Genomic DNA, 72089 nt, shown 5'->3' with positions numbered 1-72089 from the left:
TCTCTCCACGACTGAAGAGGAGGTGGAGGGGTATATATAGCCTCCACACAAAATCTAACCATTACACACAATTTACCAATCTCGGTGGGACCGAATCAAAAAACTCGGTCGGACCGATTCAGTAAACCTAGTGACCGTTAGTGATTTCGGTGGGACCGACATGCAACCCGGTAGGACAGATATGGTTAGGGTTAGGGCATAACGTAATCTCGGTGAGACCGATTACACAAACTCGATGAGACCGATTTTGGTAATTAGCTAACCAGAGAGTTGGTCAGGTAAACTTGGTGGGACCGATTCGCTCTTTTCGGTGAGACCGAAATGTTACGAAAGGGAAACAGAGAGTTTACATTGCAATATCGGTGGGACCGATCGCTCACTTCGGTTAGACCGAAACGTTACGAAGGGAAACAGAGATATTACAATCCCATCTCGGTGAGACCGAGATCCCTATCGGTGAGACCGATTTGCCTAGGGTTTGTGGCAGTGGCTATGACATTTGAACTCGGTGGCGCCGGATAGAAAGAATCGGTGGGACCGATTTTGACTTTAGGTTTAGGTCATATGTGGATATGAGAAAGTAGTTGAGGGTTTTTGGAGCATATCACTAAGCACTTGAAGCAAGAAGCTAATTAAGCAACACCTCATCCCTCCTTGATAGTATTAGATTTTCCTATAGCCTCAATGTGATCTTGGATCACTAAAATATAAAATGTAGAGTCTTGAGCTTTTGAGCTTGAGCCAATCCTTTTGCCCTTAATATTTTGAGGGATCCACTTTCATCATCCATGCCATGCCATTCATTGAGCTTTCCTGAAATATTTGTCTTGGAATAGTATTAGCTCAATGAGCTATATGTTGATATGAATTACCGAAACCACCTAGGGATAGTTGCACTTTCAGATGAACCTCCGGTCGTCAAAGGGGCGGCGGCGGTGTTGTCGTTGTTCAATGGTGCAAGCACCTCCACTAACATATAATCATGTCCTCACAAATTTTCTTTGAGTCGTATAGTTTAGTTAGTGTAGATAAATTATATTACGAATTGTAGTGTTAATTTGTATGTGGTGGCATTTTAGCGGAGTAATAATTGTGTTAGTGTGGCGGATAATAATAATGTTGTTAGTGTAGCGGATAATAAAAATTGTGTTAGTGTTAATTTGTATGTGGTGGCATTTTAGCGAATTTTAGTTAGTGTAGCGGGTAATATTAGTGTTCATTGTGATTAATAAGAAGATGACAATGTCTGACAGGTGAAAATGTCTGATTCAGTAAATTTGACTATTTACTATGGCGCTGGTAATGTAGTGGGTAAATTATACCGTGAAATGTGTTGAAACAAGTTGTCCTGGGAAGGTGCACGGGCATGTACCGAAGTATGACATCCACTGGGTTGTCACCAATGTGGCCCATATAATTGTGTGAGGAAGAACCTGCTGGTGAAGCATCCTAACCTGACTTCAACTCTCATTGCACAACTCATGTATACTGTGATAGTAGAGAAGAAAGATATGGAAGCAAAACACATCCAGATAGTAGTGAAGGTCAGATGGAATTATGTCATTCCTTATGGGAAGGCTTGGAGGGCTAAGCAGACAGCTTCAGAGCAGCCGGACGGTGTTCCACGGCATCGTTCCTGGCCTTTCCTGCTCGCCGATCGGCAAGATCCTGATAGACGTCCTCTTTGGGGACAAAGATCATTTCCGCTGAGAGCCAGTTTGGTTTGAAGTGGTGGACCTCGAAAGCCCGTACCATGCGTTGCTTGGCCGACCTGCTTTGGCCAAGTTCATGGCGGTCCCCCACTATGCCTACCTCAAGATGAAGATGCCGAGTTCCAAGGGGATCCTAACCACAGCCGGCGACTACAGAAAGTCGTCCGCTTGCGCGGCCGAAAGTAGTCGGCTGGCCGAGTCCTTGGTGATCGCAGCTGAGAAGCGGCTTCTTGATCGGGTTGTGGCGATGTCCGGCAAGCAGCCTGAGATGTCGCCCGACCCCAAGGAGTCTGAAGCTGAAGGTTCATTCAAGCCGGCCAAAGAGACAAAGAAGATACCCTTGGACCCAGAGCACCCAGAGAGGTACGCTGTCATAGGTGCAAACCTTGACAGCAAATAGCAAGGCGAGCTCGTCGATTTCCTCTGTGAGAATCGAGACATCTTCGGATGGTCCCCTAAAGACATGCCAGGTGTACCGACGGAATTCGCCGAGCACAAGTTACATGTCTGATCTGATGTGAAGCCCATCAGGCAGCCCTTGCGCCGCCTGTCAGAAGAGAAGAGAAGAGTTGTTGGAGAAGAGATAGCGCGGCTCCTGGCAGCCGGCCTCATCATGGAAGTGTTTTTCCCAGAGTGGTTAGCAAACCCGGTCCTGGTGCTGAAGAAGAACAAGCAGTGGCGGATGTGTATTGACTACACAAGCCTCAACAAAGCTTGCCCCAAGGACCCATTCGCTCTACCGAGAATTGATCAGGTGATAGACTCCACAGCCGGATGCGAGCTGTTGAGTTTCTTAGATGCATATTCTGGATATCACCAGATCAAGCTGAACCCGGCTGACAGACTGAAGACTGCCTTCATCACGCCATTTGGAGCCTTCTGCTACCTGACCATGACGTTCGACTTGAGGAATGCCGGCGCCACCTTTCAGCGTTGCATGCAGAAGTACCTCCTCAAGCAACTCGGCAGAAACGCCCACGTCTACGTAGACAATGTGGTGGTGAAGACGGAAAAGCGTGGAACACTGCTGGAAGACCTCAAGGAGACCTTTGAGAACCTGCGCCGATTCCAGATCAAGCTCAACCCTGAGAAGTGCGTCTTCGGAGTACCAGCCGGCCAACACCTTGGTTTCTTGGTCTCTGAGTGCGGCATAGAGTGCAACCCTGTCAAGATCAAGGCCATCGAGAGGATGGAGGTACCCAGCCGACTGCTAGATGTGCAAAAGTTCACTGGCTGCTTGGCATCCATCAGCCAATTCATCAGTCGGCTGGGCGAGAAGGCTCTCCCTTTATACCAGCTCATGAAGAAGACAACCTTTTTCGAGTGGAACCCCAAGGCGGACGAAGCTTTTCTCCAATTGAAGAAAATGTTGACTACTCCCCCTGTGCTGGCGGCACCGACTCCCAAAGAGCCCATGCTCTTGTACATTGCCGCCACCAGCCGGGTGGTCAGCACAGTCATCGTAGTCGAGTGCAAGGAGGAAGGCAAGGCGCTACCTGTCCAGAGACCGGTATATTACCTGAGCGAAGTACTGTCGGCCTCCAAGCAGAACTACCCCCACTACCAGAAGATGTGCTACGGCGTGCACTTTGCCGCCAAGAAGCTGAAGCCTTACTTTCAGGAGCATCCAATCACTGTGGTTTGCACTGCCCCACTAGCCGAGATCATCGGAAGCCGAGATGCTTCTGGCCGAGTGGCCAAATGGGCCATTGAGCTGGCTACCTACACCATCTACTACCAGCCCCGCACCGCCATCAAGTCGCAAGCACTGGCCGACGTCCTCGTCGACTGGGCCGAGACCCAGTACCTGCCGCCAGCGCCCGACTCCACCCACTGGCGGATGCATTTCGACGGCTCCAAGATGCTCACTGGCTTGGGAGCTGGCGTTGTCCTCACTTCCTCCAAAGGCGACAAGCTCAGATATGCGTGGCAAATCCATTTCGCCGCCTCCAACAACGTCGCTGAGTATGAGGCGCTCATTCACGGGCTCCGGCTTGCCAAAGAACTCGGCATTCGCCGGATCCTGTGTTATGGCGACTCCGACTTGGTGGTCCAGCAGTCATCTGGCGACTGGGACGCCAAGGATGCAAACATGGCGAGCAACCATTTCCTTGTGCAGCAACTCAACGGATATTTTGAGGGGTGCGAGTTCCTTCACGTGCCAAGAAATGACAACGACCAAGCAGATGCCCTGGCACGAATCGGCTCCACCCGCCAAGCAATACCATCTGGCGTCGCTCTTCAGCGCCTCCTCAAGCCGTTTCTCAAGCCTTCACCAGAATCAGACTCCATCTTTGTGCCGGATCCCCCCGAAGAAGTCGGATCTGACTCAAGAGCCTCAACAGGCGGCACGAGAATCCTTGCAAATGACTCCAAGAGCGCTGTAGTCGAAGCCGGCCCGGGGACTTCAGAACCCGGCCCGAGGACTGCGGCGACCAGTCCGAAGATTCCAGAACTTGGTCCGGGGACTGTGCCAGTCGGCCCGGGGACTTCATCAATCCAGCAAGCGGCCGCGGACTCCAGGCCGCCGCGTCCCAGCCCAGCCGCCCTCGTCCAAGTCGCAGTACTGACGGTTGAAGAAATAGCAGCGCCCTCATGGGCCCAGCCCATCCTCAAGTTCCTAGTGAGCAAAGTGATGCCAACTGATGAAATCCTGGCTCGGTAAGTACAACGCCGAGCGGCAGCTTACACCATAGTCAACAGAGAGTTGGTCAGGCGCAGCGTCACTAGTGTCTACCAGCGTTGGGTCGAGCCAGAGCAAGGCTAAGCAATTCTCAAAGACATCCATCTAGGCGAGTGCGGCCATCATGCGGCTTCAAGAGCACTCGTCGCCAAAGCCTTTCGGCATGGTTTCTTCTGGCCAACCGCCTGGGAAGAGGCCAAAGAATTGGTCCAAAAGTGCAAAGGGTGCCAGAATTTCCGCTCCAAGCCACATCAGCCGGCTTCCGCACTCAAGACTATTCCCATCGCCTGGCCCTTTGTGGTTTGGGGCCTGGACATGGTGGGACCATTCAAAACAGCACGAGGCGGCTTAACTCACTTACTTGTCGCAGTGGACAAGTTCACCAAGTGGATAGAAGTAAAGCCCATCAAGAAGTTGAATGGTCCGACTGCAGTGACTTTCATCGCCGACATCACGACTCGGTACGGCATACCACACAGCATCATCACCGACAATGGCACGAATTTCGCCAAAGGCGCCTTGGCCTGTTTCTGCGCGATACAGGGCATCCGACTGGACTTAGCGTCCGTAGCCCATCCACAGTCAAACGGCCAGGTAGAGCGAGCAAACGGCCTCATCCTGTCCAGCGTCAAGCCTCGGCTGGTCGAACCACTGGAGCGTTCGGCCGGCTGCTGGCTTGACGAGTTGCCAGCCGGCTTCACACCTTTCTTCCTCGTCTACGATGCTGAAGCCGTCATCCCGACGGACATAGAGTTCGACTCCCCGCGAGTCACCATGTACACTGAGGTGGAAGCACAAGAAGCACGTCAAGACGGTGTCGATCTGCTGGAAGAGGGCCGGCTGTTGGCACTCAGCCGGTCCAGCATCTACCAGCAGAGCCTGCGCCGATACTACAACAGGAAGGTCAGGCCGAGATCTTTCCAAGAGGAAGACCTTGTGCTCCGACTGATCCAGCGAACAGCCTGCCAGCACAAGCTGTCGGCACCTTGGGAAGGCCCCTTCATTATCAACAAAGTGCTAGGCAACAACTCGTACTACCTGATCGACGCTCAGAAGCCCCAAGCACGCAAGAGGGGCGACTCCGGCAAAGAGACGGAACGCCCATGGAATGCAAATCTTCTCCGAAGATTTTACAGTTGATGCAGTATGTATCACGCTACCCTTTGTATTAAAGTACCAAGACTTCGGGGCCCCCGAGACAAGCTCGGGGACTGCCCTTTTTGTTATCTGTATGATAAGAATTATGCCTTCGAGTATATTACTCTTTGATTATGCCGCTTGGCACCGGGCTCGACTAGTCGGCCCGGGGACTCACCGCCTTGCGCTATGAAATGCTTCCCGTAGTCGGACAAGTAGTGTGCGGTGCCTAAGCCGTCTCCTGTCAGAAGCCGCAGATCGCAGAGCGACTGTTTGGTGGGCAGGAGTAAGAAAGAATGGGCGCCCACATGAAAAATGGCTAAGGACTCAAAGCATAAGCATAGCCTAAGCCGGCTTCCAGCCTCTCTTAGCAAAGCCGACTCTTGAGCAGTCGGCCTGCCGCTTTCTATCCGACTTGTTAAAAGACTCTAAAAGATGGCCAAGTACTTGCCTTCCCAAAATAGCCAAGCATTTGATCCAGAGGCGGTCCGCAGAGCGGCCGTCCGACTGGCAAGGCGGCGACTAAGGGAAGGCGGCAAAGGAAAAAGCCAAAAGAGCAATGAACAAGGAAAGATAGAACTCGGATAAATATTTACATAGGCCCTTGGCCGAATCTTCAAACAGAAGTTCAAAATACACCCCACGGGTGGAATTGTTCGAATTAACAAGTTCTTCAAAGACTACTAGAACAGATAAAATGAAGGCAAGACGGCAGCCTAGGAAGCGACAGACGGGTTCGGAGGGTCGGAAGAGACGGCGGTGTCAGGCACCGGGGCGGCCGGCTGGACGGTCTCGGCTTGGTCGTCTCCGGCGGCAGCCGGCTCGATCGGGCGCGGCTCGTTGCTGGAGGCGCGGTCGAGCTGGGGTTGGTCGCCCACTCCGCCTTCTGGCGCCTCCGTCTCGCCTCCGTCCTCCACCTCGCCTTCCTCCTCTGCGCTGGAAGCGATCACCTCTGTCGAGTCCTCATCATAATCCGGGTTAATCCCGAACCACTCCGGCGGCGCCTCCCTGCCGTCTTCAGCCCGATCAGGGACGAAGATGCTGGTGTCGGCATAGTCGGCGATCGCCGCAACACGAGCGACAAGGGCATCTTCCACAGCTACCAGCTCCGCCTGGGCCTTTGACCGGAACAAGGCCAGTTGGTCCAGGTCCAGCCCGGGATACCACGACTTGACGAATTCCAAGGCCCGGCGCGCTCCAGCCCGGGCCGAGGAACCCTTCCAAGACTCAAGACGACCAGCTGCGACCTCCAGCCAGTCGGCAGTCTGACTGGCAGTGCGCAGAACCAGCATGTCTGGCCACAGGGCGGCAATGGCCTGGGCGTCGGCACGTTGAAGTCGGCGCAACATCCGATGGGCCAGCCGCAGACGAGCCTCGATGCTCAGAAGCTGCTCATCGAGGGTCCGGGGGGCGTTGGCGGCAATCTCCGCACCATCTGCCCTCCGCGCCTCGCGATCAGCCTCGATGGCTTGAGTGGCCGCCTGCAAGTGGCCAGGGAAGAAGTCTGCCAAGGCAAAAAAGAAGCAAGTCAAAATCAGGAGCCAGCCCGACCCACAGTCGGCGGCTCAAAGGAAACAAAGAAACTCACCATCGACAATGTCCTCGATCTCATGGAAGCCGGAGGTCAGTTGTGCCTCCTTGTCGGTCCAGGAGGAGCGCTCGCCTTCGAACTCGGCTAGGAGAGCAGCCTCTCTCCTCTCCGCCTCGTCCTGCGCCTTCTTGAGCAGCTCCTTCTGCTCCGCCAGTTGCGCGGCCAGCAGGTCGCGCTCCGCGGCGAGTTTGCTGCACTCCTCCCCCTTGGCACGCAAGGCGGTGTTGGCCTCGCCCAGCTGCTGCTGGAGAGCGGCGTTTGCCTTTGAAGAATAAAAAGGGAAAAGATGTTAAGTCGTCAGCAAAGAAGGTCGCCGGGAAGATCCGGCCCGACTGCTCAGCAGTCGGCCCGAATCACGGGGACTACAGCCCGCGGATGCGCCAGCGCGCCCCCGCGAAGAAGGAGGACTCACCCCGGCTTGCCGACAAGTCGGCAGTCCGCCGGCCCAGCTCCGCAACGTTGCGGTTGAAGGCAGTGACGCGGAGGTTGTGATACTCCTACGATAAGAATTTCCAAACAAAGATAAGTATTGGAACTCGCGAGGAGTTCCGGGCCGCCTGCTCAGCAGCCGACCCGAAACTCGGGGACTACACCCAGTGGGTGCGCTGGCGCGCCCCCACAGAGAAGAAAAAGGAAAAACAAAGTCAAAAAAGAAAGCATACCCAGACGGCTGCTCGCGACGCCAGATGCACCTTGGTGCATGTCTGGATGGCGTCGCCCTCGGCTCGCAGTTTCGCTTGGACATCCAAAAGTGCCTGGTTCAGCGGGCCCGTGCCACCTCCTCGCACCCACCCAACGGGCGCGGCGCTCGTCACCTCGGCGTCGGGGATGGCCGAGCTGGCGGCTCCAGTCTCCAGGGGGCGCGGGACCAAAGTCGCCTTCTCAAGACGGTGATGCGCTGGCGAGGCGACTTGGAGGAGCAGCCTCACCACAGACTCGTCCTCAGTCGGTGGCACCGGCGGGCCTGCCGGCTGTCTACCCTGCACACTCCCAGACGGCGGTGGAGGCGGCGGTGCCGGCATGGCCGTGTTCGACATGGAGGCCTCACCGCTTTCCCTCTCCATGACGGGGTTCTCGCCACCGTCTTCCCCAATCTGCCCCATGAACTCCGGGGGCGGTGGTGCGGAGTTTAGCGGGATGACAAGCAGCGCCGATTGGCGCTGCGCGGCCTCCTCAGCTTGCCGCCTTGCCGCAACGGCGGCTTCGGCATCCTCCAGCTTCCTCTCAGCGGAGGCCTCCGCCTTCTCCAGACGGGCGGCTTCGTCCTCGTCGCGCTTCTCCGGCCGCAGACGAGCCTTGATGCTCAGAAGCTGCTCATCGAGGGTCCGGGGGGCGTTGGCGGCAATCTCCGCAACATCTCCCCTCCGCGCCTCGTGATCAGCCTCGATGGCTTGAGTGGCCCCCTGCGAGTGGCCAGGGAAGATGTCTGCCAAGGCAAAAAAGAAGCAAGTCAAAATCAGGAGCCAGCCCGACCCGCAGCCGGCGGCTCAAAGGAAACAAAGAAACTCATCGTCGACGATGTCCTCGATCTCATGGAAGCCGGAGGTCAGCTGTGCCTCCTTGTCGGTCCAGGAGGAGCGCTCGCCTTCGAACTCGGCCAAGAGAGCAGCCTCTCTCCTCTCCGCCTTGTCCTGCGCCTTCTTGAGCAGCTCCTTCTGCTCCGCCAGTTGCGCGGCCAGCAGGTCGCGCTCTGCAGCGAGTTTGCTGCACTCCTCCCCCTTGGCACGCAAGGCGGTGTTGGTCTCGCCCAGCTGCTACTGGAGAGCGGCGTTGGCCTCTGAAGAATAAAAAGGGAAAAGACGTTAAGTCGTCAGCAAAGAAGGTCGCCGGGAAGATCCGACCCGACTGCTCAGCAGTCGGCCAGAATCTCGGGGACTACAGCCCGCGGGTGCGCCAGCGCGCCCCCGCGAAGAAGAAGGAGGACTTACCCCGGCTCGCCGACAAGTCGGCAGTCCGCCGGCCCAGCTCCGCAACATTGCGGTTGAAGGTAGTGACGCGGAGGTTGTGATACTCCTGCGATAAGAATTTCTAGACAAAGATAAGTATTGGAACTCGCGAGGAGTTCTGGGCCGCCTGCTCAGCAGCCGACCCGAAACTCGGGGACTACACCCAGTGGGTGCGCTGACATGCCCCCACAGAGAAGAAAAAGGAAAAACAAAGTCAAAAAAGAAAGCATACCCGGACGGCTGCTCGCGACGCCAGATGCGCCTTGGTGCAGGTCTGGATGGCGTCGCCCTCGGCTCGCAGTTTCGCCTGGACATCGAGAAGTGCCTGGTTCAGCGGGCCCGTGCCACCTCCTCGCACCCATCAAATGGGTGCAGCGCTCGTCGCCTTGGCGTCGGGGATGGCCGAGCTTGCGGTGCCGGTCTCCAGGGGGCGTGGCGCCGAAGTCGCCTTCTCAAGATGGCGGCACGTTGGCGAGGCAACTTGGAGGAGCAGCCTCGCCACACACTCGTCCTCAGTCGGCGGCACCGGCGGGCCTGCCGGCTGTCTACCCTGCACACTCCCGGACGGTGGTGGAGGCGGCGGTGGCAGCATGGTCATGTCCGACATGGAGGCCTCGCCGCTTTCCCTCTCCATGACAGGGTTCTCGCCGCCAGCTTCCCTAGTCTGCCCCATGAACTCCGGGGGCGGCGGTGCGGAGTTCAGCGGGATGACGAGCAGCGCCGATTGGCGCTGCGCGGCCTCCTCAGCTTGCCGCCTTGCCGTCTTGCCGCAACGGCGGCTTCGGCCTCCTCCAGCTTCCTCTGGGCGGAGGCCGCCGTCTTCTCGGCCTCCGCCTTCTTTAGACGGGCGGCTTGGTCCTCGTCGCGCTTCTCCCACGCGTTCCGCTCCGTCACCTCCCGGAGGTCGGCGGCGGGGTCAATCCGCCGAGTAGTGGCAGACGTCTCTGCCGACCCCATGACGGAGGCGGCGACAACCCTCTCAAAGGTGAGAGGAGCCCTGAAGCGAGGAAAGCATGTAAAAATTTTGGACAAGATCCACCAGTAGAAAATAAGACAAAGGCGGAGGCACTTACGCGGAGACCAGTGGCGGCTGCTTCACTTCCTTACGGAAGCGGTTGCCCTTCGCGATCGCCTCCTCCCGCTTGGTCGCGGCCGCCGCCCCCTTGAACTTCTTCGACCGGCCGCCAAGCAGGCTCGGCCCGGCCCGGCGCCTCTTCACGCCGCCTTGACCATCCAAGCCGGCGGAGGAACGAGGCCGAGCGACTTCCCCCTCGGTGTTGTCATCAGGCCAATCGGCAAAAGTGGACGAGGGCCTGAAGCCTCCTCCTCTCCCTCCGCCCCTCCTTCGGCGTCGGCCTCCATCGCCGCGGCCCCCAACTCGGGGTCATCGACGTCGCTCTCCGCTCGATCGGGGATGAACTGACGAGGTGGGCCCGCGGTGCCAGCTGAAGGCTGGATGAGGGGATTCTGACTCGAGAAAAACCAAGAAAATCAAAAGTCGGACTCGGCCAAAAAAGAAGACGGAACAAAAGAGAGACGACTTATGACAGGCGGGGTGTTGGTGCGCGAGTATGGCTCCTTGCCGAACCACCAATCCATCATGAGACTCCAGTTCGCGATGTAATTCGCCGTGTCCGCCACCTCCGCGTGGGGCATGTCCTTGGAGCACAGCTGACTCGGGTCCCGGTGGCCGCTCATCTAACTGATCAGATGAGGTCGGCCTTGGAGCGGGAGGACTCGGCGCGCCACGAAGGCGGCCAGCAAGTCGGCCCCAGTCAAACCCTCCGACTGCATCAGCACTTGGAGTCGCGCGATGGCGGCGGCGCCAGCAGGAGTCAGCATCTTGACCTGGTGGGACCAGCTGGGGAGCCTCACAGCCGGTGCACTGGCTGCGTAAGGCGGCAGATTGACCCAGTCGCCGTCGGAGGCGACGTTCTTCATGTAAAAATATGACCACTGCCACATCTTCACCGACTTGATCAGCGGGATGGTGGGAAACGGGTTGTCGGCCACCGATCTCCGCATCGCGATGAAGGCGCCGCACTGGGCCGGCACGCCGGCGACGTGCGTGCCGAGCTTGGACTGAAAGAATTCCCCCCACAACTCAATGGTGGGGAGAACACCGAGGAAGCCTTCACACAGGGTGGCGAAGGGGGCTAGCAGCACCACCATATTTGGGGTAAGGTGGTGCGGCTGGAGCCCGTGAAACTCCAAGAAGGAGCGGAAGAAGCTGCTCGCCGGCAGCCCTAGGGCGCGCATGAGGTGCGATCGAAATATGACCCGCTTGCCCTCCTCCGGCGCCGGTGATACCTCCCTCTATGGCGCAGCGCGGGCTCGCACTAGGTCCGCGCCGGGGAGGCAACGCGTCCTGCGAAGGAACTCGATGATGTCGTCGTCCACCTCAGAGCCGTCCCATACGCAGGAGCGCACGGCAGGAGGTGCGGTGGCGGAGGAAGAGCTCATCGCTGCGGGCGTGGCGTGGTTCGGCGCAGCGGCAGCGAGAGGAAGAAGGAGCAAGAAGAAAGCAAGGGGAGTAGGGGAAATGGGCGCGCGTGCTCCGCTGCCCCCTCCTCCCACCTACTTATAGGCTAGTAGGCTGAGAAGCCAATGGGGCGGGCGTGGGATTAACTGTGCTCAGGCCCCCACGCCCCCCACGATTTACCACACAGAGTAACTGCGCGCAGTTACGACGTGGGAATCCCAACCGTCCGCCCGGGCGCAGCGGATCCGTTCGTGTGCCGAGGCACGGTAGTGGCGGGCCCCGCCTGAGGTCCTGTCCCGTCGCGCGCGTGGGTGGGCAGACTAACCCTGCCATGTGGCGTCACACGACAGACCTACAATAGGCAGTCGCCCGGAAGCTTACCAGGCACGCTGCCTGGACCCCGCCGTGACCTTCAAGATCTCTAAGAGGCAAGACGGCTTTCTGCAAAGTCCAACTCCCGCTAGTCGGCCTGGAGGAAGACGGCGGGCAAGGCCCAGATTCCACCAGAAGGAAGAAACTGTTGAGACTCCTCGACATATCACCCTCGGCGTCTCACCAGCTTCGGGGACTACTGTCGGCGTAATGGGCCACGGGTAGGCTAACCCGAGCCCCAGAACCTTTCAAAACATCGGGGCAGACCGCGCCCCTCAAGACTCCGCGATAAGGAGCCACCTCCTGGGAGTCGGCGGCAAGGCCGCCGACTGCCCCTCACGGCCAAGTCCCAGGGGCGACTTCGAGATAAGCCGACTCCTACTGGCAGCTTCCAAAGAAGCCGGCCATGGGGAGTCGGCCCGCGACTCCGGCTGTCCCTCACGGCCGAGTCCCAGGAGCGACTTCGAGATAAGCCGACTCCTATTAACGGCTTCCAGAGAAGCCGGCTATGGGGAGTCGGCCCGCGACTCCAACCACCTGCCGTCTTCACCACGATGGACGGGACGGGGTACGGTCGCCGCGTGGCCCATCCCCCCTCCTGCCTACGAAGGGCCGGCATGGCTACAGTGCGCCGTATCAGTGGAGATCTCCATCCGGCGCGGCACTATTGCCATGCCTGCCCTGACCTCAGCCCCCGTGGGCGGCGCAATATGCCCACGATGGCCTGCCTGTATGACCTAGAGACGGTGGGTCCCACCCGTCAGTGGGGGTATAGAAAACGGCAAGAGCACCACAAGATGGACCCCTTGGGAGTCGGCCCCCGGGAGTCGGCCGGCCCCTCCCACGGGCCCCACACGCCATTAACCCGACAAGACGGGGAATGGCAACAGTGATCGTCCGTCGGGCGGCGGCACTGTTACCACGACCCCATGACCAAGCCAACGTCATTAGAGGCACGGCTTCAGTACCAGGCCAGTCGGCGGGCCCCAGCAGTTGGCGGAGAAGACGGCGGCCTGAGAGACAGACGGCTGGGAACCGCGCCCAGCCGGATTACCATTATATCCCTGGGGGCGGGCCTATATAAGCCCCTCGGGGCACCCATGCATGGGGGATCGCTCCTTTAGACTAGACCAGATCATATAGGAAGCGGGGAGCTAGCCTCACCTTCTCCTACCTCGAGAAAACAGCTAAAGGAGCAACCTTGTACTCACTTTGCCATAGTGATCATGCGAAGGCCCCGCAGAGCAGCAGTAGGGGTGTTATCTCCATGGAGAGCCCTGAAGCTGGGTAAGATTCGCTGGCGTGCATGCCTTCGCCCCATCCCGTTTCCAGGCACCGGTGACGTTCTACTCGCCCCCACCATGATAAGCCATCCTTTGGCATATGTCACATCCAACCCCCGACAGTGGGTCCCTGATGTCAGGTGGAGGAATCATTATTTTGCGCGTAATAAGGAGGCATTTCCTCGCGTGTGGCCGTGGACCCAGCTGTCGGCCTCTCCACGTACAGTCCACTTCAGATGCATGTCGGTCGTTGACCACGTTGACCAGGCCGCGTCGAGAGCACCAGGGCGGTGGACGACGGCGAGGCCTAGGAAGGGAACGACATGGAGGCAGGAAAGACTCGGCAGTTGTTTCCCACACGGAGGGGAGTACGACTATACAAGAGTTTACTGGTTCGTCTGCCATCGCCGGAGAATAACAGCAGGTCTGGGTGAGTAGAGGGATGTCTAGGCCAGCGATGGGAGTACGGTGGGGCGGTGAGGCCTGCGCGGCAGCAGAGCCGGCCACGAGGAGGAGGGAGCAGGCAGTCCTGTCGGCGCTTGTTTGAGCGGCTGGAGCAGGAAGAGCGGAGATTGAAGAAGCACGACGGCCGTTGGATGGCCATCCAACAGTCATTGCTTGTGCATCAACCTTTTTTTAGCAAAGCCTCAAATCTGTGGAAAACAGCATACAGCCCATCTGCCATTATTTCTAATAATTTATAGCCCATTTGCTAATTCTTAAGGTTATTTTTTGAGCCCATATTATTTTTGTTAGCATTACAGCCCATATTGTGCCACGGTTAAAAAATTATACAAAATTTTGCAAATTTCGGTGCGGTCCGAACTGTTTTTAATCCCGAAATTTCGACTCACATTCAAACTGATTTTAAAAATAAATGTATATCAATATAAAATCCAACAAATTCTCAACGCATAAATATTTATGTAATTTAGAATCTCGAAATGAAAAAAATGATATTTGAAACTAATTGCCGGTTTGATGTGTTTTAAAAATGTACAGCCCATTTCTCATTACTGATGGGCCATTTTCTCGGCCAGCTAAATGAAAGGTCTCCTCGTCTTGAAAGATTTGCAGCCCAACAGGCCTGACAAAGCGACTTACTTGGCAAATCACAAAGAAATTGGGCTGTGGCCGTGGACCCAGCTGTCAGCCTCTCCACGTACAGTACTCTTCCGATGGAATGTCGTTGACCACATTGACCACGCCGCACCGAGAGCACCAAGGCGGCGGACGACGGCGAGGCCTAGGAAGGGGACGACGCGGAGCCGGGGAAGACGCGACAGTGGATGCCCACACAGAGAGGAGTACGAGGGTTCACTGGTTCAGCTGCGGTGTGAGGCTGCCATCGCCGCAGGGCCTGGCTAGCAGTGGGAGTAGTAGGGGGCGATGAGGCCTCAATGGCAGCACAGCCGGCCACTGGAGGAAGGAGCAGGCGGTCTCCTCGGCGCTAGTTTGGGCGGCTGGTGCAAGAAGAGCAGCGATTGAAGAAGCAGCAGGACCGTTTGATTCAAATCCAACGGTTACTGCTGCTAGAATCATTTGTTGACTAAGTTGACAAGCCATGCGTACGCGTCAACTTAGTAGGCCCATAGGTCAGCCTCCCAACCGGTGCACCCCAGATGTCAGTGGGAGGAATCATTTTTTTCGCGTAATAAGGAGGCAGTTGATTGCATGCGGCCAGGCCAATGAAGGGAGTAGGGTGGGCCGAGGAAGCCTGCGCAGCATCACAGCGGGCCACAAGAGGAGGGAGCAGGCAGTCCTGCCGGCGCTAATTTAGGCGGCTGGAGCAGGAAGATCAGAGATTGAAGAAGCACGTCGGCCGTTGGATGGACATCCAACAGTCACTGCTGCTAGAATCGTGTGTTCACTAACAAAGCCTTGCGTAAACAAGTCAGCCTCGAAATTTGTGGCGTGTACAGCCCATTTGCTATTATTTTTTTAATTTTACTCATTTTCTAATTTATATGGAATTTATTGCAGCCCGTTTTCCATTTTTAGAATTGCTGGCCATTTTCTGGTCAGTACCAGGGTCAAAAAATTACCTAAATATGTGGGAAATTTTGAGAATTCGCAATTTTTTGCTGGGGAACGAAATATTCTTAATCCAAAAATTAATAGCCATACTAAAACAAATTTAAAAAGAAATTAGTACTATGTCATGTTAAATCCAATGAAATACGTATAAGATATCAGTGAAGAACAAAAACAAAAAAAGAAACTAATATCCCATTTGCTATAATTTTTTTGGAATTTTCAACCCCTTTTGATATTACTTTTAACAGACATTGATCATACTCTTTGGCCAGGACGGAATGCATCCCTCCTCGTCTTGAAAGATTTGCAGCCCAGTAATTCGGAGAAAACAAATAGGCCTAGCTTGGGTATACTTCAAAAAGAAATACTGGGCTACCTATTTTCCCAAAGAACTGGTGCATGAGCATTTAGCTTTATTTATTTATTTACTTATTTATGTTTAGGGGACCACGAGCATGTATCTAGGCCGGATTCATGTGAGAGCCTCCCTTCCAGTTAATTATGGGCTTCTCTATTGGGCCTTCATCAGTGGGCTGCATGTTATCAACAAGTGGAAAATGTGTTCCGTACGAAAAATAGTATGAGCTACGTATGGTACGGGGCACTAAAGGATCGAACCGTGCAACGACTTCCAAAACATTGTGTTTGTCGTTCTAACAACACATTTAATCAACCAACAGACGAAATATACTACTGATTGTACATTGAAAACAGCAGCAGCAGCAACCAGGGCTAGGGGTGCAACAGAAGCAGTAAGCAGGCCAGAAGAGTGAAGACGCAGCTCTCTCTTCCAAACCGAACATCAGCCATCATTACAAAAGGGCTACCAAAAAAGAACAAGTGTATGCATCGAACTAAATAAAGATCCTACTACACAAGTGTACGCATCTAACTAACTGGCTCAGTTAGACGTTACTATTTATTAAGCTATGGAGATTGGCCGACGGCTTGAACCAGATTGGTGCCTGATGGGGGAAACTCCTGCTAGCAGGTCGAAGTCTGATACTTGCGACCCTCTCTCCTACTTTGGGCTGCAGAGCATGGCGGCACATATCAGGGTATGGTGCATGCAGAGACGCATGGTATGTTGTGTACACACAGTTTTGCCTGATGAACGAAACCGCGCTGCCATCATGATCCTTGCTGTCGGTTATCTACTGGTTAATCGAATAATTCAGTCCGACAAACAGAGAGCGTGTACCAAGGCTACTTACCAGCCTCCAATCAAAAATTCCTGAAGGCCTAGAGAAGCTGGGATCCTGCTCAAAGACCTTGCAGTGATTGTGATTGTATTCCGCGAAACAACACGTCCGTTACGTGCGAACGATCATCAATCTTTCGCCGTCGTCTGATCAAGCCAGGAACCACCTACAACTGCCATGCCGCTTTTCTTTGAAAGGTTCTGGATTAGGAAGGGTAGGGACACCAGGCGGCCTATGTAACATCCCAAATTTTCAATTTGGAATGTTATACATAGATCATCATTGCATATCATATTTTTGTTGCATCGTTGCCTCGATCCTAGAAATTCTATGCAACTCAAGGACCAACGGAGAGAGTTGGGGATTTCATTATTTTCTTATTTGAGTTTTCTCAAATTTTGAAAATAGGATCATTGATTTTATTTATTTTATCTTCAATTATTTCTACTACCAAAATTTCAGAGAGGGACTAAAATGACTTTCCCAAAATAAAGAAATAATGAAGATTTAATAAAAAAATCAAATAAGAAATATTTTGGAGTTTTTCGCCTTTTATTTGGATTTAGGAAAAATGCGCGTTTTTCAAAATTGCATTTAGGCCCCAAATAAATGTTCATCTTGTCCGGCTTGATTTTAGAAGCCGGGGAAATTTTATTTCGGGAATTTTGGAGACCGTTTAGTATTTCTTTTTATTTTTTCTTCTGCGCGAAATTATTTAAGAAAAACGCGAAACGCCTTTGGGCCGTGCTCGAGCGGGACTCCGCCCGGGGGCGCCTTTAAATAGCGCCACCCCGAGCCCCCCCCCCAGGCCCGTCAGCCACCCGTGCCCACCAGCCCAGCCGCCGCCGCCGCCGGCCCACTCACCCGAAACCCTAACCCTAGCCGCCAGCCGCCGCCGCCGCCCGCCGCCGCCGGAGCATCGCCGGACTTCGCCGCCGCCGCCGCTGAGGTTCGCCGCCGCCTCGATTCACGTGTCGCCTGTTTTTTTTATAAAAACCGAGTGGTTTTTCTTTGGTTTTTCTTTCGGTTTATTTTATTAGATTGTTTTTTTCGGTTCGGTTAATTAGCGAGCGTTCGTTCGTTTTAACGAACGTACTCGTTAGATCTGTTTAGTCAACGAACGTTCGTTCGTCAGCCTGTTCGTCGTTTTTCTTTTTCTCGGATTTAATCCGCGATTTTTCTGATCGTGATTCCTGATCCGATTTTCGTTTTAGTATAACTTTTCGCTCGTTTATCGGAATCAGGCGATTCAAGCGCCTCGAGTTTCGTCTCGAAACCCTCTTTCCGAATAATCAACTTAAACAAGTTTTTGCTTCTGTAAAATTTGACTTAGATCCTGATTAGTAAAACAAAGCTGTTTTCTTTCGCCGTTTGACTTTCATTGCTTTGTTTGATTTGGTTCTTTTTGCAAACAGGAGTTCTTAAGTTGAACATTCTGGTTAGATCTTTTATTGGAGTTTTACCAGTGCATTAGATGAGTACTTATTGTATGTTTGTTTGCTTGTTTGTCTGCGATAGAATACCCGGAGTGCGCCGCCTGTTACTTCGAGTCTCTAGGTTTTGCGGATCATCAGCAAGGCAAGTAACACTTTGATCATATCCCTTCTCATACCCAGTTTTTATGCATTAGATCAATCCTCACACATTGCATGAATAGGATCTAATTAAATTGTGGGATGGGAAGTAGTTGAGGTAGTATCTATTACCTGTTTTATTTTCAAACCCCTGGGAGTTACTTCTACGTTTGCTTATTATGCCATGCTATGCTAGTAGACGTGGATTGGGTGAGTGTATCCATGACAGATGTGAGATTGTTAATCAATGGTTTATTTAAGGTGGCAACTTAAACACACATCTGGGTGGATTGAGGCACCTGGTTTCTATCAGGACTTGCCTGTATTTCTTCGGACCACCACCCAGGCTCAAAGGGATCATGAGATTATTCAAACTAGAAACTTCCGTGTGCAGCCACAAGCCATTATGGGCTCTGGCATAGTTTATTAAGTTGTGCGAACTCTTACGGGTAGACTAGCAGATGTAGGGGAAAGTAGGTGTACCGGTCTACCCACATGTAAGGTGCTAGCGCTTCCGAAAGACTGTGTCTCGGTCATCCATTTCTCAAACATCATGTAGTGCGAGGAATCAAATGGAGGCGATCGAGTCTTGTGGGGAAAAGTGCACAAACCTCTGTAGAGTGTATAAACTAATCATGGTTAGCCGTGTCCTCGGTTATGGACGTTTTGAGTATCTAGTACCTGGATATCATGTGAATCTCATCATGTTACTCTAATCTAATATTGTTGGGTTTAATGAGTACTTTTAATTGGGATTGAGAATGCTGTCAACCATTCTCAATGTTTAACAACCACCATGATAGTTAAATAAATTTATTCCTTTGCCGTAGGGAAAAATTGGCTTTATGCAAAACTGTAACCATAGAGCTTTTACACCAGCCAAATTGCATGTAGTGTAGCTTATTCCATTGTTATTCTCTATGTGTTACATTGCCAGCATATTCCATGTGCTGACCCGTTTTCGGGCTGCAACGTTTCATGTTGCAGACTTTTCAGACGATGAGTAAGGTGCTTTTAGGTCATGGTTCTATACTCAGTGATGCCGTTGGAGTTGATGGACTCGCTTATCTTCCAAGTCTTCCGCTGTTATCGATTTTAGATGGTCTTAAGCCATATTTATTTCAATAAGTTCTCTTTTGAGACATTCGATGTAATAAGTGTGTGATTGCTACTCTGTTATAAATCCTCCAAGTATTGTGTGGTGTCAGCATTACTGATCCAGGGATGACACTGAGCACAGAGATCAGACTGTTTGAGGTCTGGTCGCTACAGCCTACAACATCATATCAAGTTGGAGTCAAATAAAAAAGGGCTCTTGATTTAGTCAATCTTAAGAGCAGCATGTTATGAGCATGAATATTTTTTTAGTAAATGTTGACAGTAATATAAGCAAGCCATCATGATATCATAGGAAAGTAACATACTGCTATAACAGCCGTTTGTAGCAATGACAGGAGTAGGCCAGCAATACGTCTAGCCATAGAAGGAGTCGATGGTGTAAATGAAGCCGTTGTGTTCAATGGCATCAGAGAACCATGGAGGATGTATGATCCTGCGATGGACGTGCAGATTTATCCACTTACCGCAGTGACCTATCAGATAGGCGAGACCGCGGTTGAAGAACGCAATTAACCTGAAGTCTTTATAATTCGCAGATCTTGTGGGCACTCGGCAGATTACAACCTTGAGCAAATCAAACTTGGTATCATGTTGGTTACTGTAAGATTCCGAGTATTCTGGGCCGTGGTGCCAAAGCAGTGCAGTGTTAATCGAAGGAAGGGGGATCAATCACCGGGTGTAGACCTCCACGAGCATCCAGCTGCCGCGACCGTCGACGAGCACCATCCAAGACGTGTTCATGCCGACCCAGTACATACCGTTAATGTAGTTGAGGCTGACGGGGATCGGATCACAGTCAAGGGGGTTGATGCTCGCCACCCTATGATTGTTATGTTGCGTGACATGCCATCTCTGAAGATCATGCGGCATCAGCAAGCAAGGAGTTATCTTAAAAGCTCCGGCCTGAGGGCTTTGAGTAAACGGTACAGCCCCGACAAGCACGCGGCGAGCGGCATGGTACTGAGATTGTCCACACGCGAAACAATGAGCTTGATAACCTTTGTGGGGAGCGAATTCCAACCACTCTTTCGGCGGACGCTGCTCGGTTCTGCCATTGTTAGTGCTTGGGTTTTGGACGAGGGGGGAGGCGCCTTAGCGGGGATGAAAGATTGGACGAGATTATGTGTGGACAAAGATGTAGAAGCGAATATGTGCTGCGGGAAGTGGACAGGTGATGATGACTACAGCATGCCGCTTGACTTACGAGACACATACCAGCAGCGTAGGGTCATGTCGATGCCAGACAACTTGCTTGAGTGATCACAGTACTGGTACTCCCTACAGTACCTACTACAGTACTATGCCCTAACTTGCTTGAGTAGAGTAGTAGAGTAGGACTCTGCTCTACTACTAGCACCGAAGGAGTAGTATATTCTAATCTAAAATAGTTACAAACTTCAATGCCCGAGGGTGGAACGACTACGAACCTTGCTCAAATACCGTGTCCACGTGGTGTTTGGACTTATATGCAAAAAAATAGCAAGATGCCCGTGCATTGCACGGCACACCATCATCACCAACTCGTGTTTTTCTCTACTCCTACTCCTATAAAAGACTCAAGGGCTGTTTGGATTGTGACTATCTTTGCCATATATTGCCACATGATTTTTGCCACAATTGCCACACTTGCCTTAGTTGAGTTGCTCAAATTGTTAGCCACACTTTGGCTTGCCTAAGGGACACCATCTACTGCTTCGTGCACTACTCCTGCGCTCCATTCGGCGGCCGCAACATCCCCTACAGCCACTCCCTCCTGCGCTACATTCAGCGGGCGCTGTTGAAATTTGGGGAGCGCACTCTCGCGACTGCTGGCAGCCACGACTTCACCGACGACGACTTCTTCCCCGATCTCGACAACGTCTTCCTCAATGACATGGGCGACAAGCTCAATGCCAATGGTGCTGCTCCCGTTGCACCGTATGTGTTTCTGTCCTTCCTGTTCGAAATCGTGGTAGAATTCATATTTCTACTCTGTATCCTACTACTATGCTAGTCCACATGATTAGTTTCATCTCTGTTATAGCTGTCATGATTTATTTTGTGCTTATTCGGATTAAATCTCGTAGTAACTTGCTCATATATTCAACTGGCGCAACGTCCCCTATAGTCAATCCCGTTTCATGGACGGCCTGGTCAATGCCTCCAAGGAGCCCTTCGTCCACTGCTATGAGTGCCTGATGCCGTTTTGTGGCTCGCCGGCGGACATGGTGCATCACCTCACAAATGCGTGCAGCGGTCACTGCTGGCCCTTGGAGGAGAACATCAAGTACGAGATGTGCTACCGGTTCACCATGCCGGAGTCGCTGGAGGATCACCGCCGCCTGCTAGTCTCGGAGGAGGACGGCAGCATCTTCCTCTTGATCGTGGGCACCGGCGAGGCCCGTGCAGGCCACCGCCCCGTCTCTGTAATGTGCGTCAGGGGCAATGCCGCTGATGCTGACACTGACACGAGGCCGATGTACGGGTGCGTGGTCAGTGTTACTACCCCTCCGGGTCACGTGGGCGGCGACACCGGCCTCATCGAATGGACTTGGACTCTGGGGAGCTGGGACTATCCTGCCAATGTGGACTTGGAAAACCCATGGCATCCTTTACTCGCCGACGCGGTGCACGAGGACTCCAAGGAGGTTCACCTGGACATACGCATTATCAAGTTAAATGTTGATCATTAGTCTTCGCTCAATGTGATCCGCTGTCTAAGCATGTGGGGACTTCCATGCAGGATCTTGCTCTATTGGAGTATCGCGCATGAATAAAAGTGTATCCGTTTATGGTTTAGTCTAGAATCTTCCATGTACGAATTTTTACTACAGTACTGGTGAAAGACTTACGATGAACCATTTCTTACATCTCCTCTGCCCCCTTGAAAGTCATCCTGATTTAATCCCTCCGTCTAGGTGTATAAGGGCATGGTTAATATAACTTAATAGTATAGCCAACTGTTGACTATAAGAAAGTGTCATGTCATCTGTAGCCAACATGTATAACAATTGGTACTCAAAAACTAATTCTGACAGATCATTTCTTGCAAAGCACAATAAGTGTTATTTCTTCACAAGTTTTGCATGCAGGTTGAACAGTTGAACGCTTTTGTTTGCAAAAGTTACCTTTTTTATCTATTTCACCTGGATGTTTGTGAGCTCTAGAGATGAAATAATATCTGAAGAAACCTATCGATACCCGTTACACATGAGATGACCCCCACATCCTTTGTCAAAATAAACAACTCCCCGATCAATGCATTTCACTCTTCGGTGCAACGCACGGGCACCTTACTACTATAGATTAGTACGACCAAAAATTGAACTAACATTATATATAGTACGATAAATGCTGATGCATGTCACCTAAAATTATATCATTCAAAACTATGTTCAAATACTAATCCAACGATGTCGTTTTTGTTGACATGCACTAACATTTTGTCAGTTAAATCTTCAGTCAAATACAATGGGGGGCTAATAAACCACGACCGATGTAGGCCCTGTTTGGATCCATGGGTTAGAGTTAGTTTGGGTTAGTTTGGACTCAACTAACCCAAAAGTATCCAAACAGGAGGGTTAGTTTGGGTTAGATGCATCTAACTCATCCAAAATATCTAACCCACCCAAGAGGTGCTTATTCGGGTTAGTTCTTCTCGGGGCCATTAAAAAACACATTTTTCTCTCGCTCTTCCTACAGCCTATCCTTCCCCACTTCCTCGAAGCTTCTCGTCCTCTCCCTCCCTCCCTCTCGCACTGCCCGTGAAGGCGCCTTGCTGTATCCGTGCTCCATCTAACCCTGCCATCCAAACACCTCTTTGGTTAGAGTTAGTTCAGGGTTAGTACAAGTGTAGAGGGCGGCGCTGCACAGGAGTCTCACCTCTCACCCCGCTCGTGGCGCGGTAGTAAAGCCGTCATATCACAAAACCCAACCACTCCTAGTAATAAGTGGCCTGGTAAAATAAACGGACAAGCAACCATCACATCCCTCCGTCTTTTTTGCATTTCATCTCTCTGCATTTACTTTCTCCGATTCATCTTGCACACTCGATCCCTAGCTACTACTCCTAGGGCCAGTTCTTTTGGCGGCTTCCCCAGCTTTTCCCACAAGACTAGTCACAGTGGAGAGTAACAATAAGGCGCCTCACTCATTTATTTGGGCTTCTAAACTACTACTCCGTCCTGGTTTATTCCTCACCATTGTAATTTGTGCTAAATTTTGACCAAATATTTAACTGATAAAATGTTACTCCCTCCATCTAGGTGTGTAAGTCATCTTACGAAAACCAAATAATCCCAAAACACTTAGGTGCGGTGCATTAACTTCTACCTCGTTTCTTGTTTCTTGACATATCAACCAATAAGAGATAAAGAGTGTGCATGCTTTTAATGACTTGAGATATCAAACACGACATGAAGTGGTTAGTTCATTGCATGCAATACTATTAATTAGCAAATAAACATTAACGTTTTCTCCTCCTTGGTCACGGTGCACAGCCAAAGAGCAAGTACAATAGTATCTAGTCAGCAGGCTAAAGAACTTCCATGTCATCAAAATCATAGCTGGAAGAGAGAGAAGGAAGAGAAAAGAAGCAAGCGGGCGCTTCAGTTATCGCCGGCTACAGCGCTGGAAACAAGAAATCCAAACCGCATGCAGCCGGGTGATCTAGCTCTTCATTCATTCCCGCCAATCAGCATGCGTCTCCTTCCCTCCTTTCACATGCACACATTAAGTATTGATAGCTAGTTTACAGTCAGTCTACTATACTAGCAGGCTATTACGAAGACTACAAGTGACATGGCGTACATATATAGCTGGCAGCAGGCTTTCTTATTAACCATGCTCTAAGATGACTTACTCACCTAGACGGATGGAGTAGTGCATGTGTCATGCACTAACATTTCATTAGTTAAATTTATGATCAAAATTTGATACAACTTACAATGGGGACCAATAAACCAGGACGGAGGTAGTAGTTATGGGATTACTAAGCTAGAAGCCTAAAAGAACTGGCCTCTGGTACTCCTACTAGTAGTAGTACTCAAGTTGGAATTCCAATTGCACGGCACAACTTGTTAGGCAAAAAATTCAATACAGGGTGTAGGAAGCGGTTTGGGAATTTGCATGCCTTTCCAACCAGTGAGATACTCCGTACAAAGTACGACAGAGAAATAACAACAGAGAAGGAAGCTAAAAGTAAACAATCAAACGAGCATTTTTGCATTTGTTTTGCATTGAATCGTTTCACAAGCTTGACTAGTGCTATTTTTCTACTTTTACAAAAACCGCATCGTAATGTTAAAACGTGCACTTGCACGTAAATAACTAATAGTAGTACTCCCTCCGTCTAGGTGTACAAGTCTTCCCTCCTTCTTGGTCACCATGCACAACCAAAGATGACTTATTGACCTGGACGGAGGGAGTAGCACAGTCTGCAAGCATATATCAAGAGAGACGTGTAGTCCGATAGTATACAGTAAAGTTTGTGCTATATGCATGTACTTGCAAAATGCGTAATAATACACAATGTTTCCAAACTTTCCCTTTTATATACTTAATTAAGGACGCTAAAAGTTCCTAAACGTTTAGGATTTATCATTTGCGTCCCAAAACTAATGAGATCGCCTTACGGAACAAAAATTATACTCCTCCTAAAAGCCACGGTGCTCGCAGGAGCGCTTGCGGCGTGCCACGAGTGCCTTGGTGCGCGGCCGTTTCCCAGCGCTCCGACACAATGCCTCTTCCTCAGCCTCGCAACTCGCGAGGTGCTGATTGGCGGCTTGCCGGCGGGCGAGCGCGATCTCACCGGTGTGGTGATCCGGTGCCAACAGCTACTCCTCCTGGCTGGAAGCGTGCACCCGGTCCACGTACCGCCAAGCGTAGATAAGGCGCTTGGGCCCGAATGCACTCAGGGCATCGGCACGGGCGTCCTCCGCCACCCTCACGGCCCTCGCACGAGCCTTCTGCCAAAGAGCCAATTGCCCGACTCTCTCAGACGCGACATAGGCCTCCCAGGCAGCTTGTTGCACGGTGCTCTTCTCTTCCTCGGCCTTCTTCTCCGCCTCTATTTTGGCGCGCTCTACTGGAGGCAAAGCCTCCCACAAGGCGACATCCATTTCTTTCCAATGCTCCCCAAGGCTGGGGGGCTCGGCGGGCGGCGCGGCATTCTCCTCGTAGCGGGGAGCCGACGCGTCCTCCGACGCACGTGCTGGCGAGATTGGGAACACCGACGCGTCCACCTTGACTAGTGGCGGCGAGGAACGGAACAACGACGCGTCACGTAGCAGCGAGGAGCGGAACACCGACGCGTCCTCCTCGACTAGTGGCGGCGAGGAACGGAACGGCGACGCGTGACCGTCTGCATGATGCAGCGAGGGGCTCCTAGGGCTTGGGAGGGGCGATGCCATGGTGGTCGACGTGAGAGGGAGGGGGAGGAGATGGCGATGAACATGAACATGAGGGGGAGGAGATAGCGATGTCGTGGGAGGCGCAGTATTTATAGCGAGCAATGGCACACCTACGTAAGATATGGACTGAGCTGCACTGACTTAACTGTAGGTCCACTTGCGTCACTGACATGTGGGCTAGTCCCTTGTTGGGCCCATATGACAGCGACCCAATGCACCTGAGGTTAAGTAAAAGCTAGGTGGGCATATTTGTTGGAGTAAATTATGGGGGAGCGATGGGGTGGAAATATTGGTGGTCACAACGGATTGGACGAGCGTGGGGGGAGGAGAGTCATGCATGCAGATTTTTTAGCACGGGGTGGAATGGTGGGACCGTCGGAGGGAGAAGGAGAGTTTGGCAGGCATGGGGAACGGTGCATAATAAGTCATCTTGCATGATGGGCTAGGTATAGTCTCAAGTCATTAAAAACATACACGCCCCACACATGTTCATATTTCAAGGTGCACTAAATTATTGCATGCGATGATTAAGGCTGGCCATAATGGTGGTATCTTAGCTGGTATCATGCACACGGGAATAGCAAACATGCTGAAGTGGCAAAGAATTAAAGAAGAGAGGGGGTTGGAGTAACTAGTGTTCATGCATGCATTGGTAAACACATTTTTTTGTGAAGAATGACAACATTAGTTGAGTACTTTTGCAGACTTCAAAAACTATTCCACTGCCTCTACTATCTTGCTAAGAGTAGGTGAAATTTTTGAATCGAGCCCTTTAAACAAGAAGGGAGGTAGTGGTACTCTAATAGCTAACCTTGTTGTGATGACAAGATAGGACATGGCACGCACCTGGACGGAGGAACTAGTCTACATTGTGCATTTAAGTTTTGTCTGAAGTCAATGTACCTGTACTTTCACCAGACTTATAGAAAAATGTAGTACTCATTATAATCAGCATTCACAATGTCAACAACAATGTCAAATCAATATTTTTACACTCATTATAAAATGTAGTTCTTATACTCATTATAATCAGTATTGTAGATATTGATATTATTAGTATAAATTTGGTCGTGGGATTTCATTGATGTCTGTCAAAGCGTGGAGGAAGCGGAGCTTAGGGCTTGCATTGTCGGTCTCTACATAGGTGTTTATCTTCATAATCCTGTAATTTTAGAGACTGATTGCGCTTTTGTGGTAGCGTCTCTTGCATCGGGGGACTATGACAGGTCTGCTATGCGTGACGTGAACATGAAAGCGTTAAGCATCTCTAAGTTGATCAGCAATCTTCAATTGTCAAAGATTAGTCGTTCGGCCAATAAGGTGGCACACTTAATCGCTAAGTATAGCTTTGACAATAGATTATATGGTATTCTTGTAAATAACGTACCGCCCTGTGTGGTGAATATTGTATCGAATGAGTGTACTGGTGTGGCTGGTTAATTAATATAAGGTGGTGTTCAAAAAAAGTATAAATTTGGTCAAACACTTTACAAACGGTTGACGGGAGTAGAGGGAGTATCATGCATGCGGAGTAGGCAAAAAAATTGCTCATTTATAGCCGGTCGAAGTCTCAAAGGGCGCGACCGCTCAAGGGAGGCGAAGGTCGTGGGAGGCGCGACAGTTGACGGAATTAAGTGAAGTTCCATCCACGCGCCGGCATGGCGTGTAAACAGGCAGAAGCTATACCGTCAGGCCTACGATATGGTCTAGTAGACATGACATCTAGTGGGTCCCGCATAGTTCTCGAGAACTCTTTGGGGGCTTGCAGCCGTTTATCCACCGGGCAACCCAGCAACCCCACGCCGTTCGCACGCCCTACTCGTCCCCGTCTTCTACCTCACAACAGTTCGCTCCCAGTCATCCCGTCCTTTCACATTAGTTCGCTCCCAGTTTTTGCGGGGTACAATAGTTCAACTTCTCCTAACCCTCCTCCAAAATCCATGGCCTCCCAAATCTCCATGGTCGCCACTGAGTACCAGGTTAGAGCCATCACCGGCGATTAGTTCATCTTCATCTACACACGTGGATCCGCGACGGTGAAAGCATGGCTTGCTCGCTTCCTACGCATGTTCAACAGTTCAACGGATGAGTGGGTCGCTGGGCTAGATGTCGAGTACACCACAGTCCTGGGACGAGAGAAGGGTCTAAAGGACGAAGAGAGGAAGAAGCCCGTCGTGATCCAGGTTTGCGTACATAACGTTTGCTTGGTCTACCACATATGCCATGCCGACGTTGAGTGCCAGGATTTTAAGAACTTCCTCAAGGACAAAAGAGTTAAATTCGTTACTGTAGGCTTTAAGAACGACAGGGATGTCCTACGTTGGATAGGTCTCATTGTAGGCCAGCCCTTCGATCTCCAGAAGGCAAGCCTGGTGTCCTCCTCTCAACCTTCAATGCTGACCCTGGCAGCAGCCATGATTGATCCTTCGTACGCTAAACTGAAGAAACCTCATCACGAGTTTCATCATGCATGGGAGTCGAAGACATTAGATGAAGATCACATCCTGTACGCGGCAATGGATGCCTACCTTTGTTTAAATATCTACAAGGGTTGGATGAAGAAGCAGAGCCCAGTGTCCGGTTCAAGCAAAGAAGCGTCGGCAAAGAGGAAGAGGCAGAGGAACGAGGACGAAGTCGAGGACGTGGACTCAGACTCCGAGTAGGTGGCAGTGTCGTCGCTCATGCTGGTTCTACTGCAGTGTCAAGAGGACTAGTTGCTTAGTTTATTTTCAAGGGTGTGTTGTGCTGAGGCCCCAGCAAAACTATGTTTATGTTCTTTCTCGTTATTTGAACTCTTTAGTACGTACAGTAGTACTAGTACTATGTCTTACTACTGTTCTTCTTGCAGTTGGTACTACTGCTCGTATCTTCATGTTCCTACTGTACTTAATACGTTCGTACTAGTAGTATAATTTGGGTCAGTCGATTTGTGAAAGAAGTTCGACGGAGCGAAGGAAGAAGATGGCAGAAGAGGTGGAAGAAGCCCTTCTAGCCATCCATGTTGCATCAAACGGCTCACATGAGTCGACTGACCCAAATTGCTCCGTTAGATTGCAGGATCCACGTGGCATTCAAGGTCTCGAAGGTAGATTCTGCGTCCGCACCCGGTCTGTAGGCTCAACGCGCGCGCGACCGGCTTCCGCCACGATAGCCACCATGCGCACCTCCACCGCGCGGGCGGAGACGACAATGACACGCTAGTTCCTCCTCGCCAGTGTGCTGGAGCACGCGCTCGTCCTCCTCTTCGTACGCTGCGTGCATAGACGCGGCTCCACCAGCTGCCCACATGCTTGGCAGCGTGACGGCATGTTGAGGAGGGACTGTAGACGACGTGAGCGGGCGAGTCTTTGGCTTCATGGCACAGGGATGGCGGCGACACGGCGGTGATGGGCGAGAAATTGTTGACCGGAGCAGGCGGGCGCCGGCATGCACAACGGTGGCGGCAGCATATTGATGAGTGCGCGTGTGGGAGCTTACTTTAGTTTTATATTAGGTTGATCAAACTTAAAAGAAAACCGTACTAGTACACGTAAACATTAGACTTAGGCAGCGCTTTTATTAGTTTTTTTTAAGTTAGTACCACAGCCACGATACGGAATCCTATGCAAGCGCGTGAACCGCGGCTGCACGATCGATCGAACGGTGCGTCACCGTGTCGCGCTCGAAGGACATCCACCGAACCTTTTTGTGTGTGTGAAAACAATCCTCGAATATTACTCAACTTTTTTTCCTGGGAAAGTTCTTGACGCTGCAATATTTCCATATATTTGAATTTAGCTCCAGTTCGTGTTTATTTGGATTTGGACGTTTTAGGTGTGCCCTAGTTTTTTTAATACTTTTCTTGTGTGTGTGACTGACAGAGAACGTGTGTATGTGTCCATATGTGTGTTGTGGCGGAAGGGCAATGTGGAGACGGTGTGCGTGTGATACAGACATAGAGAGGTGTGAATGTGCAAATGATCATTTATGAGTGAGACATAGACAGATGCCGATACGTTGTCTATACATGAGATAACGGTCTTCTAGTTTACTTGTGTGTGTGTGTGTGTGTGAGAGAGAGAGAGAGAGAGAGAGGCAGAGAGAGACAGAGAGAGAGAGAGATAGAGAGAGAGGAGCATCCGTAACACAACAACCATCTCTCTCGATTCGTCCGTCCCTCACACGATCGCATGCAACACATGCATCAACGCGCACATTTTGACACCCTCACCCGGCCCCTGCCCACCTCAAGGCCCGCATAATCTCTTCGTGAATACCCATTTCTCTCCTTAGGTTTGTTTTCTCTCAATATCTGGCACACACACACGCAGCACAACACTCACACACACACACACTCCCCTGAGCACACAATTCATCCGCATCCAAGGTTATACAACGACCACTCTCGCTTGTGATTCTTTGCACCCCAGCATGCACAACACATCAATCTTCAAAGAGGGCATCGAGCAGATCGAAGACGGTGACAACACCGCACTAGAGAATGCGGGGTCATTTGGAAGAAGGGTGATGTGACAACGGCTGACTGACTCCTCCCCCCACCCTCTATCTCTCTCTCTCTCTTGCACAAAATTACCAATCCCTCTCTCCCCCGCACAAAATTGTTAATCCCTCAACCCACAAGATCCTTCCCCTCTCGTCCATGTTTTTCCAGATCTCTCATCAAACATGTTGTTTCTTCTCCTTCCACGTATACAGAATCTGGATGCACACGCATCTCACGTATATTACATGTCTCCATCTTTCTCACATACCTAACTTCTTCATCTCTCTTTCTCTTTCTATCTCTCTCTCTCTCTGTCTCGTTAGGTTTGTCTCCTACTCTCTCGTCCACATACATACAATCTTTCCCGCCCTATCCGCTCCATCTTCAAAAGCTCTCTCTGCATGTTTCATTCACACATTGGGATATGTCAAAATGTTGCTTCTATAATGGCTGATGTAGAGTTATGGTTGTTTTTGTTGCATCCTATAGAGTAATAACTATGAAATGCAATTAGATTCTCATTTGACTGGGATTATGTGAGTTTGAGCATGTTGCAAAGTACTATAGACCTTGTATACATCTTGGGATTCGACAATGATTGTAACTATTGAATTGTAAAGACCATTACATTCGAAGTCAATAGCCTAATATATTTATTTCACAATTTCAACAAATCATTAGTTCACTACAAACTAAGAAAACAAATGTGTACTCCGCGTATTAGCATTGGTCAAAGTCAATTTTTGTAAACACTCAGAAAGCTTACAACAAAAAATATTAACATATACAATAACAAATAAATACCATTAGATTCATTATTGAATGTACTTTCACATCATACATATTTGTTATGGTAAATGTTTATATTTTTCTATAAACTTGGTCAAACTTTAGGAAGTTTGACTTCGGTCAAACCTAATATGTAGAGTTTACTACTACTACTCGCTAGTTGCTTAGCCGAATCACTCAACACGCCACACGGGGAGTCCAGTGTCACAAAATTTTGAGGTCGGCGGGAAAATCTCCCACGACCCTGATTCGAGCAGTGGGAAGTTACCATCATAGCCTTCGGAACAGGCCTATGGATGACGCTTGGTAGGGAGTTGTTTTCGTAACTTCAGGTTCACCCTACCCAGCCAACCCCACCGCGGCACCCAGAGTAGTACACATGAATACTCCCCATTTTCTATCCCCACCGCAAAATAGACTTTTCCACGGCACCGCAGCCTTCGTGCTCCTCCCCTTTACATCGGCGCACTCGTCCACCGCAGCACATCTGCCTCATCGACGACCTCGTACGCTGCACTAGAGCCGATCCACCATCGTCGTCGTACACGGAGCCTCTTCCTCGGCATCGTCTTCCACGGTCTCAGCTCTACTTCCCGGAAGCCAACGCCAAGCGCAGAAGTACCACCATCCTGGATAATGAACTGACTCTCGTTGTTGACCATGACTCACAGAGGCCGCCGCGACCATCGTTCTCCTCCTTGATTGGCAATGTGTGTATTGAATCACTTAGCAGTACATGTGCAGTTCCAATTTTGTTCATACCTACCCTTCAAATTTCCTGGGTGCTATTGTTCCCATAAAAGTAATTGGTTATAGCCTCCATTGTCCAATAGAATATCAGCTTGTAATTGTGTGTCGCTCCTGCATCGCGCTGTGCTTGGGTAGGTTTTTCATCTGCAACCAGTAGTGTGGCAAATGATGGAAAGGTTTTTAGAACTAGCAAGATGCCCATGCGTTGCACGCATCAAGATGCCTTTGTATGAGTAGTTTATCTTGTGGGAGAAAAGGATGAATGAGGGAAGGCCTTATTTGCAAATCTGGAGAGGGGTATGGGTATCATTTTACAAAATTCCCATTAGTTTCCTTCCTATCTGTCAGATATAAATTGGAGGGCCTATATTGCAAGAAAAAAAGTATAGAGAAAAAAGTAGACAGTAAAGGAAGTAGAGATAAATATTAAATATTAAATATTAAATAAATATAACAGTAGAGAAGAGAGTAGACATAGCAGAGACGTCGGGAAAGGATCGCGCGGGTGGGGGGAAAAGCGGCCGGGCGTGCGCTAGTTTTGGCGCGCGGCATCCGGCGCGCTTTATAAAATCCAACGCCCTCCCACTGCTCTGTGCCTTGCCACCGCTCTCTCCCCGCTCTTTTTCGCCTCGCCGCCGCCGCGCCACCATGCCGCTGCGTCGCCGGGAAACTTGGGGATACCGCGGCATCCGCGCGCGCCCCTCGGGCGGCTTCTCCGCCGAGATCCGGTTCTGCGGGATGCGCCTCGGCCTCGGCAATTTCGACACCGCCAATGAGGCCGCCCGCGCGTACGACGCGGTGGCATGGCACCTCCGGTGGCCTCGTAGAACATTGAACTTCCCCAACATGCCGACATGGGAGCGGGCGCAGGAGCTCGCGCCTCTGCCGCGGCTTAGCACAGACGAGGATCGTCGCGACAACCGGAGGCGGGAGCACCATCTTGGCATCGCCGAGATGGACGAGGAAGCCATGGCGCTGTGGCGCCAACACTTCCCCCAGGATATCATCAACGAGAACGAGTTCTACGCGCAAAGGAGGGCAGAGAGGGATAAGAGTTGGGCGGAGCGAGCCGCCTATCGCGAGGACAAGCGTAGGCGAAAAGCGGACGCTCAGTTCAACATGAGCCTAGGAGCAGCGTCTCCCTGGGAATCCGACGATGATCATTATCTTCACGCCTACAGTCAGACGTTGGAGGAGGACATCACAGAGGAGGAGTCGGAGGACGAGGAGTAGTTGAATTATCTTTTTTTATCTATCTATGCTGAGAACTATCCTCTACTCTCTAGTATCTACTTCTCGATCTCAGCACTGTAAACGCTTTTTTCAAGCATCGCGCATTGCGATTCTGTTGGAGATGCTCTAACATGGCAGACGAGTACTTTAATGTTACCCACAAGATGCACGAGTATTACTAGTAGTATATTTTTCTTGCCATGTTGAGATTTTAAAACCACGAGTGCGAACATGCAGAGGAGCAATGAAGACCAAACTTGGGATATTCAGGACATCTTCAAGGAGCGTGGCAAGTTAAAGGGGAGCTGCAGCGAACCTGTAAAATGAGCTTTGGTAAGTAACACCCTTTCAATTACTTTCGTTTAGCCTCGTGTTCTTTGATGTGTATATGTTGTAGTTTCTGTTTCTCTTAAGCGTGGTGTTCTTTGATGTGTAATAAGAATATTCTTAATCGTCCTAATGCTTTCGTTTTTAGCTTGATGTGGGAAGTGGGTGTTCTCACCTTGTAGTTTGTTTTGGTATTTCTTTTCCTTCTGAATTCACTTCTCCGAGTTCTATTTATCTGGCTTCTACTAAATGGATCTAGGTTGCTCTGAGTATTGATCTCAAAAAGAAGTAACTTCATGTCAGGATGCAGTTCCTGCGAGGAGGGAAGTATGGTCAACCTCGAGATCATGTTTCCAAAATGAGGCTGGATTACACACAAGGTGCCAGTTCCCTAATGATGTTGGATTAGACACAAGGTGCAAATTCCCAGATGATGCTGGATTACACACAAGCCAGGTGGAGTCATCAGTTGTTCGTGTCCTCGTGGCATTAGTAAAGGCTGAAAGAAAGCGTGCAGCAGCCCTTGAGAATGTAGCTGAGTTCCTGAAGAAGCGAAAAGAGCAATCAGATGCTCTCTTCACCCAAGCAAAGAAGAGATGGAAGAAGCCAGAAATAAGCTAGCAGAGGCAGAGCAGGCTAGGCATCTCCTGCTATCTAAAACTGTTGTCAATACAAAATTTCCTTCATAATAGCTAGGTTCAAATGTTTATCCAGTCAGCATGCCTGTTGTGATGTATGTGCATCTACTGATGTGGCACAAAATGTTTTTTTGGGTCATGTAATAACAGCAATTACTTTCCAAACAATAACACACGAAGCATTGGACATGGTATAGTTCACGCACAAGCCTGACATTCCAAGTTCAACTTCCACATCAAACTCATGTTCACAGATATCTGTCCACAACCATGATTCACTTCAAAGCCAAAAAAGTGTGAGGAGAGTTATAAATAAATAAAAACATCTACTAGTTCCTGCTACCAGTGCGAGCACAACAAGTCAAGACCATGCGTAAATTAATTATATTTTAGTCATTTTTTGTGTTCTAAAATGCCTGTCGGCTCGCGGAAGGACGTGTTGCCGGCACACGCGTGGATTCAATGAAGGCAGGCGGGGCAGTCTTAAGCTGGTTGCACGCAGCGAGGAGGCGTGCTCAGCCGGGCCTGCAGCAAGTGCGGCCCTCTTGGTCGGCGCGCCGGTTCAATGCATGCGCTATGAGAGGTCGCGTCCGTGTCAGAGCAATCACTCCCTCCAGTCCTTTTTTGTTTGGGTATAACAAAATCTCGTTTTCCATTCACATTTTACAAGTAAAATTCATGGACAAACTTTGACCCAAAGTACGATGGGGACTAGTAAACCAGAATGGAGGTAGTAGTTTTTTTTAATCAAAGAAGGGTTTCCCCTTCCGATTTTCATTACTGAAAACCAGCATCTAAATCTAAACCATAGTATTTTCCCTAGAACTACCAAGTTCAACATCTCGCAACATAAACCCATACAACCATACGCCAAGGAGGTACGTAGTACTATGAATTCCATTTTCGCTGTTGACTAATTGGCGGGCCCCAGGAATGGTTGAAGCCATACCCAATCGAAAAAGGATATTATCCAAACGCATTTCAAGTAATTGTAGTAAAACCTGGCCTGTTGACCTTTTTGCTTTTCCAGCGATATGTACATATCTAAGTAATTGTCGTTCTGTCAGACCATAATGAAAACGCAATTTCTGTTTTTCTTGAAGACGAATACAATATTTCTCCTTTTTCCCAGAACCAATCGTTCTAAAAGCTACTTACTACTTATAACATGCCATAGAAAATCAGAACCCTTAATCCCGCTAAAATATGATATTTTAAATGTGGCTACTCGATCTGTGGCAACTGGCGAGCCACCGCGCTCTAAGTCATTCACCTGTGGTCCCGACCATCAACTCCTATGCATCAAATTATCACGCGAGCTGACTATTCCTACAAAGGTGCTCCACCACATACCCGGAACCCGCGAATGCAGCAATCGTGCACCTAGGGTTTTAGGGTTTATTTGTTAACATCGCCTTTACGTAACACTCATGTGTGCGAGACAGCGAGAGGCCGACTACGTGCGTGCACCTCTTCTCTTCGTATATGTACTCCACCGTTTGTCTGGTGTCCAAAAAATTATAATAACTACTATCAATGTGCCAATGCGTTGCCACACGATCAAAGTAGATTAATACATATTCACCGATTTGATAGAAAAAAAGTCTAGTTTTGAAATACGTATATCACTAAAAATATGTTATGTTTCACTCAAAATATATTCCTTTGGCGGTTTTGATGAGATAAGGGAGGAATGTTGTTGGTTTCAAGATTTGAGAAGTGGTATATGTCTAATTTATACTCTTACTAGCAAGATGCCCGTGCGTTGCACGGAACATCAAGATATTGTGGGAGAAAAGGATGAACGCCGGAAGGCCTTATGTGCAAATGTGGTGAAGAGTGCGGGTAAATTGCCATATTTTCCTTCCTATCCGTCAGATATAAATCGGACGACCTACATTGCAAGATGGCAGGCCCACCATCATCACCAACTCTATTTTTTATCCCTACTCTTATAAAAAGCATTGTCGATGATGATCGTGTGCCTGCCATCCTGCAATATAGGCCGTCCGATCTATATCTGACGGATAGGAAGGAAACTATGGCAATTTTGCAAAAAGATACCCACACCCCTCCCAACATTTGCAAATAAGGCCTTCCCTCGTTCATCCTTTTCCCCCACAAGATAAACTACTCATGCAAATGCATCTTGATGTTTCGTGCAACGCATGGGCATCTTGCTAGTTGTTGCAAAAAGCACATGTGTGTGTGAGAGAGAGGGAGAGTGGAGGAGGACGGAGTGCATGTGTGACAAAGACACAAGGAGTGTGTGTGCGATAGGTATCAGCTTAAAATGAGGCGATCGTGTGTGTGTGCACGATCGAGAGGGTGTGTCTCAAGAAGGGAAGAAAAAGCTACATAGATACAAGGAGCGGGAGAGAGACAAGTATGCGATGGTGGGAGTACGAGTGTGCGGGTGTATAAACCTATCTAGAGGCTAGCTAGTCGATAAATGTTTGTGAGAGAAATATGAGTCGGGGTGCGAAAGCGAGAGTTTTGTGTGTGAGAGAGAGAGACGGTAGTCGGGAAGGGGAGTGGAAGCAGGAGTTGTGTGTGTGTCTGTGTGAGAGAGAGAGAGGAGACGGTAGTCGGGGTTATCTGATCGGTAAACAAATGAATAATGTCAGTCTAGGATGGAGACGAAAAGGAGACCACAACAAATGTTGTGTCTACAGGAGAGAGAGAGAGAGAGAGAGAGAGAGAGAGTAATTTTAGTGGTATGAGTCATATGTAGAGACATATAGGGTGTGTGAGAGAATCCCATAGAGAGAAAGACAAAGTGAAAGACGAGTGGAGACGGTGTGTGTGGCTGTGAAAAAGAAAGCTTAGGTACCGAGTGATACCAGAGAACAATAGAGATGCGAGAGATAATGAAAACCGTGTAATGTATAATGATAGAGAGAGTGTGACACTTCTCAAGGGAGACGTCGAGAGACCATGTTTGCGAGGATAGGAGAAACATGAAGTGAGCGTGCGGGTGAGCTGGAGAAAAGAGAGTGATAGCTACCTGAAGGAGCATGCATGCGAGAGAGATGGGCATGAAAGGAGTAAACAAAAAAGGGATTCAAATATTTGAATTCGAGATGATGATACATGTAATCCATACTCAAACCAAAATTGATCTATCAAACATGCATACTCATATGAATTCACGCACATCTATGTTATTTAATATGTAGATATTATTGATCCATACATTTTAGTAGAACATAATTTGGTTAAAAAATTCGAATTCAACCTTAACATTTCGAGATCGTTGTATTTGTAAATCATATTATACATATAAAGGAGCAGAATTCTTTGTTGTGCTTTTGAAAGTATATATAAAAAATGATGTATATAGAATGTAATTCCAATTGAAAATGGATCCCGCCTGAAAAAAATAGAATACAAACGGGATTCGAATTGAGTTGGCATGAGTGTAAACGTGCATTGTGCAAAATTTGAACGAAGCGGGGAAAGTCGCCTTCCGAAACCAAAATCTGCGAGATGGTAATTACTATTGCCTATCCCTGCCACGCAAAGCCTATCTGCTGGATCTCTATAGGTTTCGATAGGGGTAGGTTTGTAATTTCACCCAAATGTGACGTAACCACCTCTCACCCGGATTCATACACGGTGGGCGCCAAAACACAGTGTGTCCTCGACTGAAATTGACTCCCTCCCCGATTCATATTCATATACACAGTGGGCGCCAAAAACAAAGTCTCGTCGGCAAATATTCGGTGTATGCGAGATTACAGTCATATCCCCAACCGACTAATGTTGTTGTGATGTAGTAGAAATTTGAAACGGGGGCTAAGTTTGTAAATTTCCTCGCATTTGAGACAAGCACGCCCTGAATACATGTTTCCCCCCTTCCTCTCTACCTCCTTTTTCCCCATTCATACTCCGTGGGCGGCAAAACACCCTCTCCACCCCACCCTCCTCCATCCGCCGCCGCCCACCACCCCATCCACCGCCGTCCTCCTCCACCATGCTGGAGCTGATACGCCGACGCCGCCGTCCATTACAAGAGATCGACCTCTCTCATCCACGGCTTCAGACAGGGATCCTTGCATCCCGTCCTCTCGCTTCATCCTCGCCGTCGTCCACCTTGCCGGCGCCGCTCCTACAACCATCTCGTCCACCATGCCCTGCTGCCACCGTCTACCCTCCTAGATCTGGTTCCACGTTGCCGACAGCCATCGCTACCGCAGCACCGTCAAATTCTCGGCAGATGCGTACACGGCACCGCACCGGAGGCGGTACTCTTTCGTATCTGCTCAACTTATTTATTGCAGCAAGAAAATAGATCGCCACTGCTTTACTCTGATTTCTTGTCTTGGTTGCAAAGTTGCCTTTGTCAGGTTTGCACCTTCAGATCCTCCATGGCACGCTCAACACTATACTCCCAATGCTTATGGTTTTCCCCTTTTATATTCCACACTAGTTAAATCACAGTAGACTAAATTTTTTAGAGCTCGTCGGAGTTCGTCGGTGCGAACGAAGGGGCTCAGGTGGTTGTGGGGCCTCGCTGAACGAAGAAAACTCGACGTAGGTGGGGGTTGGGGCGGGGTGGGGGTGGGGGTGGCAGAGGAACACGGGCGGTGGGTGCCAGTGGTTCGGCCGGTGGCCCGTGCGGTGTTCTGTATGGGAAGAATCAGAGACAAGGAAGAAGATGGGTTAGGAGACGTAGGAGACGTAGGATCTTCATCCAACCGCCTGAATGGTCGAGAGACAGCTGGGAGTTGCATTCTGAATGCGCTCTGGTTCATCATGTGTGGGCACTGCGCAACCAACATTTTATTATCCAAAATCTGCTTGCTCTTCTTTACCATGTTCCTCTTCCCTTCTTCTTTAATATGTACTCTCTCCGTTCCTAAATACAAGTCTTTGTATAGATTCCACCATGGACTACATATGGAGCAAAATGAGTGAATCTACACTCTAAAATGTATCTGGATACATCTGTATGTGATCCATAGTGGAAATCTCTACCAAGACTTATATTTTGGAACGGAGGGAGTTTGATAGTAGTACATTATGTTCCTTGTACTGAAGATGAGCAGGGACATTTGCAGTGTAGAGGTCTATACGGTCGGTTGTGATGGACACTTTGAGCCTCTTTGATTCGTAGGATCTTGTAAACATAGGAATAGGATTTGTATTGGCCTGCCCACTTGAATCCTATAAGAACATCAAGGAAATGCGGGGAGTTGTGTCGCCTTTGAGAGTTACACTGATATTAACAGTACCTCACCTTCACTTGAAGAGAGCTGGTATTTAGAGCCTTTCTAGCCATACCGGCAAACTAGCACATATATTCCAGCAAGTTCCACTTTGCTGATTTTACTCTGATGCTTAAGGTTTTCCCGTTATATCTACACTATGATCCGTGTAGCTGCTTTGTGTCGCACTAGGAGCAGTCCACTCTTGAAGCTAACACTACAATGACTCACAAAATTGGCACCAAGGCATTGGGTGCCATTCTGGATGCAATGAAACTCATACGCTCCCCACCTGTTGACTCTTGTTCAGAATATGATCCTAATGACTCTTTTTCAAAATTGCCACATATAGAGAGACAGCATGGAATTGCATTTCTTTGGGCGCTGTGATTCATCATGAGTGGGCAACCAACATTGTATGCAATGAAGCGGAACCTCAAGAATATGCTTCCTCTTCTGTTCTTTAACATGTTCCTCTTTGTTTATTCTGTATTTTGTACGTACAGTATGTTCCTTGTCAGGAAGGGGGGCACGAACATCTACAGTCAATAGCTGATAGAGCTGGCATGTACGTGATCGATAGGCTTTCAATATTAGCGGCAATACAACACCATATTTTCAAGCCAGTTCCACTTTCCTGATTTATATATCATGGTTATGGTGTACCCCTGTTATGTACACTATGATCTGCCTAGTTGTTGTGTGCTCTTGTTATCATGGTTTGGCAATAAACTCTCTATACAGTATATTATGAACCTGTCATCTGCCAGCTATCCTTACTTCTGGAGCCTATTTTTTGTGTACTTGTGCCAGATTATATAAATGCACGCACCATATTACAGCACACATGAGCTCTCTCATCAGAATCCAGTGATAGCACACAAGTGTTTACAGGGGCGCCCCTATATTAGAATATCATCTCCATTACAAAGATAATCTCACAACTATTTATGTTTTCATGGTTCTCAGATATTATATGCAATTACAGTGAATATCAGAATCCGCGCATCAGAAGAATATTGTGGAACACTGCAATGACTTACAAAATTGGCACCAAGGCATTGAGTGCCATTTTGGAAGCAATGAAACTCATATGCTCCCCACTTACTCCAGCAAGTAATGACTATTCTAACCTCGAGGAGTCAAAGGCAGATGGCCTGTCCTGTTCACCCATCAAGGTGCTTGTTCTAATTTGGAAAGGTTATGTTGATTGCGAGTATTTTGCATACGTTGTCTTGCATTTCTTCTACTTTGTTGCACCGCCATCTGCTTAGTTTACTCAACATATAACTCAAGATGCCATGCCCATCCATTATCAATACATATTCCATCTGTCATCATACCATGTTTTTCCACTCAAATGTTGTTCTTGTGCATTAGACATCAAAAAGGAATAGGGTGATTGCCGAACCCGAAGGAGCACCAGCAAAGTCCTTGAAAAACATGGTGGTGCCGGAGAAATCAGACAGCGCCCCACTTATATTGGCTGTACAACCAGTGACACAAAACATAGGACCGCTCCAGCAGACTGTACCCATACTTCACTGGCCACACCACTAGCCCCACCACACAGGACCTGCACTCCAGCAAAAGGCGATTTCATTTGCCATAGCACCAGCCGTACCACAGAAAAATCCCACTCCAGCAAAAAGTACAGCAAGTCCACCAGCCGAAGACCTATCCCAACTGCAGAGACGACCAATTCCTGCAGATTGGAACCCCATTCCATTGATTCTCAGTTTAAAAGACAATGCTTTCAATGTTGTTAGGGACTACGTGCATATATTCCCATCATGGGAAGATCATAGTGAAGACAAACACCATTTTCACATCTTTCTGTCCAACTTACGTGTAAGTGTTATTATTCATGGTTATTATTTTCCTGCTTTCTGCTGATCGACCACATCAATGATTTACATTACATTGTAGTAACTAGGCGAGGGTCAATCTGGATAGTCATGACGAGCAAAGCTTGCTTGTGCTTTTCAAGGAAGCATTGCAACAGTATCGGTGTTACCTAAGGAAATCACACTTTGATGGCAAGTCTATAAATGAATTTCTGGTGAAGTCTCCTGTGCTAAATTGAGAAGACATTAAATGGAAAATACTTGTTATGCACTGGTATCGTTCCCAGGATGAGGTACTCTCTATGAAATCACATGAGAATTTGAACTTCTACTTTTCCGCATGTGCCTTATGGATCTTTTTTGCAGGAAATCTGCTCAAAGAAGAATTCCGGTTTGAAAAGAATGACAGGATATCGCAAATATGCTGCCAGCTGCTTTGCTCTTGTTAGTACATGTTGTCCTGTATCACTGTACTTGCATACATACCTATTTCATTATGCGACAGCAGTATGCATGATAGCTTGCTTATCAATTGTTCGCTCCAAATTATCTGATCTGTATGAATGGTTGCATTAGTGTAGAATATATCCAATGCCAATATATTTTTAGCTCTGCATTGTTCTTGTAAGTACATGTTGTCCTTTATCAGTGTATTTATATTGACAGGTAGTTGTTCATGTACCATCACTCTGCAGCTTATTTTCCTTTGCCCTCCATTTTCTACACATCAGATCTATATTTACTCTTACCATAAGGTTGGTACTGAAGAAGTTTAGCTGTGCATTGCTCTTGGCTGTGCCTTTTTCCTGTATCGCTGCACATACATTTATAGCTACTTGGTTATGTATCATCACTCTTCATCTTATCTTAAATATTCTCCATTTTTTGTATATTATCACATCTATATATACTCTTAACAAAATGTAGAATAAAGGCAATGCTTATGAAGAAGATTTTGTGGTAAACTTCTTGAATTGCCCCCCCCCCATCAGCATGGACAAGGGCTTTATAGAGCCTGTCTTCACCAGTAATGTAAGTTTGTCCTTCTCAAGCCTTCAAACTTTGTTGTGTATATTTGGTTAGGCATGACTGCAACAGCTATTTATTTTTGGTGTTTGCATCAAATTGCATGTTTAAAGTTTATTATGTAGTTCATAAACAAAAGTGTGTCCTTCTCAATTTAAGTTTTCAGTTGTACAACCAAGTTCCTTCTTCATACCATGTAAATTAAACTATACAGAGCAAGTGACCTTCTTTTGCACTGCATGTATGCTTCTGTTATTCATCTGTAATCCAGTGGTGTGGTGAACCTACCCACTACAGCACAATGTCATATTCTGCAATGTCTTAACTATGAACAATGTCATATCATTCTACTATTATTTAAACCGTCTCTTTATTTGCCAATCTGAAATGGGATAAATTGACAGCACACTAACCATTTTACTTATGAGTTCTTGATCTGTAATCCAGTGGTGTCGTGAAGCTGCCAACTCCTTCACAATGTCATTTCCTGCCATGTCTTGACCTGGACAATCCCATATTGTGTTAATGCATTTTTAAACTGTGTCACTTTATTCGTCAGTAAGAAATGTGATGAATTGTCAGCACTGCTACTTTTATGTGCAAAACCTGTCATCTGTCTGCTTGTTTATCTTTCAGAGTGAGGAAGATATAAGTGTTGAACAAGCGCAGACTCATCATCTTGCTCAGGTGCATGCGCTGCAGCTCGCCAGCAGGGCTACCCTTTCTTCAACTCTATTAAAGTGTTGTCGGTTTTGTATATTATTTTGTCGGCGTGTTTATTTGCACTGGCGGCGATCTTTGATGCCCAGTGTATGTAATCTGCTGTCTGCTTGTGCTTTATTATCATGGTGGCGAACTTTGATGCCCAGTGAATTTAATATGCTGTAATTTCTTTATTGTATAGTCTAGGTTTTTTCTTATTCATGATGCTGCAATTATTTTACTGTATATATATCCTGTCTTCGCAGTAAAGCGGCCAAACCGTAAAATTACGGTACATAATTGGGCTGTCATGCAATCACGATGTATGATCCGCATCATGCGCCCCGTCAAACTGGCCCACTAGTAGATTCGGGCCTTTAATAGGCCGAGTAACCCCCGGCCCTCTTTTCGGAAGAAAACTCAATGGGCTTTTAGGAGGCGGAGAAGTAGGTTGGGCCTGAAACGCGCCGAACAGGTCACGGGCCGGCAGCAGCCCGAAATGGACCCCGGCCCATGATTGTGCGAATCAAATCACGGGCTTTTAACAGGCCAAAATTGTCTCGGTCCTTGTTTGGCCCAATCAGATATCGGCTGCGAGCAGGCCGGATGCAAACCAGGCCGTAGTTAGGCCCAACTATATGACAGGCTTTTAACATGCCGAAATTAATATAGGGCCGAAATGTTAAACGGGCCCTTAACAGGCCGAAACTAATATCAGGTCGAATTACTAAATGGGCCTTTTGCAAGTGGGCCCAAAAGCATCGCGTTCAGTTAACGGGCCAAATCTGATATGGGCCATAATTGAGGCCAAAGCCTCTTAAAGGGTTGGACCTGATCTGGGCCGTGATTTGGCCCAGAACGTGGGAGGCTTTTAATGGGTCGGATCTCATATGGGCCATTATTAGGCCCGGAACATGGCAGACCATTAATGGACCGGATCAAATATGGGCCGGCATTTGGCCCAAAACATGGCAGCCAGTTAATGGGCCGGCCTACTAGGGTCCACAAAATCTTGTGGGCCTACAGATGGGCCGGCCCATTAGTGTCGGCAAAATCTCGTGGGCCTTTAGCCGGGCCGGCCCATTATGATCCGCAAGAATGTTGTGGGCCTTTACCTGGGCCGGCCCATTATGGCACACAAAAATCTTGTGGGCCTTTACCTGGGCCGGCCCATTATGGCCCGCGAAATCTTGTGGGCCTTTAGCTGGGCCGGCCCATTATGGTCCACAAAATCTTGTGGGCCTTTAGTTGGGCCGGCCCATTTAAACTTGATGGGTCGTGCCACGTGTCAACGTATCATAGGCGCCTTCTGTCCAATGAGTGGATGACATCTGTCCCAACGATGAGCCGACACGTGTTTCCTCCAGCCAATGATGATTTTACACATGGAAAATCCCCATTGGTCGGGGCTGTTAACGGGTTATTGGATCCAAAACCCGACCCGATAGCTTAACGGCGTTCCGTTACGGTGGATGCCACGAGTCGGTCACCCTTGACGAAAGCACTTCTGTGACACGCGATTTACTGTCATGGAAGTGGACACTTCCGTGATGATAATTTTGGTAATGTCATGGAACACTTCTACGACATCACAGGTATGACTATCTTGATTCTGTCATAAATTTGTCATGGATGTACATGCATGACAAAAAACGCGACCTACTGTGACAAACACGTATCATCACGGAAGTGTATTTTTTTGTAGTGGTTGCAGTCCTTCTGAAAGTTTCACTCTTGGTCTCCACTACCTTCTTCCACCTTCCATGCAACCTAAGAAGTTCTTTACGTACCTCCTCATAGGTCCTTTCAGGCCACCCAGACCTACGTAATTCGTGAGCCAACTCATTCATTATGGTGTCACTACCGGTGAGTTCGTCTTATGGAACTATCCTATTGTCCATCCTGAAATCGGTGGCTAGCCTCAGAAGACATCTGCTCATCCCAGGGTGAAAACTACGATCGAAAGGATAATGAGACATCTCGACTACACTACACTGGACTGCTTATCCACCTCCGTGTGAAGAGGGTTTTATAGGTAGAGAGGAGAAAATGGCGGGAAATAACGACTATGGTATGGCGGGAAAGGGTTGGCGGGAAATAGGTGGCGGGAAGGGGTTGGCGGGAAACGAGTGGCGGGAACATATGGAGGGAAAGAGTTGGCGGGAAACTGGTGGCAGGAACAGATGGGCAATGGTACAATATTCATAAGCTAAAATAAAAAAACATTTCGTCCGAAAGTAAGCCGAATAGTGGAGCCATGCAGCTTCGGTCAACCATTAATGTGAAAAGGTGGGGCCCAAGGGACTTTTCGGCCAACTGCTGACCAAAAAGAACTTTTCGGCCTACTTTTAACCAAAAAGGTCTTTTCGGCCTACTCCTGGCCAAAAAGTCCTTTTCGGCCTAGTGGAGGCCGAAAACTCCCTTTTTGGCCCAGGTGGGCACCTCTTCGACCGAGACAAGGCAGAAAAGCCCTTTTCGGCCTAGAGGAGGCCAAAAACTACCTTTTCGGCCAAGAGGAGGCCGACAGGGTACTAGTTTTGATTTTTTTTGCATTGTCTACTATAGTTTCCGAAATTTCTATCAAAATAGTGATAATTTTGAAAAAAAAAACTTAAATATATGCCACATTTTTGCAGGCTGGCATGTGGGCCGATAAGTCAAAGCCTATGCAGGGCATTGTCAACTTGGTCAACAAATGATTATGACATCCACAGCCATTGGATTTTTATCCAAGGGCCGGCATGCACCTTCAATCTCTCGTCTTCTTCCTCCAGTGTCACTGGGATTGCCTGGTTCGGCCTCCGGCGGCTAGCGGCTCTGCTTAGCATGCATCGCTGCAAAGCACTAACCCACCGCCGGCCAGGCTATCCTTCCACCCCTCCACACCTCCTGTTATTCTCCACCGACTGGAGCCCCACGCCGCACTAGAACCAGTTATAACCCTTCTCCTCCTCTCAATCTGCGACTCCACTGCCGCGTCTTCCCATCTCCGGGTCGTTCCCATCCGAGACCTCGCTGCGCTCGGTGCAGCGTGGTCAACAAACAAGACTCGTGGGAAGAGGACTGTACTTGGAGAGCCTTACGGCTGGGACCCACGAGGTCCATGGTCACATGCAAGGAAAGTTCCTCCTTATTAAGCTGAAAAAAAGGTTCCCCCCTGATAGCTGGGACCCACCAGCTTTATCTTTGCACGGAAGGAGGTGCCTCCTTGTTATGCGAAAAAAATTATTCCTCCCGTTGATAGCTGGGACCCATCAGATTTGGTGGCTGACTTGTGGGCCTACTAAGCGGACATGTACGCACGGCTTTGTCAACTTAATGAACAAATGATTCTAGAAGATGGACCGTTGGATGTTAATCCAACAGTCGTGCTCCTTCTTCAATCTCTGTTCTTGCTCCTGTCTCCCGTGGGCGGCAGTGCTGCCGCGCACCCGAACTAGTCTGTCGGTGTACTAAAGTAGGGGCTCTCCTTTGTACCCCTTACTAGTGCACGGGCAGTCAGAGCCGCGCCCACGACCACACTTGGTAGGGAAGAGGGAGGAGTCAAAGCAACGCCAAGACCAGGAACACAAAGGCTAAGAGGGCGAGGTGGACTCCCCAGGCAAGACCCTTGCCGGGGAAGCCTCCGCGGCTCCGGCAGGAGCCTTGCCGGAGTAGCTCACCCAACGCCAGCAGGGCGTGCCACCCTTGAGCCCAAGGTTTCCGAACACCATCAGCCACGTTGGAACCAGGGCTCGGGAGGCACCTCTGTGGTGGCATGCAAATCTTTGTGAATATAAGGATCAGAAGGCGACGATCCTTGGCAAGACCCTTGCCAAGGGAAACCAAAAGACCTCTGGCAAGATCCTTGCCGGGGACGACCACAGTGCCGCAGCAAGTGAGGGAGTCCTGGATAAGGGGGTATCCGGACAGCCAGACTGTATACATCTTCCGGACTATAGAAGCGTCAAGATACAAGACTCAAGACTTCGGCTCGTGTCCGGATGGGACTCTCCTTTGCATGGAAGACAAGCTTGGTGATCCGGATATTGTGTTTCCTTCCTTGTAACCGACTCCATGTAAACCCTAGCTCTCCGGTGTCTATATAAACCGGAGAGCATGGTCCTTAGAAGGCCGATCACAATTACAATCATACCATCATAGGCTAGCTCTTAGGGTTTAGCCTCTACGATCTCGTGGTAGATCTACTCTTGTATTCCACATATCTCACTACTAGAAATACCACTACTAATGGTGCACCTAATATGGACATTAATGGCGCATCACTGTTGCGCCATTGATAGCACGCCATTAGTAATTTTTACTAATGGCGCACCACCTGGTGCGCCATTAGTATCTGGTATACTAATGGCGCACCACCTGGTGCGCCATTAGTATATGCGAGGGTGCGCCATTAGTATGCCTCCCAGGGGGCATGTATACCCAGGTGCTTTGGCATACTAATGGCGCACCACCTCCGGATGCGCCATTAGTAACCGCAGCATACTAATGGTGCACTACCCGGTGATGCGCCATTAGTATGCACTGTCATACTAATGGCGCACTGTCATGTGATGCGCCATTAGTATGAATATTAGGTTTTTTTATTTTTTTATTTTCTGTTTTTTGCACAGGTTACAAAATGTATAATTTGACAAAATATAGACAGCACACATCAACAATAGATTCATCAAATACAATAGAAGATTAGTCTTTGAATACAATTCATCATATTAGTCTCCGAATACAATTCATCATATTAGTCTCCGAATTGAAAAGACCGAACAAAGATAGAACATTATATTACAAGTCTCGAGACCGCGAGTAGCGAGTTTATCTTCGCATTACAAGTCGATATCGATCATCTAAACTACCATCACATAGAAGAGAGCTGCGGTCATCACGATGAGCATCATCACGATGAAACTCGTCTTCATCCGGTTCCTCCAACGCTCCCTCCCCTCTCCTGCTAGATAGCGGGCGTATCTAGATTCGGCCTCGGCCCTAGTGGTGTACCCTTTGTAACTGTTACCGCTGAATCGGTGAACCTGTCTCCGACACTCCTCCCAGTCATCGTAGACTCCGGGAACCTTACCCTTGTACACGACATACGTCGGCATCGCTATGCACTAGCCAAACGAAACATTAGTACCAATTCACAGACAATACATAAGCAATATATAAGTATGCAACAGAACGATCGGAAGAGAAAAGCAAGACATTAATAGCATCGATTACATCTAAGTTGAACGACTCTCGAAACCAAAGAGACATACTACAAGTTCATTAAAGTTTAATTACAACATGAGCCAATCGATGTTTCAGAACTAGACAACTCGACTCCATCGGTTGTATCCAGTATCAGTTGTATCCAGTATCGATGTTACAACATGAGCCAATCGATGTATCCAGGGGGGAAGGTTGTACATCCACACAAACACAGGCCAGGTGCTATGTGTGCTTCTCTAGCTGCCAAACGGATTGACTCCATCGGTGCTCGCGCCCAGCACGATGTTCCTTGGATCGTTCCCAAATTCCGAGTCTTCGAAGTTCAACGCTTGCCACTGGCTCGCATCCTTAGGGTGACTCAGCATCTTGTCTTTTTTATCTATCTCCGGATCATTTGCTTCATCTTCCCGCTTCTTCTCCTCCCTATCCGCGTGCCAACGCAGGAGCTTTGCTACCTTAGGGTCCGCGAAATAGCGCTGCAGACGAGGAGTGATCGGAAAGTACCACACCACTTTTCGAGGAGCTTTCTTCCTCTTCTTGTATCGAGTGACGCCGCACACCGGACATATGGTAGACTCCGCGTGCTCGTCCCGATAAATGATGCAATTGTTCATGCACACATGGTATTTCACGTGCGGTAAATCCAGAGGACACACGATTTTCTTCGCCTCCTCCAAACTGGTCGGGCACTTGTTCCCCTTGGGAAGACGTTCGTGCCAGAATGACATGTTCTCGTCGAAGCATGCGTCGGTCATTTTGTGTTTTACCTTCATCTCCAGGGCCATGAGCGTTACTTTCAGGTGGGTATCCTCGGGCCTGCATCCTTCATACAATGGAGTAACCGCGTCTAACTCAAGTTGATCCATCTTGGCTTTCTCTCGGGCGGCAGCTCTTGCGTTATCCGTCTGCTTGAGAAGCAGCTCTTGAATATGAGGGTCCTGCACCCAGCCCATCGATGGTCCAGCGTCGTCTGCTCCGCCGGCATCATCATCTTCATGATCATGCCGGTCGCCTGCTCCGGCATCTTCCTCATCATCATGTCCTGCATCTTCTACATGATGACTGTGTACAGCATCACAGTCGTGATCATCTCCTGGGGATTCTTCGTCTTCTCGCCCGCCCGAGCCGCGGTGGTTGTCTTGCTGCCCTTCCTCATTTCTTGCCCGGCCCGCATGGACGACTTCGTAGTCATCTTCATCACCTTGCCACCGATAGCCATCCATGAAACCACGCAACAGCAGGTGGTCCCGCACCTGCCCGGAATCCGGGTCCGCAATAAGGCTCTTCAGCTTGCATCTTCGACACGGACATCTTATCTCCGTCTCATTCTTTTGAAGCATCTCGGCCTTCGCGGACCTCAAAAACCTATTCACGATGCCTTCGGTCATCGTGCGGACCACGGTCGCCTGCGGGGTAGAGCAAAACGATATTTTAGAACCAAACAAAATTTGGCATGACTTTCCCTAAAAATAGGACCAAAAAGAATGCTTAATGCCAAATTCTCGCCGAAACGGAAATGAATCAACATTCCGGCAAAATATTGGCAACTATCGCATATCAAATACCGGTACACCTCCAAACACAAACACATATGCAACACCACAAACATATGCAACACCACGAACATACATAGATCTAGCTAGGCCGTAAAAAGTGCATGTGCACATTGTTGTAAGGAGAACAACCTAAATATAGCTTCCCCCCTTACTTACCTATTAAAACAAGGTAATTTAACCACTTAATTTGAATGAATCTATGGTGGAAATGAGGTGAAAAAGAGGAGGCACCCGAGACAAGGAGGAGGTGGAGAGAATGAAGTGGGGAGAAAGTGAGTGTGTGGGTAGGAGAGGTTGTCCCAAATATCTTGTTGCTGCCCACTTACTAATGGCGCACCTCTTCCATGGTGCGCCATTAGTAGTTACAACTACTAATGGCGCACTTAAGCAGGATGCGCCATTAGTATGTTTGGATAGGCGCACTAGTTCAAAAAAAAATTCTATACTAATGGCGCACCCACTGCCTGGTGCGCCATTAGTAGTTACAACTACTAATGGCGCACTTGGGCAGGATGCGCCATTAGTATGTTTGGATAGGCGCACTAGTTCAAAAAAAATTCTATACTAATGGCGCACCTGCTGCCTGGTGCGCCATTAGTAGTTACAACTACTAATGGCGCACTTTGCCCGGATGCGCCATTAGTATGTTTGGACAGGCGCACTAGTTAAAAAAATTGATACTAATGGCGCACCCGTAGCATGGTGCGCCATTAGTAGTTTAAACTCTAATGGCGCATCAGATTGTGGTGCGCCATTAGTATATACTAATGGCGCACCATCTTTCTGGTGCGCCATTAGTGTCAATCCCATCTATAGCCCTTTTCCTAGTAGTGTCTTCAGTATTAATCAAGCAGGAAGTAGGGTTTTACCTCCATCGAGAGGTCCCGAACCTGGGTAAACATTGTGTCCCTTGCTTCCTGTTACCATCAGCCTAAGATGCACAGATCGGGACCCCCTACCCGAGATCCGCCGGTTTTGACACCGACATTGGTGCTTTCATTGAGAGTTCCTCTATGTCGTCGCTTCAAGGCCTGATGGCGTCTTCAATCGTCAACAACACGGTCCAGGGTGAGACTTTTTTCCCCGGACAGACCTTCATGTTCGGCAGCTTCGCACTGCGGGCCAATTCGCTTGGCCAGTTGGAGCAGATCAATAGCTTTGCCCCTGGCTACCAGATCAGGTTCGGAAACTCGAACTACACGGCAGATGCCCGCGGAGACTTGATCTTTGACGGATTCGAGCCTGCGCAGGGAACGCCGGACAGTCACGACGAGCACGGCCTAGACCTGCTAGCGGACAATGCTCGTAACATCATCCCTGCAATAGCCCCGGATCTAAATCCAGAACGGGTTGCGTTGCCCGAGGACGGAGGGATGGACCCCGCCCCGCAGGCCGCACGCTCATCGGCGGTGGAGCCGAACACAGGCCGCATCTCCGTGGAGACCTGTATCCCCGGACCCCCGGACTCGTATCCGGTCGTTGGTTCCGGTCCACACACTCCTGAGCCAGTCAAGCCATGTTAGGCTCCGGTAATGGAGTTTACTGCCGCGGACATCTTTCGGCACGCGCCCTTCGGTGACATGCTGAACTCTTTAAAGTCTCTCTCTTTGTCAGGAGACTCTAGGCCGAACTATGTCCGGCTTGAGTGGGGAGAAGGCGACGAACGAATTCGCTGCCCACCCACCACCCACTTCATTGCTACGATCGAAGATTTAACTGACGTGCTTGACTTCGACTCCGAAGACATCAATGGTATGGACGACGATGCAGGAGAAGCTCCAGAATCCCTGGGGCGCGGGACTACTACCTTGTCACACGATATATACATGGTAGATACACCCAATAAGGACGGCAGTGATAATCCAGACGATAAAACACCCGGGCAAAAGCCAAAAAGACGGCGCAGACGCTGCTCAAAGTCCAGCAATGGCAAAAATAGCGACAAGAGCGCAAGAAGGGTTGATATACCCACAAACTACAAAAGCAATAATGACCACATGGACCCAGCGATGGAGCAGGATGAGCCAGGTCACGCCAAATCAAGTTCGGAGCAAATACCCGATCACAATGATCCGGAGGGACGAGCTCATGATGCCGCCCCAGAACAGGAAGACAGTCCGGACGACGATGCATTCATCATCCCGGACGAACAAGTGGAACGAGACAACCTCCATAGAAAGCTTATGGCCACCGCAAGAAGTCTAAAAAAGCAGAAGCAACGGCTCAAAGCCGCACAGGAAAAGCTCAGCCGAAGATGGAATAAAGTGCTAGACACTGGAGAAAGATATGGCGATGACCGCCATACGAAAAGCTATCTGAAGCGCAAGCTACTGCCAGAATTCGATGACGCGGCCATTCCACCAAAAGAAAATTCGACCAAGAAACCAGACGTACCGCTTCACAACCATAACAGAGTGGCTGTGGACACTGCGCACGATCCACGCGAGCATCCGGATAAGAAGGCCGGTGCAACCAGGTCCATATATGGATCTAGAAGACACACCCCAGCGAAGGACTATGGTCACCCAAACGCTCATACAAGCCAGATACCAGTTCGGAATCAACCCCGGACACAACAACAGCCGACTACATGCCACAACGCGCCCAGATACAGAGGGGCTGCTCACCCCCTGGGCTTCACCGAAGAAGTACTGAAGCATGAATTCCCACAAGGCTTTAAACCTGTGAACATAGAGGCATACGACGGCACGACAGACCCAGGGGTCTGGATCGAGGATTTTATCCTGCATATTCACATGGCTCGTGGGGATGACCTGCACGCCATCAAATACCTTCCCCTCAAGTTGAAGGGACCAGCTCGACACTGGTTGAAAAGCCTCCCCGAAAACTCAATCGGGAGTTGGGAGGAACTCGAAGACGCTTTCAGGGCCAACTTTCAAGGGACTTATGTCCGGCCTCCAGATGCAGATGATCTAAGTCACATAATCCAACAGCCCGGAGAGTCCGCCCGCAAGCTTTGGAACAGATTCCTCGCTAAGAAGAATCAAATTGTCGACTGTCCGGACGCCGAAGCCTTAGCAGCTTTCAAACACAGCATCCGTGACGAATGGCTCGCCCAACACCTCGGCCAAGAAAAGCCAAGGACAATGGCAGCCTTAAAAAGCCTTATGACCCGCTTTTGCGCGGGTGAGGATAGCTGGCTGGCCCATAAAGGCACCAGCGACCCCAGCACATCCGAAATAAGGGATGGCAACGGGAAGCCACGGTGTAATAAAAACAAAGGCCAAAACCAGGAAGAGAGCCCGGACAACACGATGGTCAACACCGGATTCAGGGGCTCTCGACCTGATCAGCAAAAGAAGCCATTCAATGGCAGTAAAGATGGACCGTCCGGTCTGAACAAAGTCCTGGACAGACTATGCCAAATTCATGGCACCCCGGAGAAACCTGTGAACCACACCCATAGAGAGTGTTGGGTCTTCAAGCAGGCCGGCAAATTAAATGCTGAACACAAGGGGAGGGACACACCAAGCGAAGACGAGGATGAACCTCACCAGCCGAACACTGGGGGACAGAAAAAATTCCCGCCAGAGGTTAAAATAGTAAACATGATCCACGCGACTCACACATCCACGAGAAGGCATGAACGCGCGCCCATAGAAGTGCACAATATAGAGCCCGTCGTACCCACGTCTCACTACTGGATGTCTCATCCGATCACTTTCGATCACATGGACGGCCAAACTACAATTCGGCGAGGAGGATCATAGGCCTTGGTGCTTGACCCAATAATCGACGGATACCATCTCACCCGTGTCCTCATGGACGGCGGCAGTGGTCTCAATTTAATATATGAGGACACTGTCCGCAGAATGGGGATAGACCCATCCAGAATTAAACAAAGCAACACCACCTTTGAAGGAGTGATACCAGGCGTTGAAGCCTGCGCCAGGGGCTCCGTCGTGCTGGAAGTAACATTCGGCTCCCCAGGCAACTCCAGAAGCGAAGAGCTGCTCTTCACTGTCGCACCCTTCCAAGGCAGCTATCACGCATTGCTAGGAACAACGGCCTTCGCCCGCTTCAACGCATTGCCGCACTATGGCCACCTTACACTCAAGATGCCTGGTCCCCGTGGCATCATCACCGTTAGCGGAATCATAGAGCGCCCTTCACGCGCAGAGGAATATGCAACGGCCCTGGCGGCCGGACTATAAGTGGCCTCCAGTATTAGAAAACATGATTGGTCATTACGACCACAGACATGGTTAGACGAGTCCGGTAGCCCGGATAAAATTCAAACAGGGCACCGTATATGTAATTCCATAATGGAAACCAGGGGATGTCTATATTTAATACAGCCCCACGCTTGGCTCAACCTTATTGGCAGGCCAACAGCTTACACTTTTATTATCAATTGCATACTTACGTTGCACCCTCCTACGAGTTTTTCTTTTTTTTACAGACAATGTTCGCGTGATACCCTTCCAGGATACGGCACAACGGAGACAAAGGCGCAGACGTGCAGCAGGGCCCTGTGCAACAGGTTTCTTTTTAGATTAAGCCCCTGTGTAAACCTTTTCTACTGCCTCTTGTTGTTTAACCATCCCATGGGTTCTATACCCATAGAGGATACTGCCGTTTTTGGCATTTGGCCACGGCAGACTAAATTGCACGTACCTAGAAATAAAGGGCTTACAATAGGCTCTTGTCAGCCTATCTTCTTTTACAAAAGACTGAATACCCTCTGGAGTGTTCGGCGTCACGAGTTTGGCCATATATGCATCAACTCTGAATCATGTCTTTGGTCAAATGTTGGGTTTGCCCGGCTCCTGGGTTTGCCACCTTACCTTTCGCTATCATCCGGCTAAGGCAGGCCAAAGGAGAACTACTGCGATTGTGCCCTGATTATTCCGGATGAGCGCCTCAGTAGAGAAAGCCGAAAACTGACCGTCATGATACAGCGAGAGACTGTTCAACCACTCGAAGACTCACCGGAATCCCTAAAGGTTCCTCCGCATTAACGAAGGGCCGTTTCCCGGCCATGTACACACGCACCCGTATTCGGATGTGCGCGCATGCACCAGGGGCTACATAGTAGCCCCACCATTCGACTCTCATGGCTAAGCGAAAGTGTTACAGCTATATAGTCCGGTTGCCTAGTTCGGCATGTGATCACCTCCTTAACGGACCAAGACGTTGGATCAAGTGTGATCATGCATATTTTTTCACGAACACCCCCACATTGTCTGCATGGGGCCTGAAGCCAACGACTGCTATCTTTCGGACTACTTATACATATAAGAACGGCCGCAAAGGGGGGACAATCATACTTCCGGGCAAAAGTATAAACCTAGCCTCATAATTAAACTAAACATTGTTTTCTACAATGATTCGACTTATCACTCGAATAAAACACTCTTCGAGCACTGCGCCTCTATCAGGCGGGCACCTTTTGTGACTTGTGCCAAGTAGTGCTCGGCCGGATGTTGGCCTCCCGCCGGATCCTGGCTCGCTATTACAGTGGCCTCCATATCCGTCCAGTAGGCTTTAACGCGGGCTAGAGCCATCCGCGCACCCTCTATGCACGCCGACCTCCTCATGGCGTCAATCCGGGACACAGCTCCAAGGAATTGTTGCACCAAACCAAAGTAGATGTCTGGCTTAGGCCCCTTCGACCAAAGATGGTCTATTACAGACCGCATTGCAAGTCCGGACAGCCTGTGGAGCTCCGCCATAGCAGCCACCTTCTCATTCAGTGGCAGCGGGCGAATGGGAGGATTGAACTGCGACCAAAAAAGCTTCTCCACTTCTTCATCGCCTTGACCCTCGAAGAACTTGACAACGTCAGCTGTACTATTCGCCAAGTCCGCATATGCGTCTGCAGGACTCATGCGACCCGCCAGGGGAGCATACTTCGGATCCAAGAACTTCGTCCGCAGTAAGTACGAGCCCCCAGCCACGATTTTGTCAGCCTGTTGGAGCTCCTCCCGCATACTCCGGATCTCGGTCCGCATCTCCTTGGCGGCATTACATGCCTTGTCCAGCTCGGCCGAACTAGCCTTATTCTCCTTTTCAAGGAGTGCATACCGGTCGGCGGCATTTTTTAACTCCCCAGCCATTTCGGCCATCTTTTCCTCGCTTCGGTGATGAGCAGCTTGTTCGGCTCTCAATTCTTCGGCCGCCTTTAGGGCAGCCGCATTGCTAGCCCGAGCTTGTTCCTTGGCTTGAGTAAGTTCCGCCCTCAGGGCCTACACGGCAGCAACACCATCTGCAGTGCAAACATATTGCATTAATATTATGCCCCTTTGGCATTTTCCTATACATTATAATAAAAACCAAGCACATACCCTGTGACTCCTCAAGCCGTTTATTCACCAGCGTGATATCGGCATCGATGGATCCGATTTGCCTCCTTAGTTCGGCAACTTTAACAGACTGGTCGGCTGCCGGATCCTTGTATACCTGCACACATGTACGGCGCAGCCATTAGTATATGATCCCCCGTTTGCCGCCTATGGCGGGCAACTAGAGTCTCAGGGGCTACTATCTATAGGGAGCACACCTAGCGCCTGCTTCATAACCAAAAAATTGTGCATTTTTCACTACATACCTCAAAGCCTTTGAGCAGGCTTGTAAATGCCTCATTCAAACCGCTGGTAGCGGATGAAATCTTCGTGAGTACCGTGCTCATTAAAGAGCGGTGCTCCTTCGAGAGCGCGGCTCGCTCCAGACGGCCCGTCAGTACATCCGGCCGGACACTAAACTGCGCCGGACCCTTCTCATCGCCCCCCGTAGGAGCCAAACGCTCCAGGCTCAGGGCGGCTGACGTGTTGGCCTCCGGCCTCGGCAGATCCGGACTCCTCCGTGACGACACCTCCGTGTCGCCGCTTCATGAGGCGGAGAGTTGGGTGGAGTCTCACTCTCCATCATCTCCGGACGAAGGTCCCCTGAAGATGAACTCTGTTGAGAAGAGCTGCTTGCCGGACTACAAAAGACGATGTCCTGGTTATGGATCTCGGAGTAACATTACACCTTCAAATTAATAAATAACTTACGGCTTGGTGGAGGGCTGGCCCGTTGGTGGGCATGACGCGGTGAGGGTGCCCGTCGCGGCAGATCCCTCTGGTGATGTTTTCTTCCCTTGCTTGGGCGTCTCCGCCTCCAAGTCTTCAGAGGCGGCCCTCTTCTTCCCGCGTGGGGAGGAGGCTTGGGCCTCCCCTTTCCTGCTATCCTCCATAGGATGAGTAGCAATTTCCCCGGTCTGGATGCGTAGTGCGTGAAGTTAGGATTCATTGCCCTTTCCTTCGCCTTTCCCTGAACGGATTTTGCTGAGCGCCCGACCCAGCATATTTGCAATAATGGGACCAGGCGAGCCTTCGGGAAATGGTGCCGGACACCTGATTCTCTCCGCCTTATTGAGCCATTCCTGGGCACGGAAGGATTCTCAGAATAATGGTTATGATAAATATAAATGAAGTGTCCGGATTCAAGGTTACTTACTTGGGCATCTAGGCGATTGCAGCTTAGGCCCGCATCCTCTGTGGTGTCCGGACACTTTGCTTGTGGTCCGAAGAATAATTTACACATTCCTTCGAGCGTCAGGCCAAAGAAGTGCTTAATGGTCCGCGGACCCTCCGGATTAAAGTCCCACATACGGAGAGGCCGATGTTTGCACGGCAACATCCGCCGGACTAGCATTACTTGAATTATGCTGACAAGATTTATGTCCCTCCTAATAAGCTCCCGGATGCGGTTCTGCAGTTCTAATACATCGCCAGCAGGCCCATAATTCCGTCCCACATCGGTCCAAGACGCCAACTGTGATGGGGGGCCTGAGCGGAACTCGGGGGCAGCTACCCACTTTGTGCCTCTGGGAGCAGTGACATAGAACCATCTCCGTTGCCATACGTCAGATACTTCCGGAAAAGAACCCTCTGGCCATGGGGCATCAGCGTTCCTGCTTATTATGGCACCTCCGCACTCTGCATGTCGCTCCTCGATCATCTTCGGCTTCACATTGAAGGTCTTTAGCCATAAGCCGAAGTGTGGGTTGACGTGGAGAAAAGCCTCACACACAATAATGAAAGACGAGATATGGAGGATGGCATCTGGAGCCAGATCATGGAAATCCAAGCCATAGTAGAACATGAGTCCCCTCACAAAGGGGTCGAGGGTGAGGCCTAGGCCTCGGAGGAAGTGAGGAGTAAACACAACGCTCTCATTGGGCTCCGGCGTGGGGATGACTTGCCCTGGAGCAGAAAGCCTGTGGTGGATATCAGCAGTCAGGTATCCGACCTCCCTAAGCTTCGCAATATCCTCCTCCTGAATCGAGGAGGCCACCCACCGGCCTGCTGCGTTGGATCTGGACATACTGGAGGATCTGGGGTGTTGGAGCTTAGGTTTTGGGCGATGGAGCTCGAGGTGCGAGAAGGGGCAGGAGAGGTGGAAACAAGGCATAGGCCTTGACCCCTTTATAAAAGGGATGAATACCAAGAGTCCTCAGCGTGACCGCTTGAGACTTATCTAAAATACACGGAATTATACCAACGGTCGCCATGGGGTCACGTATGCCCATATTGATGAAAGATCCCGTATTAAGAGGGACACGATCTCTGCTTTGGCAGGACGTGTCGATAAAACCGCCTCGCAACGCGAGTCGAGGTGGAGCAGGAAACGCTGGTTCGTGTTGGACCAGGCCACGATGCAAGGGCATGACGTACGAAGATTGCCAGCAGAACGGATTTATGCTAAGGGTATGTGAAGATCATCTTGTAGATCCGGACGCGGTTTACGTGTTCGATGACCATCTTGGAGTATTCGGAGGAGGAACCCGCCTTGCAATGCCAAAAACAAGACTGCGCGCCGGACTCATCGTCATTGAAGCCTGGTTCAGGGGCTACTGAGGGAGTCTTGGATAAGGGGGTATCCGGCCAGCCGGACTGTATACATTGTCCGGACTATAGAAGCGTCAATATACAAGACTCAAGACTTCGACTCATGTCCGGATGGGACTCTCCTTTGCGTGTAAGACAAGCTTGGCGATCCGGATATTGTGTTTCGTTCCTTGTAACCAACTCCATGTAAACCCTAGCTCTCCGGTGTCTATATAAACCGGAGAGCATGGTCCTTAGAAGGCCGATCACAATTACAACCATACCATCATGGGCTAGCTCTTAGGGTTTAGCCTCTACGATCTCGTGGTAGATCTACTCTTGTATTCCACATATCTTCAATATTAATCAAGCAGGAAGTAGGGTTTTACCTCCATCGAGAGGGCCCGAACCTGGGTAAACATTGTGTCCCTTGCTTCCTGTTACCATCAGCCTAAAACGCACAGATCGGGACCCCCTATTTGAGATCCGCCGGTTTTGACATCGACAGCAAGACCCTTGCCGAGGCCCCGGCAAGGCCCTTGCCGAGGACGTCCGGGGGCCACTGCCAGGCCCACGCCCGCCAAGGTTCGACTATAGTTTCCATGTAGCTGCCAGTCCACCAGCTAGGCAGACACTTGCGTGTCGACGTGAGGATTCCAGGCCAACTCAGCAAGCGCCTACATGGCGGCATGCAAATCTTCATGAAGGCCCTACCATCGCGCCACCTCAGCAGTCTGCCAGCCTACATGGCACCATGCGCACCGCTGGCCTGGACGCGTGTCGGAGCAAGGTGGGGCGACGATGGATGGGACGACGGCTGGTTTCCGTCCCCGATAAAGTGAGGGGGACACCTTAGGGGCGCATTAAATGCGCTTTGTCCCGTAATGGCTAGCAATAAGCTTAGCCACAATACACTGGTGCCACCTCCTGTGTGCCACTGTGTCGATCCCCTTGACTATTAAAGGAGGCCCGAGGCATACTGGAGAGGGATTCGAACCCCTGGACAAGTTACGCATTGTAGCTAGCTCAGGAACTCCAAGAACACTCAAATAGACACTAAAGCAGGACTAGGGTATTATGCACGTCGCGGCCCGAACCTGGGTAAACGACCCGTGTGCTTGACTGACCGCTGATCCCGCTCTTCTCTCGACCCCGCGCCCTGCAACTGTAGTAGGGATTCCCGTGATCCCATAGGTGTCGTTCCCACCGACACAATCAAGTTTCCCACTCCTCTCCATCCGTGACTACACTGCCGTGTTTTCCCCATCTCCGGTGCGTTCCAGTCTAGGGCCTCGCCTCGTCCACCGGCCTTGGTGCGCTCGACACGGTGTGATCAAGGTGGTCCACAACCGAGAGTCATCGGAAAATGACTGTACGTGAGAGGCTGACAGTGGGGTCGCACCACACCCATGGACGCATGCATGCAACTTCATCCTTTTTACCTTGAAAATAATCTTTTCTTCCCCTGACTGTTGGGACCCACCAGCTACATCTTCGCAAGCAAGGAAGTACGTCCATATTACAGGCAAAAAAAATGATTCACCCCCTGACTGCTGGGACCCACCAGCTACATCTCCGCACGCAAGGAAGTGCCTGACAGTCGAGACCCACCTGGTCGAAGAGTACGTAGCGTTGACATTCTTGTCGCGAATGTGTACGTACATACTGGTCGATGTAGAGGCGCACATGTGTCGTAGTAGAGGCGCGCACGTGTCGTAGTAGAGGTGCGCACGTAGCATGTACACGTACATACAATGGCCAGGGTGCAAGTAAATACGGCCACGTACATACATACGGACGGGGTCTCGTACGCCTACTCGTGCATACGTACGGCCAGAGCTTGTGTACATGGCTGGGTCGAAACGGAGAAACTATGTCTTCGTCGTGTTCATGGGGAGGAAACGGAATGCGTCGTGTTCATTGGGAGGCAACGGAACGCGTGGGAGCCAACCAGCTTGGACGAAACAGCCGATGGAAACGAGGCCTGGCGTACCGCAGAACAGAGGAAACGGCCTTGTGTTCGACTGGCCACGGTCGAAACGGGATCCTATCCATCGGGAGGGGTCTGGTGTACTGCAAAACGGAGGAAACGGACTTCTGTTGGACCTCCTACGGTCAAAATGGGGTCCTGTTGATCGGGATGGGTGTGGCGTACCACAAAACAGATGAAACAGACTTGTGTTGGAGCGCTACGGTCGAAACGGGGGTCCTCTTCATCGGGAGGGGTGTGGCGTACCGCAAAACAGGACTCCACGGGATACTGTTCATCTCCACCATTGACCTCCTCTAGCCTCCACGGGCTATTGTTCATCCACCATCGACCTCCTCCAGCCTCCACCTGCGACTGTTCATCCACGGGCTCATGTTCATCCAGCCTCCACCGTGCGCTCCTCCACCTGCTATTGTTCAACCAGGCCTCTCCACGGGCTACTGTTCATCCAGCCCTCCACCGGCTATTGTTCAACCAGCCCTCCACCGGCTACTGTTCAACCTTCCCTCCACGGGGTTCTGTTCATCCAGCCCTCCACGAGGTCCTGTTCATCCACGCCCAACCGGCTTGATCGATCGGGGTCCTGTTCATCCAGCGGCAACACCATGAGGTCATGTTCATCCACCCCCACCAGGAACTGTTCATCCACCCCCCCCCCCCAATAACGCTCACTATTCATCAAGGGAAGGAGGCAACAGGATTCGATCGGCTTCAGTTAGCAGCAGTAGCGAAGGAATCACTTGGGTTCAGTTAACAACAAGGAATCGATCACTCGGTTCAGTAACGTAGCTAGTGCAATCGCTCGGGTTTAGTTAGAGCCCAACGCCTCGCTCGGGTTCAGTTAGAGCCCAATGCTTCGCACACACGCGCGTACGTGTACGAGAGAAACACGCATCGCTCGGCCCCCGACCACCCACCGTAATCGGCAACTTCCCGAAATTTTCCTCGCCCTCGCTTCTACCATGGTTTTTTCCGTCATGGACGACCCAAAGAATGTCATGCAGCTGCGTCTCCGGCCCGCCCAGGACGAAAAGCCATTTTTCTGTTATGATTTTTTGTCATAGAAGTAGGAGCCCACCACATCTATGATGATACCGGGTTTTATCACAATTATCGTCATAGAAGTGTCATAAGTATGACATAATTTTTTTTCGTTCGGCCCAAAATGTCACAGATGTGTCTTTTTTGTAGTGTGGATGCTCATATTGGTTTCCACATATTCTACAAAGATCTTTATCGGTCGAACCACAATGTCAACATACGTTATTCCCTTTGTCATCGGTATGTTAATTTCCCGAGATATGATCGTCGGTATCTTCATACCTAGTTCAATCTCTTTACCGGCAAGTCTCTTTACTCGTTCCGTAATACATCATCCTGCAACTAACTCATTAGTCACATTGCTTGCAAGGCTTCATATGATGTGCATTACCGAGAGGGCCCAGAGATACCTCTCTGATACTTGGAGTGACAAATCCTAATCTCGATCTATGCCAACCCAACAAACACCTTCGGAGATACCTGTAGAGCATCTTTATAATCACCCAGTTACGTTTGTGACGTTTGATAGCACACAAGGCATTCCTCTGGTGTCCGGAAGTTGCATAATCTCATAGTATATATATATATATATATATATATATATATATATATATATATATATATAACATGAAGAAAGCAGTAGCGATAAAACTGAATGATTATTATGCTAAGCTAACGGATGGGTCTTATCCTAATGATGTGAACCCGTTCATCAAATGACAACACATGTCCATGGCTAGGAAACTTAACCATCTTTGATCAACGAGCTAGTCAAATAAAGGCATACTAGGGACACGGTGTTTTGTCTCGTACATGTATTAAGTTTTTGGTTAATATAATTCTACCATGAATAATAAACATTTATCATTATATAAGAAAATATAAAATAACAACTTTATTATTGCCTCTAGGGCATATTTCCTCCAGTTACTCTTTCTTACTACAGACTTGATTGAAGAGTTTAGGGGGGCGCTGCGGACAGAAACCAGCTTCATGCTTTGAGTAAGCTGATGAATCATGCATAAATGATGTTTGGTTTAATTGGTACAAATAATTTGTCTGTAGTTTTACGAGCCAAGCGGCGTGGCGCATCCTACTGGGGACGCATCCCTAGAAGCGACTGCATGTAGGGAAGGTATGTGCCTTGCAGGTGATCTTCTCCTCGACAATATATTAATTGCTATAGACTTGAAGCAAGTTTCGGATGGCGTTCTCAAGGGGAGCTGTGGAAACTATGGTCAAATCATAGCTGAGATCAAACAAATAGCACATAGCACAATTGCATATTCCATTTTGAATTTTTGAGGGAAGAGCTATGAAGCACATTTACTAGTAAAATTCTCTCATTCATTAGGTCAAGGACGCCATATTTGGCTGGGCCAGCCCCATGACCCATTATGCATTCCAATTTTTGTAAACTTTGAATGATAAAGTGTGGCCTTTCTAAAAACATAAAAAATGACGCAACCTCTTGTGTAGAATCTCCAATTCTTCGCCGGACCACTAGACGCGAGCTGAAGAACAATTTTATTATGTTTTCTTGGCATTCTTCTCTGGTTTTGGGGGGTTTCTACTTTACGTTTTTCATTATCTTTTTTTTTCTTCTTTTACTTTTAAAAATTCATGAAAAAACTTATTTAAAAAATAAATATTTATGAATCTATGGATACCTCAAAATTTGTAAACTTTTTAAAATATTTTTACATTAAATATAGCGATATTTTCGGAAATAAATGAAACGGAACCAAAAAACCATCCGTCCCACTACGTTTCCTTTTGTTTTTTTTTGAGGGATTCCCACCACGTTTCCGGAGGTGCAGAAACGCTATGTGGGCCGGCCGCCGGCCCACCGCACGTTTTGGGGCCTTTCCTTTCGCGGTGCCCACTCTGTGTCTCTGTCTGCCTTCGCGTGCTCCTCGCCGCCGTTCGGCGCACGGACGCCATCGGCCATTGGGCATGCCGCTGAGACCTCCAGCGGCGCGCACTCCGACTCCACCTCCACCAGCGGTGGAACCAGTTTGGCTCACCTGACACTTCCCATAAAAAAAGACAGCCGGGCGTGTGCCGAGGAGCGAGAGGAGCCTCTGTCTCTTCAAGCTTAGGCCCTTCCAGTGCTCCACCGTGGACAGGTGCTAAGCATGCCACATAAGCAAAAAAGTGACATGGCATAACATTTAAGAAGGGAAGAGAGTAATTTGCTGACCCCAGGAAGAACCAATGCCAAGCGCGAGAACCTAGGCAAACCACTTAAATGAAACAATTTGACCAATGCATGAAAGACTTTAGGTGCTAACTCATTAAATAAAGTGTGTTTAGCAACAACAAGTTAAGCACCTATGCATTGGGGACTTGAATTGCTAAGGTATTTAATTCACTTAGCACCTCATGTAAGCACCTTTGGGAGAGGTCTTAGTTTCAACCCGAACCCCGTTTCAATCTGATGCCATACACCGTCTCGCTGTTCATTCTTTACTGATTTGGCGACCGCCGTTTCCTAGGTTTACCGGCGATGCCGAACAGGGGAAGAAAAGCGCCTCCCCATGCCGCGCGCGGTTCCGATCTGCTGGTAAATCAAATCGCTGTTTTTCCCCGTGCTATAAATCTCACGTTTGGACCAAGATTTATTACGAGCGGTCTCTTCTTGTATCCAAATTCTGCCCAGTTCGTCAGATGCCTGGATCCAAATGCCCTGTTGGGTTCGAGATCTGATGGGCTTCCTCCCAGATCACAATCCGCAAAATCAGTTAGCTACTTTGGAGTATGTGGTTGAAAATCATCCTGCTTGTTAGTTGCAAGCATACTGACCGCTGAAATCCGTGCTAACATGGTCTTGAATTTAACCTGAAATTTATATCTTAGGAAGAATGTACATGAGCATTGACCAATGCAAGAGACCAAGAGTGCTGCTTGCTGGCTTATAGTCCAAGTATTTTTTATGCCTGTTATTTCAACATTGAACATTGATTAGCAACTATAACAATTGATCGCCCATATTATTATTATTCTTTTCTCAGTATATTGAATTACATGTTTTTCCGGACAAGGATATTGAATCTGCTTACACGGTCTATCTTTCAAAAACTTTGGTGTTCTTGATATGCCCTTCCGTTTCATCCTTAGATTTTTAGTGCGGTATTTGTTGAATCTAGTGTTGCCGTTGCTGTTGATATTTCTAGTAGAACTGCCACATTTGCTCATTATGTGGATTTTTTAGATGATCATGTGAGGATACTCAATTACCCATTTGACAGGTGCATGCTGCTGCAAAAGGTCTATCTAAAGCACGACGGTTCTTTCCTCCGCCTCCGGTCTTTCCTACCATATGGTACCTAACTCTATGCGTGTAGTTTCATTTCGAATTATAGATTATGCTACTGTTCAAATGCTGAATCTAGTACTCGTTCATTTGCCTACTTCACTTCATAGTCCATAATTTTTCTCTCATCATCTTTTTAATGTTTTCCTTGTCTTCCTTCAATCTTAAGGAATCTGCAAAAGGATTTGTAAATCTCCTGCAAGCTGACTCACACAAAGATACCTGACGGCTATTTGAGCTTCGAAGTGCCCCCTTCTATAGCGGTATTCTAATCTGTTGTAGCACATGGTACAAACTGAGGCAGCATAATTCAAATTATTTGTAATTTTCACATATATTTATATATTTATCTTTACCCTCTAATTTTTTCTGTTCCAAACTTCTACGCAGAAATGTGTCCCCCCTCCCCCTCCCACCCAAAAAAAAACATTTTGTCAGTTGGCATTAATGAATGCTGCCTTGACAAGGTGCTAGATTTTAATCACTGAAAACAGCATTCTCATTCAGTGATCAGACCTGTTATGTGGCAGCTACTCCGGTGAAGTTTCCAGAGACCATCTTCAGTGCAGATATAACTAAGTATATATACAAAATGTTGGAATTGGTCGGTCCAGGGCCCAATTGGCGCCACAGTTTAAACAGCAGCATACACGGAAGTGCAGACATGCATGATTGCAAGAAGGAAATTGTGCACATGTCAATCAGCTGCAGAAACCATCTTGAAGTACCTTTCCAGCATCATGTCCTTGGACAGGTCGGTGAAATAGCCCTTGTCAACCTCAAGCCCTTGCTCTCCTGCAATCTGCTCCACCAGCCACTGAACCTGATCGGCACCAACATGGTCTGGATCCAGCAAGCACGCGATCTCCGTGCAATTGTCGCCATGGAAGAGAGCAAGCGCCTGCACCGTCGGGAACCCTCCGCTCCGTCCCGTGACCCTCCGGGTGATCCTTCTCACGGTCGGGACATCCTTGCAGAATATCGGCACATTGTAGCTCTCGACGAAAGGTTTTGCTCCGACCATGGTGGCACCTCTTTTACTAGAAACATGAGCTGGGCCCACATCTGGCTTCACTGGTAGAGTATCAGGGAGCACCTGGCCTGCCCATTGGACACCCTTGTGATTTGGCCGGTAGTAGCCGAGCTCACGCCGTATTGCACTGACGCTCTTGCTGGTGGGGTGTGCTGCCGCGTAGAGGAACACCGGAACTGCATACAGAACAGGGAGGAAGAGGATCAGAATATTTATACAGTGTATCATCTCATTTGTTACTGACAGAAGAAAATCTTGCTGAAGAACACTACCTTGCAAGCCATTGCCAATGTCAGAGGCGACCAACTTAGCCAGCTGAGCAGCATCCTCCATTGTGGCCTCTTGGCTCAAGGGGTGGACCGACATGTCATCGACGACGCCAATCCTTGGATGAGTTCCACTGTGTACTTCGAGATTTATGGCTGAAAATGCAGCCTCGATCATCGCCAGCAACACCTTCCTGATTGGGCTAAATACAGCTTCACCGGTTGAGCTTTCGCTGGTGATGTAGGAGGCGAGCGTATAGCGGACACGGTTGTAGTACTCGTCCTCGAACTTGCTGAGCAAAACCACCTCAGGGTCTTTCTGGCCTATGCGGCTGATGGCATCGACAACAGCCGCATTTTGGCTTTCAGAGATGTAGAGCTTGCAGCAGATAACCTTTGGGTGCATCGTGCTGAGCTTTGCCTTTGGAGCAGGTGAACAGGACAGAGATTCAGGTGAGGATAAATTGAAATTTCTTGTTCTTTTTTACTTTGAAATAGTGCCGGATGGCTTAATTCCTACTCCCTCTCTCCCATAATAAAAGAGTGTTTTTGACACTACACTAGTCTAAAAAACGCTCTTATATTATGGGACGGAGGGAGTAGTATCTAGAACATGTATCTGATTGCGCAATCGATCCAGAGACAGCAGAAATCAGCTAGTTTTAGCATCTGTATGAGAATCTCAGCAGATTTTCTTTCATGTGACCACAAGAAACAGGAATTAGAAAGTTCATATATGGCTGAATAACTCGAGTTTTTTGCACTCTGTCTGTTCTAGCTTCTATCTAAACTAAAAATCTTGGTTCAAATCTTGAGGAACTGGAGGGGGGTCTGGGTACCAGAACATACCTGGTCGGTGCGCTTGCCCTCCATGTCTTCAGCTCTATCTCAATCTCTCTCTCTCAATCTCTCTCGCCGGTGGGGAATGGAGTGGAGTGGTAGACAGGTAGAGCAATGCCTTCTTATGAATCAAAAAGTTGCTTGCAAGAAACCTGTTTATCCTTGTCTTGTTCGTCTCTGAGTAAGCCCCAACCATGAGAGCAAGGACGGAGCATGTGCTCTTCGATCAGCTTTATGACTCAGCAGCCCCCTACATATACTTGCATAGTTATCTTTGGTTCCACCACAGCAGCATGCCACCGGTCTCTGAAAAAACATTTTTTTAGGCACACGACAACCTTGTCACCGTTGAATCTCTTGATTCATCACTCACAAACCTTGTCTCTCTCTCTACTTCATTACTTTTGGTTTTGGATAATGAAATCTTGTCTGGTAACCACATCTAGTTGGCCAGTGCAATGTCATTGTCCACGTTGTTCGTCGAAAACCGTCACCAGAAGGGACTGGAATTAATGGCATGATAGCTCTCTGCATCTTGAAATGGTCATATATTTTGCCAAATAACTGAACCTTGTTGGACCTGAGTGTGTGTGGTGTGCTCATGGCCGTCCTGCACTATCCCTCTTAAGATAAGGAGATCGGGCCTCCTACAGTCGAATAGCTGCAATGATATCAGACTTTTGCACGGAGGTTTCTTCGCAACGCACTAGCTACAGGTAAAAGGGCAGGTAAGTATTCTAAGTATATCAGTGAAAGTTGTTCTACCTGTGGAAATCTTGAAGATGAAATGCATCTCTTCTTTTTATGTCCTTTTGCTAAAGCAGCTTGGTATAGTTTTCCATGGCTCATCAAAACTGAATTATTAGCCCATCACAATCACCCAGTTCCAAATATGATCAAAGCTTTGATTACTTACAATCACCTGCAAATAAATATAACATCACTTTATACTTTTCTATGGTGCATTTGGAAATTTCGGAACGACGCACGTCTCAGGCTAGCAGCGCAACTAGCTGGCCAAATTTGAAGGAGAATAAGGCTGTGGACGCATCTGGGCAAACAGGAGCTGTTCTTACTCACAGTGTGCTGCCATCTCCAGGAAAAACAATCATGGATCAGACCAACATTACAGGTCCCATAGTATTTTTAGATGCTTCCTGGACTCCAGGACCTGAAGGGGGACCGGCAATTGCAGGAATAGGAGTTTTTATCCAGTTTGCAGGTGATAGAAGCACTGAGCTGCTCTCAGCTGTGCATATCAGCCACTTGGGCACCACTGGCGTCGGCCATCCACGCTGAAGCATTCAGCATGATGCTTGCTTCCCAGATTGCGCAGCTACTCCATCTTCAACGTGCCACTTCCTAACAGACTGTGCGACATTGGCCCTGTCTGGATACTCTAACACAGTTAGAGTTAGAGTTATTTTCTAACTCACTCTAACCCAAATAAGCATCTCTCCACCGGGATAGTTGGGTTAGATGGAACTAACCCACTCTAACCCTCCCTGTTTGGATACTTTTGGGTTATTTGAGCCCCCAACTAACCCAAACTAACTCTAACCCCATGATCCAAACAGGGCCTGGCGTCAGCTGTAGTTTCTCAAGACCTCATCTCAGATCCAGGTCATTGGTTCCTCGGCGTTTGATACCACAAGGGTCTACCACATTAACAGAGGCTATAATTTTCGTGCTCATCATCATGCCAAAATTCAGAATACACCTTACAGGTTCAGATTCTTAGGAGTAGGCAATGAAGCCTGCCTCAGTGCAGTTGTAGCTGCTCTTTCTACTGTGCTTAACTGCACAATTGTACATGTGCGCTGTTGCTAAATAAATGAAATTTCTCTGTTCAAAAAGGAAGAAGATATATATGGTCGAATTGCTCCTTTGCAGGTTGCATTCTGTGTATCAATTTCGTAACCGATCCAAGATATTTCATCCGGAGGGCTCTGCATGCTCTGACGTCTTGAGAAGAGCAATCGGTGACTCTGATCAGCGGCGTACGTCGTCCTGATCATGAGGGGCCAAAGTGAGATGGGTCGCTGATGGGGAACGGGACAAACATCTGACCTGTATCGATGGGTACACTGCTCTCTGGATAGGACTGTGCGGCCGTAAGCGGCGGTCACGTGGATCTTAGAAAAGCATTTGTGATCTGAAATGAGCCGTCGTTTTCCACGTCGATATGCTCATGTGGGCATCTGCTCTGCGGCTGGTTTTTCTTTTCCGTTACCTAGAGCTCGTTCGTGATGATTTTTTTTTGAACACATAATATTTTATTGATCTAGCAACAACGTACATGTACAGATGTGCATTGCAACACTGGAGATTGCACCATTACATGAGCGTTGAGGCATGTATCATTGCCTGAAGCTAAGCACCTGAAGCTAAATGTTCTACTCTTAAGCTTTAGTGCAAGTTTTGCCTGATGATGAGCTCGAAAATTGTAGTTCCTGGGAATATGATAGATCCTTGATGAGTTAAAGGCTGAAGAAGCTGCTATGTAAGCTAGCTGTCGCCTGATGGTCCAGTGTCCTGGTGCAAGAATCGGGCTTTGAGCTGCCACAGCCTTTGCCAATGTAGCACTGTCCGTCAAGAAGGTGGCTTGCTGAAGCTGAAGGATTCCTGCAATTTGAGTTGCAAGCATCAAACTGAAAGCTTCAGCCAAAATGACTGAAGTCACTGGTGGGGAGACAACCGAGATACAAAGCTGAGAGCATCTTCCTTCGTTCCCCATCCGAATGAATATACCTAGTCCTGCAGGTGTCGGCTGGCCATCAGAACCTATAGTCCAAGAAGCATCTGAAAAGATAACAGGCCCTGAAAAGCTGGTGATATTTGTGATGGTGCTTCCAGGAGATGGAGTCATCTGCTGGGGAACATGATCCTGCAGTCATAAACCATGTTTTGCATCCACATGAGGATCGTTCAAATCACCTTCACTGCAAACCTGGAAAGAGGCTTCAAACTCAAGTTTAGCTCCCTGTATAATTGCCATTGCCACTGCGTAAACCTGGGAAGGGTTGCAAGCTTTCCTACAGAAAACAAAGTCATTTCGAGCTTTCCAAATACACCACAGAAAAGTGTATAGTGATTCAACACTCATGTGAGGATGATGAGAATCAAGCAGGCCCTGTATCATGTGAGGAATTGAAGTATTGTTTTGGGCAAAAATTTCAGTTTTAAGAAACCAAGGAAAGCTATACCAGGCTGCCTTTGAAAAAGGGCAAAGAAAGAAGAGATGCATTTCATCCTCAAGCTTACCACACCTAGAACATGTTTCACTAATACGCTTACAGTACTTGCCTGCTCTATTACCTGTGGGGAGTGCATTTCGAAGAAGTCTCCAAGCGAAAGTTTTAACACGTGGCGCCATTTGTTTCTCATTCCACACCTGATTGAGCAAAGCTGCAATATGTGGAGGAACTATCTTCGGTCTCTCTCTTGGTGGAAGTTGGAGGTTATTGAAACAATGTTTGTATGCACTCTTTGGAGAGAATAGACCTGTAGGGGGTTAGCTTCCATACTAGAATGTCCTGACCAGTAGCATCAGTTATGGGAGTTTGAAGTATAGAGTTAGCTACTTCAGGAGAAAATAGAGAATTGATCAAGTTTATGTTCCAAGCTTTTCGCCCAGGAAGCCAAAGATCTTTTATTTGAGCAGGATAACTAAAGGCCTGTTGCTGAATGATTAGATTGTCATAAATGGCTTCCCAACCCTGAACCCAAGGAGTGCTCCATAGCGAACTATTTCCATCTACCACCTGATAAGCAGTGGCTGAAATGAGAAGTGGTCTTACCTTCAATATTGATGTCTAGAAAGCAGATTTTGGTATGTTGTGTTTTGCCCGCCATATAGATGTGTCATGATGGTATTTAGCCTTGAGGATCTGAGCTAGTTGGGTGTGTGGTTCCTTTGCAAGCCTCCAAGCCGCAGAGAGTATGAGTCCTTGATTGATTGCCTGCAGATTTTGTATGCCTAGACCACCTGCTTTTTTATCCATGCATATGTCAGCCCATGCTCTAAGACAAAGGCTTTTAGTAGTTTGGTCTTCTTGAACACATGTCCACCAGAAATTCCTAATGATAGTTGTTAGCTTACTTAGGAATATTTTTGAGAAGAGAATATTTGACATGTAGTAGACAAGAGTTGAGGCGAAAACTGATTTAATGAGGGTAAGTCTCGCTGCATGGGATAACCGATTAGCTTTGTAGCTGGAGAGTTTTGACTTGAATTTATCATAAATAAAACCATAAGCCGTTGATCTGTCTTTAGATGGCAAAAGAAGAGGGTGTCCTAGATGTACAAAGGAATTGTCAATATTTGGGGCTGGAAAGATTCTTTTAATATTCTCTCTATGCGGCAAAGGAACATTCTTACTAAAAAGGATACCAGACTTACTCCAATTAGGAATCTGACCTGTGTTTTCACATAATTGACGTAAAACATTAGAGATAGTTTGAGCTTCACACATGTTAGCTTTCCCGCAAACGATAAGGTCATCTGCAAACATGAGAGAGTGAATAGGGGGAAATTTGGTCCAAGTAAAATGCCCGTGAGATGATTGGCTTGCAAAGCTTCCTGTAGCCGTAAAGATAGTTCATTCAATACAAGGACAAAAAGATATGGCGACAAAGGACAACCCTGTCTGATGCCTCTGGAGCCATTAAATTTAGCATATGATTGGCCGTTAATGATGACAGAGAACATTGGCGAAGAGATGCAAGCATGAATTAGTTTTATGAAATGACCATTAAGCCCCTTGCGTGCGAGAGCTGAAATAATGCAATGCCATTCTATTCTATGAACAGCCTTAGCTAAATCAATTTTTAACATAAAATCATGGCTTTTGTAAGAGGTAAGCGAGAAGGAATGGGCTATCTCTTGAGCTACAACAATGTTGTTACTAATGGTCTACCTCCAATAAAAGCTTGTTGAGAGGGATGAATGTAATCAGGTAGATGCATTTTCAGTCTATTAGCTAAAGATTTTGCAATAATCTTATAGATTACATTGCATAAACTTATGGGTCTAAAATCAGAAGGTATGTGACAAGCTAGTTTCTTCGGAATGAGAGCAATTTGGGTATCATTGAGATGTGGTGGAAGGATACCTGAGGTGTAGAAGCTCGTCACCACTTTTGTGACATCATCACCAATCCAAGGCCACGCTGAAACATAGAAGGCAACATTAAATCCATCTGGACCTGGAGATGCATTCCTATGGCCTTTAATATTTCCAAAATTTCTTGCTTATCTGGCACTGAGTTGGTGAAATCATCTGCTTGATTCTGTACATTCATATTTGGGATATCTAACAGTGTTAGAAGATGAGGAGGTAAAGATGGATCTAAAGTAATTGACAAATTCATTAGCAATATCATTCGGATCAAACAATTCATTTCCGTGGGCATCATGAATGGATACAATTATGTTTCTGCGCTTACGTTTCTGAACTGCATTGTGGAAGAAA

General features: G+C 48.9%; 1 protein-coding gene and 2 long non-coding RNA genes across 4 annotated transcripts; 1 reads left to right on the top strand and 2 right to left on the bottom strand.

Moving 5' to 3' along the window:
* Positions 1 to 34661: 34661 nt before the first annotated feature.
* On the bottom strand, positions 34662 to 47720 carry LOC123094746 (uncharacterized). The gene is made up of 3 exons (XR_006445944.1): positions 47710 to 47720; positions 46755 to 46756; positions 34662 to 34865 (listed from the first exon to the last, which is right to left on the bottom strand). It is a non-coding gene; the product is annotated as an uncharacterized lncRNA (long non-coding RNA).
* Positions 47721 to 63516: 15796 nt separating this feature from the next.
* Positions 63517 to 65103, top strand: LOC123137840 (uncharacterized). 2 transcript variants are annotated; one of them, XR_006468542.1, is made up of 4 exons: positions 63517 to 63727; positions 64413 to 64486; positions 64647 to 64765; positions 64868 to 65103. It is a non-coding gene; the product is annotated as an uncharacterized lncRNA (long non-coding RNA). The 2 variants fall into 2 exon arrangements; XR_006468540.1 differs by having other exon boundaries at positions 64647 to 64936.
* Positions 65015 to 66854, bottom strand: LOC123137829 (uncharacterized). Its single transcript, XM_044557677.1, has 3 exons — positions 66626 to 66854; positions 65783 to 66197; positions 65015 to 65686 (listed from the first exon to the last, which is right to left on the bottom strand). The coding sequence occupies exons 1-3, from the start codon at positions 66647 to 66649 to the stop codon at positions 65175 to 65177; spliced, it is 951 nt and encodes a 316-aa protein (XP_044413612.1). The 5' UTR covers positions 66650 to 66854; the 3' UTR covers positions 65015 to 65174.
* Positions 66855 to 72089: the final 5235 nt, after the last annotated feature.

This window comes from Triticum aestivum, chromosome 1B, assembly GCF_018294505.1.
Source record: "Triticum aestivum cultivar Chinese Spring chromosome 1B, IWGSC CS RefSeq v2.1, whole genome shotgun sequence".
NCBI classification, from domain to species: domain Eukaryota; kingdom Viridiplantae; phylum Streptophyta; class Magnoliopsida; order Poales; family Poaceae; genus Triticum; species Triticum aestivum.
The sequence above is the reverse complement of the archived record's forward strand: the minus strand, read 5'-3'. Positions and strand labels throughout refer to the sequence as shown.

Coding starts and splice junctions, on each gene's coding strand:
- LOC123137829 (XM_044557677.1), bottom strand. CDS start 66,649: ATGGAGGGCAAGCGCACCGACCAG. Junction 66,198..66,625: donor AGGGCAAGCGCACCGACCAG/GTATGTTCTGGT, acceptor CCTGCTCCAAAG/GCAAAGCTCAGCACGATGCA. Junction 65,687..65,782: donor CATTGGCAATGGCTTGCAAG/GTAGTGTTCTTC, acceptor TTCTGTATGCAG/TTCCGGTGTTCCTCTACGCG.